This window comes from Dioscorea cayenensis, chromosome 5 (genome assembly GCF_009730915.1).
Source record: "Dioscorea cayenensis subsp. rotundata cultivar TDr96_F1 chromosome 5, TDr96_F1_v2_PseudoChromosome.rev07_lg8_w22 25.fasta, whole genome shotgun sequence".
NCBI lineage: Eukaryota > Viridiplantae > Streptophyta > Magnoliopsida > Dioscoreales > Dioscoreaceae > Dioscorea > Dioscorea cayenensis.
In genome coordinates this window covers 22,976,091-23,037,038 of record NC_052475.1, presented here as the reverse complement: position 1 = coordinate 23,037,038, position 60,948 = coordinate 22,976,091, and the positions used below count along the sequence as shown (strand labels likewise).

The window sequence follows — 60,948 nt, the reverse complement described above, 5'->3', positions numbered from 1 at the left end:
ATGTGCATGTGAGGCATGTGGACGTCTCCAATGAATCAATCTGACGCCATAAAGACCGTAAGTCAGTGACATATTCTCTAACGGAACGCTCACGCTGCTGAATGTGAGTAAGATCCTGTAAAATGGCATACTGACGAGCAGAGCTGGAATGCTCAAACATATGAGCTAAGTGTTTCCACATTGCATGAGCAGTGGGAAGATGTCCAATTTCCATACGGACATCGATCTCACAAGACTGACAAATAATGGTCATGGTACGACGATCAGCAAGAGTCCATGATGTATCAGGAGTGGAGGGTTGGGAAGAGGTACCATCAACATGGCCAAGAAGATCCATACCAAGTAAAACGATACGAACAGTGGTAAACCATTCTCGGTAATTAGAACCGTTTAGTTTGATATCGACTGGAGCTAAAAAATGTGGAGCAGAGGAAGTTGATGCCATTTTTAAATATAGGTATAATAATAGATAAAGATAAGAAAAAGAATCAGAAAGCGAAGGATTAAATATAGGTATAATAATAGATAAAGATAAGAAAAGAATCAGAAAGCGAAGGATGTTTTTGTTTTGTTTTTGTTTTTGTTTTTGTTTGTTTGTTTTTGTTGTTTTTGTTGTTTTTGGTTATTATATATTATATATTATATATATATTCGTGAGAATCAAAACAAACACAAAAAACGTTAAAGTCTCGGGACTTGAATGGAGAGAATTCCGGGCGTGGAGTTCCGTGATTGTCGTCTGGTCGGGAAGCAAATTGAGATGGGAATGAGCACGTTGAACGAAGCTAGCTGGCTGAGAGGGATGCTCGTCGGAGGAGAGAAACTTGTTGGCGAAGAGAGACAGCTCGTCGGCAAGCTACAAGAAATAAGATAAATAATGCTTGGACAAAGGTGGCAAGATGACTGAAAGGAGATCGTCGACGAAAAGCTGCGGGAAGTTAGGATCTCGTCTACGAAGAGCTGCAAGAAATAACAACCCAGGAAAGATGGCGGATAGGAGATTGTCGGCGAAGAGCTGCAAGAAATAACAAATTAACGCTCGAACAAAGTGTGGCTAAACGACGGAGAGGAGCTCGTTAGCTGAACGTCGGACAAAGCTCAGACAAAGGTTGCAAGGCTCGGACAAAGCTCGTCGGAGAGCTACCAAATTACGCTGGAGGACATACAAAATTCCAGGTAGAACAAACGCATATTGACGTCATAGACCGGACTGAACAAGATTCCGGCGAGATCGGCCGGCATCTGATACCATGATAGACAAAATATAAGAGAAGGAATGAATTGTGTGTTCATTAGACTGAAACTAACCCATATAAATACAAGAATGATGTATACAGGAGCATGTATACTTAATAGTATGTACGTATAAGTATACAGTATAAATACAAGTAATACTATTACTCTAACAATGTTTACCTTTTTTTTTTAATTTATAAGTAATTAAAATATAAAAAAATAATGTAGATACTGTATTTTTATTTTTGAACGAAGTTGACAAGTGACAAAATCGAATGACAAATAGAGGTATAAAAATGCACCAGCTTGATTAATCTTCTAAAGAGAATGAGAGTTATTCTTTACATACAACTCCTATTTCTTTTTCTTTTGATGATATGCAATTTTAGAGGAGAATGAAAGATATTCTCCCATATATGTTTTTAGAACAAGAAAGTGAATGGTAATCACAAACACTGATAATTTATAAAAATATATATTTATATTGAAAATTATTCAGTTGAGGACCGTGTTTCGCAAATTTCGAAATCAGGGCTCAGCCACGTCACTCTCACGTGCCCCTTACTAGACCGCCACGTGCCCTTTCTCGTAGCCCATTCACCTGTTGCCATTAAGGTGGTGCCTTTTCCCCTCGGGGCCCACCGGCTCAGGCCGGTTGCTCACTGTTCCCAAGTCACGCAACAGTGACCGTACAGCCCGTTGCCCATGTTTCGTTACCGTTTTCTTTCCCTTTATTTTTATTTTTTATTTTTGTAAAACTCTTCTAAAGTGCGGTCATGATATCATTTTTTATAAATTTTGTTTTTTTCTGGAATTGTTTTTATTATTAATATGGTTTAGTGGAAGTAATGGGAGTGGATGGGTGAGATTTTTTGAAACTAAATTAATAAATTATTTTTTTATGGGACCCGCGATAAGCTCATCATGGCCATTCATTCTTCCAACCACGTGATTGATGCAAATTAGTACTCTAGTGGCTTTTTCATAGAAGCCCTCGTTTATTCATTTTATGAATATAGATCCTTATAAGCAAAAAATTTTGCCGTATGAGACAATGTTAGTTGGGTGCATAGTATTATTTATTAATACTCTTGATACAATTAGATAATAAAATAATAGCAAAAAAAATTCAAATATTAAAAATAATATCAACACAGAGATAATATTGAAGAACACTTAACAAAGAGATCTAAAAATCATTGAAGTTTCAAAACTACATTATCAATTGAATTTTTAATATTAATTAGTAATGAAATTTAAAAGCATTTAATTCATAATTTTCTTTTTCAACATAAACTATACTTAAAAGTAGATATTTAAAAAAAATTACATATTTTTTTAAAAAAATATTGAGTTGGTCTTTTTTATTTGATCGGTCCGATTAAATTTACCCTATCACCGAGTTTGTTTTTTATAAAAATCCGGATTGAACTTAAAACTCGAATTTGATCTATCATTACGAAGCCATGTCAACTTCTTAATTACTACTTTAATGGTTTTTTTTTCAAAATTTTAACAATTTATAGTATAATTTTAACAATCTTATATAGTACAATTAAAATTATAGAAATATATATTATTCATGATTATGTTAATCCTAGATTGATCATTGACTAGTGACCCAAGAGTCTTCTTGAGTCAGGCCCTTGGGTTGACTTTCTAAATATCACTAGTTAAAAAAAAATTCTCATGATGTTTTTGCATAATAAATAATACTGTATCATTTTAATTATTTTTTAAAGGTTATACTAAACCCAATCTTATGTAATAACACAGTGAATATAATAGAAACCAAATATCCAAACTCCACAATCTCTCAACAGTTTTGGTTGTCTCCATGAGAACATGGGATTTTCCGTAATTAAAGTATCATCACTTCCCAAAAGAAATAATGATTAAAAGAAAGGGAGAGGGAAATTAATTAATTAAACTAAAATAATGTTTTGTTGGAAATTGGAAGTTCCTTGTTCCTAGGAGGAATGGCTTTTGAGGTTCTTTTAATGTTCCCTTAGCACATAGGAATTTAGTTATTAATGTCCCCTTTTACATAGCAAAGCATAGCATAGCATCCCCATGAATAAAAGTTAATAAGGCTTTGGAATGCTCTATTTACGATTTAGGTTTATAAAATTATGTTGCTCATTGGCTCTGAGTACCATTGTGTTTGGTACTTTTGGGATCCACAATTTCTAACTTACCAATATTTAGTCTCAATCCATTCTACTTAATTTGAAATTAATTATAGTACTATTTATGTCCCCTAAAAGGTAATTAGGGATTGATATATGACAAAAGAAATGTTGTTTTATTTGTTATATATAGTACTACATACGAATAAAAACCAGAAAAAAAATGCTTTTTATTATTTGATGGTAAAATGTGAGAATAAGTACATATAATTAAATATTGGAGTATTTGAGCATGTGTATATGTAAAGTAGAGCCATAAAATGGAATATCATATAAATAAGCTAGCGTACGTTTTTAAGTACGTTGTGATGATACTTATCACAAAAAAACAAGGAATCACTTCCATGTTAATTATGATGATTGAGGTCATGACCAGTACACACAAACTACTTAGTTATTGTTTACGAAAGTGCAGCATTAAGTACTTGGACTTTCAAGAAGAGCACCTCATAATATATATATATATATATATATATTCACTTGCTTAATTTACTTGCCAAATAGTAGAAAACAATTACAGTTCTTATTGTTTCCACAATGTTTCAGGAACCCAAACATGTAAATCACTAGCTATTGATAACCAATAGAAGATGTCCGGCTTCATTTTACTTCACTCTCAAACATATATATTTAATAAGTAATTAAGGCATCAAGACAAAACTCATTCTACAAAGATTGGATTTAATATGAGAAGTGGAAAACAACTAGCATGTTTGTTTCTTAGCTAAAGAAGGGGCACCTTGGACTTGATACTCTCTCATTGACCCTCAAAATCTCAAAGAGTTGATCACTTTGCATGGAAATTAACTAGCTAGCTAGAAACAACAAACCAAAAAGTGTTTTTATTGAGCTTGTATTAATTAAACTCTCAACTCCACACTGTCCAAAGTCACAAAGAATGGCCAAGTGTTTGTGGGGCCTCACCAGCCCTAGACTTTGTCTAACTTGGTGGTTCATTTCTCACCTGTCTTCTTGTGCATGGTGTGAAGAATCCCTTGTACTTGAGCATCTAGTAGAGCTACTTGTTTTACTTGACTAAGCATTGGTTAGCTAAAAAACTCCACATATATAGTTATTTTTTTATAATGACCTATATCTTCTTCCACTATATATAAATATATATATATATATGGGATCTTAATATTAATAATATGTGCACATCTCTCTATGATCAGTTGAAAATTAGAAATATGAAAGAATTGGGTGGTGAGGATGAGTCACCTTATAGGCAGACTTGCATGAAGTTTTTTTCTAGTGATATATACTCATATCATCCAACAGTGAACAGTGCTTTGGGGTGTACCTTCCAAATAAAGAATTCTTTGGTGTTTTATGTCATGCATGCTAATCCCCATACTAATCTCAATCCCTAGTAGTTTGTGTGATTTGTTTTGTTTAGGGTTTGTATTTTGTGCTAGTAAACTCTCTTGTCCTTTTTATATGGGTTTTGGTTCTCTTTTAATTTCAGATTTAATTATTTATATGTGTTTCTTTTCTTTTTTTTCTTTTCTTTTTTGCGTTTTGAGGGAAAACATGATTTTTTTTAAATTTACCGTATATATCTTGATGGTGTTTTTTATTTACCGTATGTACTATTTTTTTGGTTATAGTATTTGTAATAACTAATTTTAAACCATAAAAAATTACTTGGCTAACAAATTCTGAAAAGAGCTTTCTGGAAAATTAGAAACTATATGTCTAGGTTAGAATAGAATTTTTATTGTAAAATATTTAGCTAACAGTGCATTTGAAACACAAGAAGAGCTTAGAAATATATTGCACCAATTATTCACCAAAATCAAGATCCTCAAGTTGTGATAAATTGGATTTCTATTATTATTATTATTATTATTATTATTATTATTATTTTGCTTCGATCTCCCTTGATGTATTTTTAATCAATAAATATTTTTAAAAAATTAACTATGTGGAACATAAGGATAGAAGATTGGCTTGAGTATGTATTTAGATAAAATTTATACAGAGAAAGAAAAATAATCATAAAATAAGTATAAAATATTCTTAAGAAGTTTGTATGTGCAAATTAGTCAAAAAATTATTATTATTATTATTATTATTATTATTATTTTTATCTTATATAACCTAAAATAATACTAATGATACTCGATCTTGTCTATAATATTAAGCCGCTATTTCTATAATAAGAACAAAACAAAATTTTATTCAATTTTATTACAAAATTTAGTTAAATAACCATTTAAGTTATATAGATCATATGACTTTCACTCTTACGTTAGAACAAATAAACATAATCTAATAATAATAATAATATTAATTTACATCAACCAACTGACCAAGTAAATTAGTTTTCAATTAATAGGCCAAACATCCCTAACAAGAGTACAAATAAAGTTACCTTTTCATAATCTCAATCTAAAACCCTTTGCTTAATGCTTGCAAACAGTTCAATATATATATATATATATATATGTTGTCTTCGGAGTTGCATGTATAAATAATAACCTACAAACTACACAAAGAGCAAACAAACATAGGAAAGAAAGAAAGAAAGAAAGCAAGCAACCTTCAAAAGCAAGTCTGCACGTGCGACAAAATAGAGTCCACGTGTAACGTGTGCACAGTCAACGTAGACGTTTGAAGTGACATAGAATCAAGAGAACCAATAACAGTAGAACACGTGGGATGTAACAGAAAGTGAGTGCATGCCGGAGTGCTGTGCGTGGGTGAGACGGAGTTGTCCCTGTTTTTGTTTCACTCCGCGTCCGGGGCCAACATAACGGCCGAGATGCTAAACGACAAAAACATTCGGCCGTCTCTTTAACTTGTGGTTGTGGGCCCGCTTTAGGCAACACTAATTACTGTATTTCTTTTTTTATATATATTAAATTTACAAAAAAAATAAAATTAATTAAAACAATGCATTTTTTTTTGAAAAAAAAAACTGTATTTTTGCGATATAATTTATCATTATGAGTTATTATATAATAAGCTTTGTTTTCTTATCTAATAGTTTTCCATGCCTCACGGGCTATAAACTTGGAGGGGATAAAATACTAAAGAGTAAAGAGGCTATATAAGACAGACTTCTCATAGTGTCTATATATATATATATATATTTTATTTGTGTATTTAATATTGGTGAATATTTATAGTATGTCTTGTTAAAAAATTTTTCGTCAAACTCTCTATTAAAATAATTAAAAATATACACAGACATAAAATTGATGTTTTAACACATTTATGTTTTTTCTTGCATGATTTTTTTTTTAATCTTCGCTAATCCTTTTACCATTTGTAACATATAGATATAAATATTCTTTTGGTTAGTACTTTTACTCTACCTATTTATATACGCATGTATGTATATATATAGTTAATTATTTAATTCATGTATTTAATATTGGTGAATATTTATAGTATGTCTTGTTATTTTTTTTTACGACAAACTCTCTATTTAAAATAAAGTTAAAGATGCACACAGACGCAAAGTTAATGCCTTAATATATTTATTTATTTATTTTTTCGTGTGGGTGTTTTGGATTCAATCTTGGATACCATCATAAATAAATATCTTACATAAAGAACGCCATGCTAATAGGTCAAGTGGATGTTGGCTATTAGTTTACATTGTAAACTAACACTTTTATTATTTAAGAATGATGGATAATAAAATATAAATTAAGTTATAAAATTGATGCACTTTATTTTTTAAAACACTAAAAAAATAAAAAAATAAAAAAATAAAAAAATAAAAAAACATGCTATGAGTCATTGACAGTGATAATGAATCATATTGGAATAAAAATAATATACTACAATAGGAATAAGAATAGTATACTACATTATAGTTTTCCAATTCAAGAAAGATGTGTCAAAATCTACTTTTTTACTTGCCGTCTTTGAATGAAATTTGTGAACTAAGACAGTAATAAAGAGTATTCTATTCTATGCACAATATTATTTTTATATTTACAATTAAAATTTTTAATTTTAATAATAAAAATTTATCATGCATAATATATATAAATATGGGTTTTAACATCTTTTATTTACTTTTATTTTTCAAGTGGCTTGGACATTTATATTAATAAATCAAATTTATTATCAGAAATAAAACTGAATTTTTTTATTATAGTATAATTTTAATTTTTGATAAAAATAAACGCAAAAGAATAGCACAAGAATACGTGCAATGTCATAATAAAAAGATGCCAATGTTCAACACAAGTCAAAATTACATGCATGAATCGTCAAAAATGTTTTAAAATTTTTCCTTAATTAATAATATAGAAACATTAACTTCAACTTAAAATTAAACAAAAAGAATTTGAAAATTTATTTATTTATTTTTTATTTTTACAAAAACGATAAGCACCACCCTATTATTAGGGGTTATCAAAGAGAGATGATTTTATATGTGTACTAATTATGATAGTTGAAATAACATTATAAAGAATTTACTAAATAAGTAGCTCCTCTCATAGGGACCTAGTGAATAATAAATAAAATAGTAATGGTACAATATCTTTACAATAATATACAGTACTACATAATATCACACTATAAGAGATTCGACTTTCACATCATTCACTCACTACTTAAACAACATACTACTAGGCTATTTAATGGTCGTCGAAAACAACTCATGCCTAACTTGATTAATGAAATTGGACATTATCTAAGTGAGAATTAAATTTGAAATAAAGTTGACTTCCGCGCAAGGATTCACCATAGATTTGTAAGTCATGGAAACAACCTTGACAAAATGGAACAGCTAAAAAGAACTAAAGAAAGGGACACCCCCATCCTCATCCCTACATTGTCTAGGGGTGCCAATCCCAGTGTACTTGAAATATCATTAGATGTGCATAGGCATTTTCAGTCATTTTGCATTCATTTGATTCTCCTAATCTTGTGGCCATTGGACTATTAATTAGAAACTTAATCAAATTCACCTAGGATTTTATTAATTTCTAATCGGTTATCTTTAATTTGTGGAATTCATAATGATTTTTTTTTTTGGCTGCTAATTTATACATTTTGAAATAACCAGTGTTTAAAAATGGCCAATTGTGTCACTACTGAAAATGGGTTAGTTTTAAACTTTTAATACACAAAAACATAATTTTTTTATTTATTAATTCTTCTTATTTATAGGAAATTACCCTTTTGTCCTAGCAATATGAAATTTTCATATCAAAAACGGTTCTTAAAATTGAAACATAGAGGTCCGGTGACAGAACAAAGGGAGAGGGTAATACGGTAACAGCAGTAAGTAAGGAGATGGGTAGTGATTAATGAAGGATTAATAAAGAATTAGAGGTGGGTTATTGTAAATTAGTGAGCTGAGCCAAATGGTCAAATGGCTCTGACGAGGTTGGCTAAACCCAAGGATTTGACTATAATTGTAAACACTCCCATGGTCACGTGACCCACCCGCCCAATCACCGAAACCCGAGGCCCGGGTCGGCACGCGCGCTGCACGCGAGTGGGTCCGACTTTTAAGTGGGACCGACAATACCAGGTGTCGACTTGTTACTGGCTTCCGCCTGGCCGACGCGGCGGCTCGGAGTTTGGGTTTTTTCTCAAACACGTCCCTGAGTTTCCCTATATTTACAGAAAAACTTTTTCTCTCCAAATACAAAAAGATTCAGTGGGGGAAGGTATGTGTAAAAAAAATTAAATTTAAAATCAAGAGAAACCAAAATGAGTTACCAGGAATAAAAATTTAAAAAAATTTTAAATTTTAAAATAAATAAATAAAATAAAAAAATTCATATTAGGAATAAAATAAAAGAGGGTCTTGGGTGCTGAGCTTGCCGATTTCGGCTGTTTGGGATCCTCCTATAAAACACCGATCTCGGTCTTCACAGCCAACCACATCACCACCACAGCTCTCTGCCCTTCTCTCTCTCTCGCCCGCGCTTTGTCTCTCTCTCTCTCTCTCTCTAAAAAAACCTCTCTACTCTCTCTTTCTAAAACCCTTTGTCTATACTATTCCTTCTTCTCCTCACTCTTTCTGTGTCTGTGTTCATACTTCATAGTACTAGTCTCTTATTCTTTTGTGTTTTTTGGTTCTCTGAGTAAAAGAACACTGAAAACAAAGAAGAAGGAACTTAATTAAAACCTTGTTGTTATTCTTCTTCTTTCTTTCTCTTTTTCCTTCCTTAAAGCTTAAAGCTTGTTGCTTTCCGAGAAATTTCTCAGTTACTCTCTTGTTCTTCTATATTATGCTGTTAGATTCTCTTCTTTAAGGCTTCTCGCCGTGGCCTCCGTATTTCTTTGGTCTTTACTGCTCCCTCTTCTCCAGCTTTCGTAGGAGATTGCACACCTTTCCTCTTTAACTTTTTTTACCGGTTTTTTTTCTTCTTTTCTTTGTTTTTGCTCTTTATTCCCCTGCAACAATATCCAGAGGAATCAATCCTTTTTATTTTTTTTTATTTTTGGGGAGAAAGATTTAGTTTTTCCTGCAAATGCGAAGCTTAAGGTGAGGAAAGATTCAATCTTTCAAGTCATGGACTGTGATTTCTTCATGCCGTTGAAGCGCGCCGATCATGTCACTGTGGTCTCAAAGCCCTTGCCTTTCGGGAACTTGAAACCTGGAGCCATACCGGCACTGACGGCGTGCCCGAGGACAGTGCGGATCTCCTGCAACGACAACGACGCTACGGACTCATCCAGCGACGAAGACGATTGTCTGGAGATCCTCCGCCGTGGCCGGAGATACATTCATGAAATCCGATTCGAGGCGAGAGGGGCAGCGCCGGCGGTGACCAAGTCCACAAAAGGTAGTAAGAAGAAGAAGGTCGCGCCCACTCCAGCCACGGCACCGGCGTCTGGTGGCGCGACAAGGTTCCGGGGAGTGAGGCGGCGGCCATGGGGCAAGTACGCGGCGGAGATCCGTGACCCGTGGCGGCGGGTGCGAGTCTGGCTGGGAACCTTCAACACCGCCGAGGAGGCCGCTATGGTCTACGACTCCGCCGCCATCCAGCTCCGCGGCCCAGACGCCACAACCAACTTCTCCCGGCCACCGGCTCCGCCTCCGCCGGCTCGGGAGCCAGCCAACGTAACGTCATCCTCCGGTGGGTACGAATCCGGCGATGAGTCTCACGTCCTCTCCTCTCCCACCTCCGTCCTCCGTAACTTCTCTTCATCGTTGAACACTGATCCCGAGAAACACCAGAGCGCGCAGCCGCCGACGTCCGATTCGATTCCCGACAAAGACGTTTGCGGTAGCGATAGTGGTAATGTTACCGCGACAGTGACGATACCGGAGGACTTGGGCGAGTTCATGCCTTTTGAGGACGTGCCGCTCTACAATGACTTCCTCGGCTTCGGCGAGGTGGAGCCGAGGATCTTCGAGGACTCGGCTCAGATTGGCTTGTTCGCCGATGGCTTGGACGATGTATTGCCTGACTTCGGCTCGTCGACGTGGCAGGTTGACGATTACTTCCAGGATATTGGCGATCTTTTCCCGATCGAACCCCTTCCGGCGATCTAAAGAGTTTTTGGCTTTGGTTTCTCCTGCGCCGGGCGCCGATTAATCGGCCGGTTTTGGAAACGGCGACGGATGAGCGGCTCCCTCTGTTTTTTTTTAAATCCTTTCTATTTTTTTTTTTTTATTTTTTATTTTTAGTTTGTTTTTGTTTATCTTAAGTTAAGCAAGAAGTTTGTTTTATGGTAATCGAAAAAAGTTGGTATTATTGATATGTGTACCCCTTATCTTTCTAATATGTACACCTTCCCTTCCCTTCTCCTCCGTTATCTCGGGATATGGTTTCAACGTGACAGCGTGATTTGTGGGTGCACATGGTTCAAAGCCCTCGGGCTCCACAAAGGACGGCCCAATGGGTTGTAGCCCAGTCAATGAGGTCTGTTATGAAAAAAACAAAAAAACAAAAAAATAATTTATATATAAAAGCAAAGACAACGGGTGTGTTTATCGTGGCATGTCAGAATGGGCAAGAGACCCTTCCTTCCTTCCTTGCAAATTCTTGTTTCTTTGAAAATCCACTGAACAGTGAAAGTATCAAAGTACTGCGTGCATGTGTGTACACGTGAAGTTGGTGAACGTGTGAGAGATAATTAGTTTTCCAAACATAGGAAAGCATGGAGTAACTTTCAGGGAGGAGTGTTAAAAGAGTTACAATAGAGATATATCTCATCAGTCATTCAAGGATGTCCAATCAAAGAAGTGTCTCTTGTAGGCAATCAAGAGAAAAGGAGGAGAACGTTCTTCATCAAAAGTTTTGTTTTGTTGTATTTTTTTGGAAAATGTGAGAAACCCTAAAACTACTACACAGAGAAAGAGAGAAAAGAGAAAGCTTGGTGTGAAGTAAGTGGTGAGTGGTGACACTGGTTAGTGATTTGATCTCAACTACCAATGGGAAGAGATGGAGCAGCGTGGCATGAGATGTCAGACACTGTGGCCATTCTCATGCTATTTATTTAACATGCTAACCAACCCTAATCATGAGACCACTATTGTTCTTAAGGCATGCCTTGGAATGAACACCATTCTTCTCCTTCTTCTTCTTTGAACTTTCAACAACTCTTTAAGTTAGGATTAGTGAAATATTGATTAGAGTGAGCAATATTTTAATCTCATTATTTTTGCCACCCTTGTGTGTTTTTGTTTTGTGTGATTAATCATGATTGATTAGAACTAATTGTAATTAGGAGTGTGTTTGATGAGATTTGTCTGCTAGGAAAATAGCCATGACAAGCATTTTTTTGGCTTTTGGTGCAATGAGACAAGAGTTAGGCATTAGAATGTTATCGTTAGTTGTTAGGTTTATATTGGTTCGTCTAATTAATAGCTTTCTTATAATTTCTTTGGTTTCTAAGGTCACAACTTTTTACTATTTAGAGGAAAATATTCCTTGAGGAGAGAGAGAGAGAGTATATTTAGATTAATCATTAAGTAGAACTAGACGTTAAAGGTTCCCACAAATTAAATAAGATATTGGAAATCAGGTATATTCAAAGAAAAAATGGCCAATTACAAAGATGACACAAGCTAACTAATCATTAATTTCTTTAGTTTAACTACTTAATTAAGTGGTCCTGTATTTCTTAATCATTTCACTTTGTCTAGTGGCCCTCATTCTTCTCATATAATTTATATATGGTCATAGCTCAAATATCTTCATTCGCTAATTCAAACAGAATGAGACTTTTTGATCATTAAATATAAAAACCAAGAACTGCAACTCACAACTTTCATTCATTTCAATAATCAAATCTACTTAATAATATTTACACAGTTTGTATTAACAAATTCAAAATTAAAAGAATCCGACAAAATGTTTCAACTTAAAAAATTTGTAAAGCATCACAAAACCTAAATTTGATTAATTATAACATGATTATGGCCCATGAAAAAAGTGGAACCCATAAGAATGCAATTAGCAGACATAAATACAAAAACATGAACCTCAAAGCATAAGGACAATTGTTAATTAGGTGGCAACATATGAAATACACAGGGTTTATTCCAAGCATTCTTATCATTGGACTTGCTTGTATGCTCAAGAAGAATCTCTTTAAACTTAGATTCTCCAACCTTAGTGTTGTTCAGCTGGTGTTCTTTCTTATCTTGAAGGGGTGCTATCCTTGAATGAGTTTGGATTAGATTTTAAACCATTTTCTTGGGTTTGTGACCACCTCATCATCTTAATATATGCTTGTATCTCTTTTCAGTCTGGTAGCTAGGTGTAGTAGAGTGGAAAGTAGGTTCTCAATTTCTAGGAATTGAAAGGCTTGGAATTTATTGATTTGTGGGGGGTGTTTATGAGAAATGGATAAAAAGTAATTTTAATGCACATAGACAGTAAGTCAGTAACATTACTACAATAGTACTTTGTTTAAGAGCTTTACTTTCATTTATTTCATTATTTATTTTCTTTTGTTTGTTAAAAAGATAGAATGAGTAAAAAGTACAAGAAAGTGACACATGTAAAGGAAAACATAGCACGACAACAAGACAACAAAAGGACAAAGATATTAGAGTTGAACGAATCTTCTATGATATTTGTGAAGTCAGTTTGAGTAGCTTGAGTGGTTTCATAAAATGTGGGAAATTTAATGTTTACGTTACAGTTGGTTAATTTTGAAAACTTAAATTTTAACATACATAATTTTACATTAATTTGTAAACTTAATCGTTTATTTTCAACTTTTTCCCCCCCCTTTTTTTTTTTTCTCTAATATAAACCATATTTTATTACGACATAGATATTGTATTACCACATCTTATATAATGTTCTCTTTTGTTTCCTCTACTCTTTAGTGTTTAGTAAAGGATTGTTATATTTTTATCATTTTAATAGAAGTCATTTATCTATTTTTGCAAAAAAAAAAAATTTATTGTGGTTTAAATATCTAAATTTGATTGATTATATTATTATTATTATTATTATTATTATTATTATTATTATTTGAAAGATATGTAATTTACCCACCAACAAATGATTTTTATATTAAATAAATAATAATTTATTTTATAGAGCTTTGGATACAAGTGAAACATGTATATAGATTAATAATAAATAATAATTTGAAATAACATTTCTTTAATATGAGCAGGCTCAGTGGGCCATCTCCGCTCTTAGCTGGATGGCCCACAAAAGATCTCACAAGTGGTGACAAACCCAGGCCCATTGCTGCATTTCCACCACTCAACCTGCTAAGGATATCATCACTATAACAGTAAAACAAACACGAGAATCATGTTCAACTTTCATTGAAACAAGTGCACCACCAATCTCACACATGATTACACTACCACCTTATGATATAAAAATTCTTAAGCGGAAAAATAAAAATAAAAATACATCATCTGATTAAAAAATAGTAAAAATAAATAGTCTGAATAATAATAATAATAATAATAATAATAATAATAATAATCAGTAAGGAAGATGAGGAAGTTGGTTCATTGATGAGTGAATACATGGGTGAATGAAATGAATTTGGTGAGGAGAGAGAAGGGTTTACCAACCGACAAGACTGATGTGGAGCTGAAGTAAGAGACCTTTGTTTGGGGGAGGTGAAACCTGATAATTTTTCCATGCAATGACTTACATTTGGTCCATGCTTCCTACGTGGCCATGTTTCTCACGCTCAACCAACAGCATTCATCAATGCATGTACCACTCCCATGCATCTCCTTCACTTACATCTTCACTAGAGATGTTTAAATCCTGCCACATATAGACATCATTCATTGGACTTTGTTTTATTTGAGAAACTAGAAATCTGAAACAATGTGTAGAAGAACACATGATGGCACTGAAGATTTGTTAATACTGTTAATAAGAACAATTTCTGCATATTGATAAAACTTTACCTTTTGCATAGAATACATCTAAATGCTGAGGAAAGATTCTTTTTTGGTTTCTCTTCCTGAATGCCACTTGATGCAGCTGCAGTATAACAAGCATGCTAATAACTAAGAGAGCCGCATTCGTGAGTATGGCACTGAGATTATCTGATTTCGTATGTTTTTTAGGTGCTGATAATTTAGATAACAACATCTGGCATGGAAAAACAGACTCTGTGTCTTCACGAGAATTGCTGGACTGATTTCTTGGTATTTTCAATAGGTTTTACGAATTGTCGGTGGTAGAATGTACATCACTGACAAATGATAGAGATTCCTTGATGACTTTGTGCTTATTTCCTTGATGCTCAGAAAGTTTCATTGCCAGGACAATTTGGCAATGCTCCAATCATGTCAGTGCTCCATTGGGTCCTGCTTGCTGTTGAGACTGCACGGTCCGCAAACAACATTAGTTCATGTTTAATAACGGGAGTTAGAGATCATAATGTTGATTCACCCAAACTTTAAATATCATGCAAAGGGCACAAGCATTTCAGTATGACTAGAGACATTATAAATGAACCTAAGTTTTGTCACCAGATGAAGTTGATCTGTACAACATAATATGATAGAAAAGCATGTATAAAAGAATTAGCAAATTTCAGCTCCGTCTTTAAAAACAATAAAGCATGTCCTCAAATTTCAACGAACACAAGTTTGTAAATATTATCGACAAAAGTTGGGATGTACAACATAGCACCTCATAGCTTAAATCTTGCGAGAAAGAATTAAGTAGATGTAAGAGATATAATCCCGAAATCTAGCCATTCTAGAGAAATAAATCACATCACTTCTCCAGAAAAATTCTAACTTAATCCAGCAAAATTTCTAGGGCATCGACAACATAAACAATGAAGTTTAAACACCAGTTCAACTGCAATAAAGAGTTTTCAAAATAGTGGTTTTACTCTGTGTAAGATCTCTCCCACTATCCTTTACTGCAATCCAAAATCCAATAATCACTTCAGCCTTTAATCATGACTACTTATAATCATCAAACTTGGATGATCAGCTCCTTATGTGGTTATTTTCATCTGAAAATAAACATAAACAAAGCCATTCACATACCTAAATAAAACTAACCTATGCTTCCCAAAGTGACACTGAATTATCATTGTATAGACAATTCACCACATTTTCCATCCCTAAGCACTTGCAACTCAAATTCTCAAACTATTTTATGTTTCAGAGTTCTAAACAATATTGCATGAATTTTATCAATATAGATTGTTTAGACTAATTCTAAACATCAGAAAGTTTGAGGAATCAGTATCTCAACATCCACATGCCAAAGTAGAAGGAATCAGTATCTAAACATCCAAATGCCAAGTAGAGTTCAAGGCTAGGTTTCTACACTCTTGTCATGATTTAAGTTACTTTGTATCATGATCATTTATCTCCTCGTAGACCAGAATTAAAACCTTAAAGAAAGGGAAGCAAGAGAAAAGACAGAACATAAAAGGATTAGGACCTTACTAAGTGATATCCTGCTATATTTCATACCCCACCCTCTATTCCTTTAACGACTTTTCTGGCCAAATGTCCACTACGTCATATGTCAATTGACACTTCGAACAATAGCAGGAAATAGCCAGAAAAAGGTTATGTTTTGGTTGGTTATTTACTCTTCTTACATTCCATGGCAGTGGTACTGGTGGATTACTGGCATGATTTCTTCATTCCATTCAGCCAATACAATTCCATTGTTATTTTTTCCTTTAAACCAAAGGCTAAAGAACTACAACAACCACTTTCTCTGCTAACTTTCAGTAGTTTTTCTTCTAGAAAGAGTACACGATGGGCATCCAACAGCTTCCCTATCACAAACAATCTTCAATTTCCTCCAAGTTTAAGAAGCTATTCACATATAATCAATCAAAAATAAAAAAGCAAAAGATGAAACAACTTCTTTGAAGTTTTTGCTGATGGATCAATCAGGCAAGGAATAACAACACTATGAAGTTCAGCAACAAGAAAAGGACTCAAAGAAGTACAACAATTGACAGAATTGAAAAAACATTTCGCTCTATTAACCATGTAGAAAGAAAGAACAATCTAAAGATCCAAAGGTTCCATACTATTTCATCCATTCAACCAATTGCCCCAAAACCATAACTTTATCTCACACAAATTAACTCTAACATCAACAATTGTATCAAAATGCAAAAAAATTAAGCATATGAAGAATGGACGACCTCACATGAAGAACTCAAATTGGTCCTCCAGAATCTCAAGTGCGGCCCTTATGCCATTGAGGCTTCTAGCCTCCACCATGGGAGTAGCATGCGCGACCCGGAAAATCTTGAATAACAGGAACCATGGCCTCCTTCACCGGCCACCTCCACCTCACCCTGCTTCATCGCCGGCTATGTCTTGTCGAAGGCCTTGACGGATTGAAGAAAGTGAGACCTAGAGATGGCGTGGATAGAATCGTTTACCTCGTCGTGGAGGTCCAATATCTTCTCCAGCACCATCTCCATCTCCATCTCCATCTCCATCTCCTCGAAATCCATCTCCAAATTCACGAAGCAAAACAAGGGTTGGTGTTGGGGCTTCAATGGTTGGACATGCAGTCGAGAGAGGGAAAGGGCAAACGGTGATAAAAATATAATTTGCACATATACCCTCTAAAAAGTTTAATTTAGATCTTTTGATCTTAAATAATTAGAAACTTTTCAGGGGCATTGATGAAAAACATTTGGCAAGGGTTTTTTTACATTCAACCCCGAAATAGATGTCCATCGGTTTTCCATTTGTTAATCCTTAATATATACTTAAAATGAAATTAAAAATTTGATTAGTTGATATTTTTGAAAAGTGAGAAAATGGTAATAATTTCTTTATTTTAAAGCGGTGTCAAGTGAAAAAGTGTTATAATTAATAATGAATAGAAAATGACAGAGACCTATATATATATATATATATTTTTTTGACACCTTAAACTAAAAAAAATAAGGGTGTATACACTTGAGATTAATCATTTTTCTTATCTGCTCTCACATGAGAACATGGGAATTAAGTGACAAGCTAGAACTTACACCGAAGATCCGTTACCACTATACGTTTTTAGCAATGTTTGAACTGAAAATTTCTTAAATGTCTCACATTTATTTTCCACAATCAAGATAATTTTTTTAATTACTTTCCATAATTTATGCCATGAAAATCAGCATTATCTCAACTACATTTTGATTTACAATTTGCTTTATTAAAGACGGCAGAAGATAAAAATGCAATTAAGAAAAAAAAAAAGTATAAAATTTAAAAGATTTCTCAATATTCTCAAGCAGAAGGCTTGACATTGATTCTGAACTTCTGGCCAGCCTCACAGTGCATCCCTACACCACAAAAGTAGTAATGCATTCCAGGCTCAGTGAGTTCCAGCACTGTTGGTCCCATATAGTACATTCCGATCACCTCCGTCTGCCTGCAAGCATCGAAGTCACTCTTTGTCACCTCCACCACACTATGCACGCTAGTCGTGTGAGGAAAAGCTAACAAACAAATTAATACATTTATTATAATTAGACTCAAAATATTAAAATAAATTATTCATGCTAGAACAAAATTAATTCTACTGTGTATGCATGGGAAAAAAAAATTTACTTAATTTGTCGCCAACTGTGAAGGTACGAGCATCAGCCCAATCTTGATAAAAGGATTTGGTTTGGGGAATTTGCCATCCAAAGTCCTCGCCGCCGACGGTGTGCTCAGTTGCGGCCATGGACAGGCTGAATATGCAAGCCATTAATCCTGATACAAAGATCAAATAGGTGTGCACTCCTGCCATGTTTTTTTGCCTTTTGTTTTTTCTTCACCTCTTGGCACGGTGTTCTTTGGTCTCTATATTATAGGATTAAAATAGAGAAGGTTATGGTTTTGTTTACTGTAATTAGCATTGAGATTTTACTATAATTATGAAAAATCAATGACCATTAGGAGAGAGAGAGAGAGAGAGAGACCGGTTTGAAAAGGTCAGGTTGCTCGTTTAATTCCTTGGAGAACCATAATAAGTGGGAATTGTTTGGATAACCTCATTCCAGTGAACCATATTTACAGTTCATGCTTTTTAAGAAGAATATATATATATATATATATATACAAAATCAGGAACTACATTAATATCAATATAAAATAATACACAATCAGAAACTATTAAATGCATTACTGTAATGTAATATATAGCATGAGTTTCAGATATATATTTTAATTAATTGTTTCACTAATTAATTCCAAATCTCTATCTTAGTTCGGTAGTTCCTAACCAGCTCATCGCCAAAAGGTATAATACTCCAAAATTCATCTAAATCATTGAGACCATGATGAAACAAAGTTAGGTATATCCAAAATTAGATCTCGCTCAATACTCAGTAAATAACGCTGAAACTTAGTTATAAACGCCATGCTATTAATTAGTACTATGTACCACTATAAATTAATTAAGAGGGCCAGCCTTCCCTCCAACCTCATCACAAACAAGATAAGAAAGCAGCAGAGCAACTCCAAGATGTCGGACTCACCGAACTTGGCGGTGCTCAAAGCGCTTGACACTGCCCGCACGCAATGGTACCACATAACTGCTATTGTGATCGCCGGCATGGGCTTCTTCACTGACGCCTATGACCTCTTCTGCATCTCCACTGTCTCCAAGCTCCTCGGCCGCCTCTACTACTCAGTACCAGGCGACTCAAAGTTAGGAAAGCTCCCAAAAGACGTGAACAATGCTGTCGTGGGGGTGGCTCTGGTTGGCACTCTCATGGGACAACTAGTTTTTGGCTGGTTGGGTGACAAGCTCGGCAGGAAGAAGGTATATGGTATCACTCTCATCTTGATGGTCATATGTGCTTTATCCTCAGGCCTTTCCTTTGGAACCACACCCAAGGCAGTCATGGGTACTCTATGCTTCTTTCGGTTCTGGCTCGGCTTCGGTATCGGCGGTGATTACCCTCTTTCGGCCACTATCATGTCTGAGTATGCAAACAAGAAGACTCGTGGTGCGTTCATCGCTGCAGTATTCGCCATGCAAGGCGTTGGAATCATCTTTGCAGGGTTTGTCTCCATGATCCTCTCCGGCGTTTTCCTTCACTACTATCCTGCCCCTAAGTTCTCTGAAGATCCATGGAGATCAACACAAAGACAGGCTGACTTTCTCTGGAGGATTGTTCTCATGCTTGGTGCTATGCCGGCGATTGTCACCTTCTACTGGAGAATGAAAATGCCGGAGACGGGCAGGTACACAGCCATCATTGCTGGTAATGCTAAACAAGCAGCTCTCGACATGGGGAAGGTGATGGATGTTGAGATTGAAGCTGAGCAAGAGAAGGTGGCGCAGTTCAAGACTTCAAACGATTACACTCTATGGTCAGCTGAGTTCTTTCGCCGCCATGGCATGCACTTAATAGGAACCATGACCACTTGGTTCCTCCTTGACATCGCATTCTATAGCCAGAACCTGACACAAAAAGATATCTTTCCAGCCATTCATCTCACCAGTGCTGCTACTGAGGTGAATGCACTGCAAGAAGTATATGAGACCTCACGAGCCATGTTCATTGTTGCACTCTTTGGGACCTTCCCTGGCTACTGGTTCACCGTGGTACTCATTGAGAAGATGGGGAGGCATCTCATTCAACTCATTGGTTTCTTCATGATGTCAGTGTTCATGTTGATAATGGGGCTCAAGTATGACTATTTGAAGAAGGAGAGTCCTAAGCTTTTTGCTATGTTGTATGGATTGACCTTCTTCTTCGCCAACTTTGGACCTAATAGCACCACCTTTGTTTTACCGGCGGAGTTGTTTCCGACGAGAGTGAGGTCGACGTGCCATGCATTGAGTGCAGCGGCGGGGAAGGCTGGGGCCATAGTTGGAGCTTTCTTTGTGCAGAGTTACACGTTGAATGGGACGTCCAAGTCAATCAAAGGAGCCCTTATAGGGCTTGCATTCACTAACATTCTGGGCTTCTTTTGCTCCTTCTTGGTGACTGAGACCAAGGGGAGATCACTGGAGGAGATTTCAGGGGAGGATGGGAGAATGGAAGCTCATGCTAAAGGTGGTGCAGGTAATGAGAGTGCTGTTTATTAGGGTTCATATATGCATTGCATGCTATTATTATATACTATGTTGTTTTATTAGTTTATATGTGTGTCATGTTATATTACTTGTCATAGAATAAGTGGCACATATAGTAGTAATTAACACAGTGTCAGTACTGTGTGCATGTGCTCTTTGTTTGGTTTTGTGTACGTTTTCTAAGTTTAAAGATAAGAAGAAATGTAAGTGAGTTCATATGAACCTTATCTATGTATTTTCCCTGTTATATGTTATGTGATTTGTAATATTTCATGGCTCAAATTTTCATTTGAATGATAGATATTCTATTTGGCAGAGTTATGTGTCCCTTGTATAGCTGCAGAACAATATATATATATATATATATAATAGATTGATAAGATAGAAAGGGGAATTGCAGGAGAAATGTAAAATTATGTGAGAGATTTGATCCTCTTAATATATATATATATACATATATTAACTAATAACTAGGTTATATAAGACTTTGCTATCTATGTAAATAGCTGTTGCCTTTAAATTATTGAATACTTAATTTATTTTTCATCGTACCTGGCATGGTTTTTTAAATATAAAAAAACTTAATTAACGTTAAACTCCTCCGATAAACGACTTCCTAAGTACAAATCCGAACTTGTTCAGCCATAATTTGAAAAATCAGTCAGTGAGCTTCTGTCAGTACAAATTGCAAAGTTAAAGAAAAGATGTCCTCTAATTTAAATTGTTGGAATTTTCACAATAGCAATGTGCATATAGGACTATCTTCAGTTATTTTTATCCTTCACCTAGGTTGCATTTGGTGCGTGGAAAAGTAGAAAACGTTTTTCCTCTGAAAATAACACATGAGAATCATTATAATTGGTAGATTTTTTTTTTTTTTGGTTAGAAAATAACTTTGTCATGGAAAACAAATTCGATGAGGAAAAATAATTCCCTTACTAAAAAGTTTTTTTTTGAAAAAATAGATAAATCATATTCATTCAAAAAAACAGAAGAGCCACCAGAGTGGCAACACTAAATAATGAGAAGGTTGGATCTTATAAAAAGGAAAATTAGCATAATTTTTTTAACCAAAATACTCTTAATTTTTTAAAATTATTTTTCCACATTTTATTATTATTTTAAAACATTTTATTTATAAATTTTATTTATTTATTATTATTTTAATATCATAATTTAAAACATTTTATTATTATTACTATTTAATATCCAAAATATTTTATACATTTAAAAACACTTTATTATTATTATTATTATTATTATTTATTTATTTAAAAAAATATTTTATTTACATATTTAATATTAAAAACAATGTATACATTTAAAAACATTTTATTTTTATTTTAATATTAAAAATTGATTGATAAGTTGTTGATAAATAAGTCAAAAAATTCTTAAAAATATCTTCAAATGCAAACACATAAATACTATTTTCTCATCAATTTAATCAAAATTTTCAAAACATATCAGACAAAAATAAAAAAAATTATTTTTTCAGTAATTGCTTTCCTAACAATTACTTTCTCATCAACCCTAGCGTTCTCATCAGGAAATCTACTTATTCATGGTCAAAGTAATGATGAATTTAAATTTCAGAATCTCTTGACAAGTTTAGCATCTTGAACTGTCATTTGCTGTATATGCTCTGAAAACTTCAGATCTGCCCAAGAGATTTCAATCCAGACCTGGCCTACCACAATTGGATTTTTATCAATTTGCAAGTAAGTTCAGTTTTCTTGTGAATTACCATGAAATTCATGTTGGATTTTGGGCAATATATATACACAAATATATATATGTATGTATATTACTGCTTGTAAAGGCATGTTGCACTCCAAGTCTTCATGCACAGGTCATGATTTCAACCACCAATTCAATACCATGTTCATATGTTTTCATTAAGCTTTTCAAGGACGGATATGGTCAAATGGTATCTACATCATAAATAACAGCAGAACCAGTCAAAGAAAAATCCAACAGAACATGACCAAATGAATGCATGCCACAGCTCAGTGAATCACATGAACAACTCATGAGACATTTTCCACAAAATGAGAAAAAAGAAATATATAACTTAAATTAGCACAATGTATTAACAGCAACAAGGACTAGTCATAAACAATCCAACCATAATAACCCCTAAAACATGAGTAAATTATATAATTATGAACCCTGAACATCAAACACCAAACATCATCTCACTCTCTACTAGGCTCTACCCTACCATAAACCAATCCAATGACCTTGAAGAGCAAGCTCAGAAGAGCTTGTAGGGAGAGGAAGCATCCAATGGGTGGATGAGATAAGTGAGAACCAATGCCACCAACATCAGCACATATGCTATCCCTTGATCTATTGATGTTCCTGAAAAAAACAACAAGTTTCTTTAGTTCATCAGGACAAGCATTGCAAAAAAATCAGAGTTATTTATATGTTTCAATAACTTTTAAGTACTTTTTGGGTTTTACAGATAAAATTTCACAGCAAAAAATAAACAATAACACAAGCGAGATCTGGTTTTCCCTTCAAAAAAATACAACTTTTAACTCAGTTTCTTCTCAATTTTGGGAAACTCTTACGTTTGTCTTAATGATTTTCAAATAGAATCACAATCATAAGAGCATAACCAATAAACAACATCTAATTTTCCCTCAAGAAATAAAAGATACAAATACATTAACTTTTAATAATTTCCATCTCAGATTGTGAATCTCTGCATCTGAAAAATCTAAACTTGAGCCACAGAAACAAGAAATCTTGAGCATTGGAATCAGTGCTGCAATCTCTTGTATATATATATATATATCAAAGAATGCCCACAAACCAAACAAATCTATATCTACAGCATTTGAAAAATAAAAAGAAAAAATAAAACTAGAATACATTTTCTTCTCATGTTCAAAGATTTAAAATTTTTGGGCAATCAATATACGCCAGAAATGAAATTCACAATGATAATCAAAACAAATCTTATTTAACCTAAAAAAATCTTTTTCACCACCTATTACTGCATCTCTGCATTTCAAAATCAAATCTCAAGCCACTACAGCAAGAAATCATAAACACTGGAATCCGCATTGCAATTTCTTCAAATCTCATCCAAAATTTTTTTTTCAAAAACCTAAAAACCAAACAAATTCATATTCACAAACAAAATCTAAGATCTCAGAAAAAAATCACTGGCAAACGGAACAAACCATCACTGGCCGGGGCTGGAGCCGGAGCCTGCGCTTGCGCCTGCACGGCAGGGTAAGACAATAGCGAAAATGAAAGCAGCAGCGACCATGAAACCAAAAGGAAACCTGGGAATCACCGCCATTGCTCACTAGAACTCTCTCAGATCTCTCTCTTTCTCTCAAAAGCAAGGAGAGATTGGAGAAGAGAAGAAGGCGATGAACGCGAGAACCCGGCTCTATGGTTTGGATTTCTAGGGCTCCCAAGGCCTTTGTTTATGGTTTTTATAAAGAGAGAGAGTAGACAAGAAGGCGACAAAAAAAGTGGGGTTTATTCCCCCGTGGTGATGTGGGACCCACGCCCATGTGCTTGGCCAGCCTGGTTACCATTGGGACCCATTATGTCCTACGTGGCTCGACTTCATTGGTTCCCACTGCCTTATCACTTGAACGGCTCTGAGGATTTAAATTTTAAATTTTGAATTCTGAGAATTAAAATGATAAATGATGGTGGACAACTAGAAGAAGATTCAATTCCCGGTTTATTCATATTTAATTAATTATTTAAAAATTAATTTTAAAAATAAAAATATATTTTGATAATTATATATATTCTAATATTTTAAAAATGATAAAAATAAGATTCGGATGCTACAACCTCATCATCAAAATAAGGAATAAAGATGAAAAAACAAGTGTGAAATGGTCTTAAATACTCAACAAATATTTATGCATTGTGTGCGTTTTGAAGCTCAATCTCTGGTGTTTTTTTGAAAATAAATATTTTATATAGAGAGTTCAGAACGAATGAACCAAAAAACCATTTTATAATCCAAAAATATAATAGAAAAATAAATAATTTGAAATTTCTAACTATCACCGTGGCTGTTATATTTGTAAAAAAAAATTAAATAATAGAGATCAAGAATATATTACAACATACATTGTCAATAATCATAAGGTAGATGATGACAAATTAAAAAAATAAAAAAATAAGCCCCTAAAATTGCTCACGGAAAACACGCTCATTATAGACTTTTAAAAAAATATAAGGTTTTATTTTTATTTTAATTTGTACTTTTAATATATTCTCGATTAATCATGGATATGAGGGCTCTTATTAACATGTTGCAACTCGGATTAGACACCATATAATAATTGATTGTTGGGTTGGCAATGGCATCACTGGTTGGTCATGTTGCATGTGCGTAACATGGTGGCAAATATCAAATATAGGGTTGAGATGGGGAACATCCAATCCAATCCAATCCAATCAAATTATATTTTAATTTTGGCAATGACCTCAATTTTATTTAATCCACTTTGTTCTCCTGATTTAATTTAACACATACACATTTAAATAGATCTTCAATTCTAAATTATTTTTATATGTTCTATTATTATTATTATTATTATTATTATTATTATTATTAATGTTCAGTAATCTCATTCGGCTAATTTTCTTATTATTTTCTTAACGTCTTCATTTTCCGGTTTTCATTAATCTTGAAATATTAAAATATAGATATGTGTTAGTTTGAAAATAAATAAATAATAAACCAGAGAGCGCAGAATCTTGGAAGAGATGTTTTGTATAATTGATTGATGGGTTGGCATCACTGGTTGGTCATATTGCCTGTGATTACCCCCCAAAAAAAAAAGTTTTAATGTGGTTTGTGTTATAAACAAATATTTTTAATGGATGCTTACTGTAGCAATTTCACTGTAGCAGCCGGCATTACTATAGTAACTTCTAGGTATCATCATGTAGCAGTGCAACAACTCATGTAGACTGACCCATATAGATCTTGTATGTCGCCATGACGTCTATTCTTATTCCACTAACTAGGGGTATTTTTGGACCGTCGGATCGAATCGATCCACGGCCGTTCATTCAACTCTTGTAACCCTATAAATACCCCCTCATTTTGTATACTTTGAGATAAAAAAAGAAAGAGAAGAAAAAGAAAAGAGAGAAATAAAAGAAGAAAGAAGAAGAAGTTAATTCTTCAAGGTTTTTGGGTTTTGGTAAATACTCTGGTTCTCTATTATTATTACTATCTTTACATCTATAACATATATATTCTTAACACGTTATCGCATCGAATTTGCTCATATGATTTTTAATTTTCTTTAGCTTATCTAATATATATGTTATATATGTGGAACCCATTTCTAACATTTCGAATGCAAGAAGGTTCGACTGAGTAATATAATACTAGCAAACCATACATTTTATTTAATACATAATTTCGATTTTTCTTAGAAGCATACATAAAAAACATACAGTACTAAATCCACTAAGGCTAATATTACCATTACTTTTAAAATAAACAAGAAAAATAATAATATTATTATTACAATGAGGTTTACTATCAAATCCAAAATCTTCCGGTATAATCTTCCCCAAGTCCGCCATGGTAAGCCTCGGGATCCCGCAAGCGGTAAAAAACTCCACCGGGCGAACCTCCGACCCTTTCTCTTCTCCATGCCCGTCCTCTCTTCCCGTCGGCCCTCCTCCCAGCTTGGTCGGATTTCTCCGCCCGGCCGGCCTTTCTTCAGTCGGCCCCTACTTTCTTCTCTCCCTTATCTTTACTTCTTCTTCCATTTTAACTTATAATCACTTTCAAACAAATTTTTAATTCCCAATCTTTCGCAATAATTGCGATTAGTATGAACAGATACCATATACATGAGCAGATCGCAGTACATGAGCAGATCCAGTATACATGAATAGTATGCGTGCATGAGCAGATCCAGTATACATGAGCAGATATAGATGCTTTATGTTTTTGATTCAGTACTCTCTATTCTAATTACATGTTGTATTATTATTTTTGAAGAGAAAATGGCAAATATTGCAAAAAGAGAATTTGAGGCCCTTAGAATCTGGGAGCAATTATATATCCCCGGAGCCTCGATATCAAGCTCCATCCGAAAGCAAGAAACCCGAGTAAAAACTATTGAGGGCTAATAGCAATGAGCCTAGTGATAACAAGTGAAGGCCTTAATATTTATAAGGCATCATATTGATGATGGCCTGAAAAATGAATACTTGACCATTGAGGATCCACGAGGATTGTGGTTATCCCCGAAAGAGATTTGAACATCTCGAGAATGGTCTACTTGCCCAAAGCACGCAATGATTGGTCAAGCCTCGTGTTTCAAGATTTTAAAAGCGTGCGAGAATATAATTCGAGTCGTTTAAAAATTGTTTTCAGATTTGCCGTCTCGTGGAGAAAGCATGATGTGAAGGAATGATGCTCGGGAAAAACATTTACAACATTTCACGCATCGAAATGTTATATTACAACAACAATATAGAGAAAAGAATTTTTACAAAAATTCTCGAATTAATTTCTTGTCTCCTGCGGCGGAGCAAAACAATGAATTGTTGATGCGGAATCATCAATCTCGACCATCTGGATCGACTCACTGCTGTAAATTAATTTTGGGCAAAGAAGATGGCGTGGTCGCGTGCTAGTTTTTAAAAACCGCGGATGGAGGAAATTATGGTGGTCGAGGACTACGCGGTCGTGGTGGGGGCCGAAATAATATCGGACCACGCGATAACAGAATTGATGTACATCAACAAAAGCAACAAAGCCACAAGATGGGGTTAGAGACAAAGAAAGATACATGCTATCGTTGTGTCCTGGAAGGTCATTGGTCCGAAATTTGCGGGGACCCCAAAACATTTTTGATCCATCTTTACCAAGAATCACTTAAAAACAAGAAAGGTAAAGATATTGAGACAAATTTTCTCTGACAACCCCATAGTTGATCCAATTGAGGATAATTCCATAAATAATTTAAATGTAGTCGAAAAATACATATTTAGATATGTCAGATTTCCTTATAGACTAGTTTGTAATATGTCTTTATGTTTTATTAAATTATGTTTTTCTTTTGTTTTGTTAGAATATGACTGATGATGAATGCATTATTGATTGCGGGACAACGCATACTATTTTTGACAAGAAAAAATATTTTTATATCCTTATCAATGAGAAAGGCATATATAGCCACAATAGCAGGGGTCATCGGACCGGTTGAAGGTTCGGAGAAAGCGGCGTTGATGTTGCTAAATGGAACATCCTTGCAGATAAAAAATGCTCTCTATTCCCCTAAGTCTAGGAGGAACCTTTTAAGCTTTAAAGATATACGTCTCAATGGATATCATTTAGAGGCGGTTGATAAGGAAGGAAAAAGAATATCTTTATATTACACAAGTCATTTCATGCCAAAAAGCGTGTACTTGAAAGCTTTCCCGTATATCCTCGGGATTATATTTTACACGTATTAAAGTGATGGAATCACATACGGTATTAACCCGGGAAGGTTAATGACCCGGAGATATTTAAAAATATGGCATGAAAGACTTGGACATCCGGGATGCTATTATGTTGCTACCGGATTATTACTAGTTCTCATGGACACCCATCTGAAGGATTATAAAAATCCTAACACATAATGAATATGCATGTTCAGCATGTTCAATGGGAAAGCTAATAACCAGACCTTCTATAACAAAAGTGACTGGTGAATCTCCTAAATTTTTAGAAAGAATACAAAGAGACATTTGTGGACCAATACATCCGTCGTGTGGACCATTTAGGTATTTTTATGGTTTTAATCGATGCATCGACTAGATGGTCCCATGTTTCACTTCGTCTACAAGGAATGTAGCATTTTGCAAGGTTATTGGCACAAATTATCGGGGCTTAAAGCACAATTTCCAGATTATCCCATAAAAGACGATTCGTCTTGATAATCTTTGGTGAATTTTCATCAAAAATCATTTTATGATTATTAGTATGGCGGTTGGAATACATGTTGAGCATCCGAGTAGCTCATGTACATACCCAAAATGGGTTAGCGGAGTCATTAATTAAAAAGACTCAAGATTATTGCTCAGTCGATGTTATTAAGGACTGAAACCGCCTACAAAATGCGTAGGGGTCATGCTATTTTTGCATGCTGCAGCACTTTTAATACTGGATCCACCCACTCGCATGTAATTCATATTCACCACACCAACTTGTTATGGGTAAAGAGCCCGATATTTCATATATAAGAATATTTGGTTGTGCGAGTATATGTGCCAATACCACCACCAAATCGTACAAAAATGGGTCCACAACGCAGACTTGGTATATATGTTGGTTATGATTCCCCTTCGATTATACGATATTTAGAACCATTACGTGAGGATGTATTTCTTGCAAGATTTGCAGATTGTCATTTTGATGAATCTGTCTTCCCCTGCATTAGGGGAGAAATGATTACTCAAAAATGAGCCAAAAAGAAATTGATTGGAATGCATCACGATTACATACATATGATCCTCGTACCAATGAATGTGAACTTGAAGTTCAAAAGGATCATTAAATTGCAAAAATATTGCAAATGAAAATACCCGATGCATTCATCGATACTAAAATGGTAACCAAATCATATATACCAGCTGCTAATGCTCCTGCAAGAATTGAGATTCCTAAGAATCCATTGAAAGAAAAATCAAATAGAAAAATAAACCACGACAAAAAAAGCGTGGAAGACCAATTGGTGCCAAAGATTCGACTCCTAGAAAAGGAAGCGAAAAGATAAAGATAAGGATCTCCCATGTGAAAAGGGAGGAAATTATAAAAACCCTCGAACAAGTTAATGAAGAATCAATGGGGGATGATATTTCTGAAAATGTTGAAAATTCAATTTGCTATGTAGATGATGGTCAAAGATTGAATCGGCATGAGACCGAAATAAATGATATATTCATCTACAATGTGGCTACAAATATAGAAATAAATACTAATAATGATCCAGAGCCACGATCTATTGAAGAATGTCGACAAAGAAATGATTGGCCAAAATGGAAAGAAGCTATCCAGTCGAGCTAAATTCCCTATCAAAACGTGAGGTGTTTGGGCCGATAGTGCCAACACCAGAAGGGATAAAACCAGTCGGTTATAAATGGGTGTTTGTGAGAAAAAGAAATGAAAATAATCAAATTATGAGATACAAAGCAAGACTGGTTGCTCAAGGTTTTTCTCAAATGCCTGGTATTGATTATGAAGAGACATACTCTCCTGTAATGGATGGAATTACTTTTCGATTTTTAATTGCCATGGCAGCAAGTAATAAATTAGATATGCAGTTGATGGATGTTGTCACAACATATCTGTATGGATTACTTGAAAATGACATATATATGAAAATCCACGAAGGATATAGAAAAACAAACATTACAAATAATCATCATTTATACTCTATTAAATTACGGAGATCTCTTTTATGGGTTAAAAACAATGCTGGACGGATGTGGTATAACACGTCTCATTGAATATCTTATAAAAGAAGGGTACCAAAATGATAATATATGTCCATGTGTGTTTATTAAAAAAAGTTATACTAACGGTTTTTGTTGTGATAACGAGTATATGTGGATGATTTAAATCTTGTAGGCACTCCTTCCGAAATTACGAATGCTAAAGATCATATCTCGAAAAAGAATTTGAAATGAAAGATTTGGGAAAGACCAAATTACGTCTAGGTATACAAATCGAGCACTTATCCTCAGGAATATTTGTGCATCAATTAACCTATACTGAGAAAAGGTCTCTGAAGAGATTCGATATGGAGAAGGCTTATCCATCGAGTACGCCCAGATGGTCGTCCGAACTCTTGATGTTCGAAAGATCCATTTCGCCCACCCGGAAGAAGGAGAGATCATTCTTGGTCCGAAAACTCCATATTTAAGTGCAATCGGTGCATTAATGTATCTTGCAAATAATACGAGACCAGATATAGCTTTTGCAGTAAATCTTCTAGCAAGATACTGAGTTCTACACGACACGAAGACATCGGAAAGGAATAAAAGATGTGCTACGTTATTTACGAGGAACTACGGATCCGGGTTTATTCTATCGACATGAGTCTTCATCCAACCTCACTGTGTTTTTGCTTGATGCTTTGGGTATCTGTCTGATCCTCATAAAAGGCGATCTCGGGACTGGATACATGTTTTTCTTACAATGAGTACGGCTATCTCATGGCGTTCCACAAAACAAACTCTTACGACTACTTCATCAAATCATCTCTGAAATTCTAGCTCTCCATGAAGCAAGTCGTGAATGCCAATGGTTACGATCTATGATTGGGCGTATCATGATCATCCCTGCAAATTACCATCGAGTAACAACAAATTCTCACAGAATTTATGAAGACAACAATGCTTGTATTTCTCAAATACAAGGAGGTTATATTAAAGGTGACGAGCGAAAACATATATCACCAAAAATTTTTTTCTACACTCATGATCTCCGGAAAAGAAGGCGTTATAGAAGTTCGAAAAGATTCGATCCAAAGTGAGAATCAGGTCGATCTATTCACAAAATCACTTCCTAAGTGCATTCACCAAAGACTTATATACAAAAATCGGGATGAGAAGACTTAAGGATGTAAGTACTTGATATGAGTTAAAAGTTATTTATTTGAGGAGACTGTACTCTTTTTCCCTTCGCGAGGTTTTTGTCCCAATGGGTTTTTCCAGGCAAGGTTTTTTTAATGAGGCGGTAACCCTCGAATATGCCAGGATAGTGTACTCTTTTTTTCCTTAGCTAGGTTTTTTTATCCCACTGGGTTTTTCCTAGCAAGGTTTTTAACGAGGCATATCCTTTGGTCGTAGGCATCCAGGGGAGTGTTATAAACAAATATTTTTTTAATGGATCGCCATCTGTAGTAATTTCACTCAGTAGCAGTAGCAGCATTACTATAGTAACTTCTAGATATCATCATGGCAGGGCATGCAACACTGTAGCAGACGCCCATGTGGTCAGTAGCGGCCGCGGTCGTCATTACTATTCCACCAACCGGGAGTATTTTGGACCGTCGGATCGAATCGATCCTCGCCGCTCATTCAACTCTTAGTAACCCTATAAATACCCCTCATTTTGTATACTTTGAGATAAAAAAGAAAAGAGAAGAAAAAAGAAAAGAGAAATAAAAAGAAGAAAGAAGAAGAGTTAATTCGAGGTTTTTGGGTTTTGGTAAATACTCTGGTTCTCTATTCTTATTACTATCTTTACATCTATAACATATATATTCTTAATAGTTTGGAGTTTAAACTTTAAACAAGAGCTTCAGTTATCAAAATTGAAAACTTTAAATTAAAAAAATTATGTTAATATATTAATATATATTCTGTAACTTAATATTAAAACATCATGTTAATATAATAATTATTCATTCACCTTTCAATCAAAAAGATTTGGGTGTGTATGTATTGCATCAGGAGAACAGCATGGACCAAACTTTATCAATAATTAATTATTTAACAATGATTTATATGTTCTTCCCTTATATTTCATTTGCATATTTTTTTTCATTAGCAACACCTATTTATTAATATTTATTCTTATTAATACTATTATGAACAAAATGAAATAAGCTCATGTTAAAGAAAAACATAACTGTACAGTGCAACAAAATAAAACAACTATAATATATATATATTAAATAAAATGGACAAGTCACTCACCTCAATCAATTATTAAAAAAACTTAATTTTTTTATAAAAATAAATAAACTGCAAATTTATTAAAAATAAATAAATACAAAAATTGGCAATTGAGTTTGAGAAGACTTCAGATAATAGATGGTGGATTTCACCTTTTCAATTGTTTTTTTTTTCTTTTTATCTAGTCTGGAGTTTCTATCATTTCTTTATGTTTCAGTTTTTTTATTTGATTCCTGTTTATTTATTCTGTTTTTTTCCCTTTAATAAATTAATGAATTATTCACTTTATTAAAAAAAATAAACTACTAAACTCCTACTAGATATTAAAATAGTAACTAGTAAAATAAAAATTATATATATATATATATAACAGAAAATGACAACATCATGAAACTAAATATATTGAGAAAACATGAGAAAAAATGGAATTGTTGTGGAAACTAACACACAAGTGTTGTCCATCCTAGCAATGTAAATAAGATAAAAATTACTATCTTTCTATTGTAAAAATAGGCATATATATATATATATAATCCGGATGTGTAATAAAACATCTCACATCCAAAAAAACATATGACATTAATTTGTTCATTTGGTTTTGGCGGTAAAAACTCAATAGCACATGCTTATGTTGGATGGGACGCTGAATAGAAAATCAGAGTGATGAATGGAGAAAGAATTAAAGATTTTGCTGTATATATAAATTTTTTATTATTATTATAATTATATACAGGTAGTGTATTGACACATGTATATGTAGAAAAGGAGTTGTTATTATTTAGCAATAGCATATATTCCAGGAATTAAAGCATCTAGTGACATAACAAACGGTCACATGGGCAGGTCTGGCTTTAATAAAGCAACTTAGAATTATTAAAGAAAAGGATTGTTACTTATTATGTTGACGAAGGCTTTAATGAACGAACCAGGATTTATTGTCCCACAACCACCTGTTTATTTGTACTTTTTCAGCAAGTGTGCCCAATGTCTAGTGCTTGTTAGTTGGATATATATATATATATATATATATATACACACATATGCTATAGAAAAGATAAATTCATAATTATTATAATATATAAACTTGAGATCTTTCTTTCTAGCTTGAGATTTTATGGTACATATATTATGTGAAGTCATTATTAAAATTATTAGTTTATTATTTTTATGAGGTCTTATGATGGAGATTAGGATTTTCCATACCCTAATCTTGGAATTTTTTTCCTTTGTGGAATGAGGTTGTGTCATGTTAGTGCTTTAATTTTTGTATTTTCTTATTGAAGTTGATCAGCTTAATTAAATTATTATTCTTGATAATTAAAGCACAATCATGTAATTATAAAACTCAATTTATTTGTCAATCAAACAAGTATAGACAAACCAAAATTTAAGCTTAGTAATAATTAGGAATGATTGATCAATAAGAAAACTCTTTAATATCATTTCAGAGTATTAAGATGAACTATCACAAAACATTAGGGTTAGGGTTAAACTGCTCAAAAGGCAAGATAAAAGCAACCTTGGCAAATTTTCTCTTATTTATCAATCACTCGGGTCACTATGGTGATGGTTAAAGATTCTACTCGGGCATCATTTCTTAATCAGCTTTCTTGTATTTAGGATAATGCCATTGCATTTCTACTTCCCTAATTATATATTGATCATCAAATCTTCAATTCTTGAATTTGATGGAAATGAAATACTAAATAAAATACTAAATCTGTTATGACATATGTGTTCATCACACCCATCTTTGAACACAAATCTCTTAATTAACAATTGGCATATCAAAGTTTCATCATGCAGTTATTTGTAAAGTGAAATGAATGTTAATGGAAGACAGTGAGAGTGAATTTTAGGTTGATGAATTAATTCAATGTTGTCATAATGAAATATTCTAAATGGTTGTGTTAAGTCTGATGACGTAGGATTGGCATTATATGACAAGCCAAGTGGTGACATGGCAAGAGGATGATGACGTGGCATGTGGTGACTCATCAAAAGAAAAGATGACTAGGATGATGATGTGGCAAAAGATGTTATCATGACATTTAATGGAGATCAAGGTGGAGATTTGATTAAGATCTATATTGAAGATATTTCTCTCAATACAATCATGTGATGATAAACTATTTTTGAAAAGTGCATCAAGACTATAGGGTCTTTTCTAGAAAGGCAAGTTTTATTTTTGATGTGTTTATCTATCCTTGGTAAGATCCGGGATGATTATTCGTATCTTTGATAGAGCTCTTTTTTAGAAAGATCTATTTGAAAAGAGAGTGATATTCTATTATTGGCAAGAGTTCAAGATCATAAAGATTATGTGAAGCTATTTGAAGACACAAAGATTTAGTTTGGTGTGAAGCTATTTGAAGACACAAACTAAATAAGGTAAAGACATACCAAGGAGATCATCAAGACCATATTTAACATTACTATATTGAAGGAAGATTCAAGAGCTATCTATGGGCGGAACTATTCATAAAGACTAGTCATATGAGGAGATTGATTGAAGATTGCATAAGATATGATTAGAGATTTGAAGATCCAAGTATGGATGATTAAAGATCATGCTTGTGAAGAGAAACAATGATAAGAAATAACTATGAGTGGCTTTGTGGGCATGTGCGTGTTAGTCACATGTTGACTTATGTTATATAGATATATTAGCATATATATTATTATGTTAGTATATAAGGATATATTAGCATATATTATTATGTTAGTATATAAGGATATATTAGCATATAATATATGCTAATAAGATTATCTCTCATCGAGGTTGGATATGAGGTATATATAACTCGGGGATTTTCTTATTGTTTTCTTCGAGACGAGCTTGAGAGTTGTTCAAGCCATCGAGAGATATTCTTCGTAGTGGATTTCAATTCCCGACCCCACGTGGAGCGTAGGCAGAGTGCCGAACTCCACGTAATTACTGTAGTCGTGGTTTGTGTGTGTTTATCTTTTTTTCTCTATTATAGTCCTATCTTTGCATGTGTTTTTGGAGACTAACCTTGCAGGTTATTGGGACATCTACGGGTGTGTTAGTGCTTCCGAAAGGGGTCTTAAGTGAAGCATTAAGTCCCCCCAACAATGCTTAAAGGTATTGAAGGCTAAACTTGGATAAAGACAAGATCAAGTTTAGTAACAATATTTCCATGAGTCAAACGAAGATCATTTGGAAGACCAAACTTGGGCCAAGTTTGGAAAGGAAGATCGGGAGATCTTCGGTGGCTATCTTCGGTGAGATGGTCACGTGTGCCTTGGTGGCCACGTCCCTCGGGAGAGAGAGACCTTCTGAAGTGACTAGAGGAATGAAGCAGCTGCAGGCAGGAGGAGCTCGGGTCGAGTCAACTGCTACGAGGCGGACTGAAGGAACCGGGAGGTTGAAGGTCGCAGATTCGGGTGCATCTAGCTAGAACTCAGTCATGTTCAGTAAGATGGGCCATGTTGCAACTGGGTGTTGCAACATCTAACTTTGGAAGGTGTCCAAGTTAGGAAGCCGCGGAGAATTCTAAAAGAGGTAACTTTGTAGAGCGTCGAGTGCGTCTATATAAGACATCCCTGCTTTCGAAGATTTAGGATGGAGCCAAAGCAGATGAGAGACTCTTCGGTGAGAGTTGAGTGTGTGGCCGTCGAGCGATCTTGAGAGGATATTCTTTGTATTGAGTGAGTAAGTGAGTGTTGTACTCCTTGTTCTTATACCTCTTTTTAGTGGATTGTTTCTCCCGGGACCGCCCCCCGGATGTAGCGAGGTTGTGCTGAGCCGGGTTACTCAATTTGCTTGTCTCCTTTATCTTGCTTTGATTGTGTGTGAGTGTTTATGCTTTGAGTGAGTTTTTGAGTGAACTTAACACTTCACACCCCCACCGGAACCATCAGGTTGGATGCATTAACTAAGTTGGAACATGAAAGTGAAACTCCTTGTTTATTGTTAGTTACCTGAATGTGATATTTTCAAGTTTTAGGGCTTCCCTACTAATAATCTGAGGTTGGATAATTTCTGCCATGCTATTAACTATTATGATCATAGTAGATATAGATTTATAGAGAGATTTTACAGTCAATATATATATATATTGTAATTAAGGCCTTCATATTTTACCAAAGGCGAAATTTCGAGTTTATAAGCTATGAGCTTGGTCCAAGTGATTGGGAACATAGGTTACTTAAAGCAAGTAATTTCGTAAGGACAGATTATTTAAAACAAATGGTTTTAAATTTGTAAATGCGGCAATAGTTTAGTGGCAAGATGTTTGACTTTGATGCATGCATGTCTTCTCCACATTCTCAAAAAAATTTGAATTTTTATATATATTGAAAACATCCATTGATAGAGATCTATTTATTTGAAACTCTCAGTCTTCTAGAAAAATCTGATTCAAAGATTTTAAAAAAATTATAAAATAAATTTTAGATAAATTTGGTAAAAGGTCTCAATAAAAGAAGCAGAAGGAATGATTTAAAATTTTAATAAAATATTTACTTAATATTTAAAAATATAACGTTAAACCATATCTAATGTTTTAAAAATAATTAGGAATCATATATAGCTTTTGTAAAAATTATTTAAAAACAATTCAGCTTTCATAATTTATTAGAAATAATTTTAATTTAATGTATGAAAAGGGATTTGAATTAAACTTAATGTTATTATAAGATTATAAACTTACAAGAGGGCATTTAAAATTTTAAAAATAAAAGGGAAAGATACAAAACCGTGTGCCTTTAATTTTTAGGTATAGATATTTTATATAATGGGTATCAGAAGTTGATAGAAAGGGAAAGAGGAATAGAAGGTGAGGTATGAATCATCATAATCTTTTGTATTTTAGTTAAACAGATAATATACATTTATCACTTAAATAATCCTCTCTTTTCATAAAAAAAAAGTCCCAAAGATAATCTAATAAAACAAAAGCAATTTACTTAAATAATCCTCTTCAAAATTCATGGATCAACCCTCATATATATATATATATATACAAATGGGACAAGTGCAACTCTCATATTTTTGTAATTCTATATTTCTTTATTTATTTATTTTACTCTATTTCATTCAAAACTTAAACACATCTTTTTATTTGTTAATATATAACAGAATAAAATAAAAAAAATCACTTTTTACACTATTCATTATGGGGTGAAAGCATTTGAGCTCTCAACCACCAACATGGGACTTGAGTGCTATATTAACGTTGACGACTCTTATATATAAATATGTATACATATTTAAAAAATAATAATAAATCACCTTGCATCAAACTCTTATATATCTTGATGTCTTTTTTTTTTCCCCTTTTTTTTATCAGAATTTTTTAAATAAATAAAACGGACCAGTAAAAAACGATAAAGGATCTAAATCAAATTCACACAGGAGATGGATCCCGACAGGCACGAGAAGTTCTCTGGCTAGTCGATTCCCTTATGTGTTTCTGTGTCTTGGAGGAGTCCCTCCTCCATTTAGTGTCTCCCGTAGCTTCTTTGCTTTTCTTTTATCATGCTGTGCTTTTCGTTTCTACAGTGGAATTTCATCTGCTCTCTTTGTACTGCTTTTTTTATTAATGCATTTATGATTTATCCACTTTATATATATATATAAAAAAAAAAATCAAATTCACACTTTTTTTTAATTTATTTTAAAAAAAAAGCACAAACACAACAAACCAGTGCGCTTCTCTACTTAATTTGTAAAAAAAAATTTCATCTTTGTTTGATTCGGGGTTTCCCAGCCAGTTTTTTGGTTGTGTTTTTTTTTCCTATTTTATTTCACCCTTGTCATCTCTGGTGAGGTGGGCGTTTTGTGTTGTCTCAGAGCTTCTGTTTTGTCTTTTTGTTTTTATAAATTATTAATGTGTTGTTTATTCAATTTTTTTTTTAAAAAACTAGCAAGAAGCAAATGAAAGATCCAAAACAAATTCAAGATGCTTGATCACTAGACAGTGAATAAATTTTGATTAGTGCTAATTAAAATATATAAACAATCAAACATGACATACATTACACAAGAACACATAAACATAAAACATTAATCACACAACTCTGATACAACTGATACCATGACACATAATCATCAAACATTCATACAACTCTGAGTCTCTGACAAACATCTTCACTAAATATATAGATATATAGATATATATATATATAGATATATGGATTGGTGCTTTCATGGAAGATCAAAATGCATGGCAGTGACAGTAGGAAAATTAAAGCCAGAAGAAAAAGATCACCAAATGAAGGCCCCCATGGCAAAGTTACGTTTCTCTTGCAAGCTGCCGGAGAAGTGCAAACCATACTGAGATAACAAGCAATCAAGCTTCCATTCCGGCATGGTTTCATAATCAGCCTTTGTGTACCTTGGATAGTGCAATGGCATCTGAAAACCTCCACACCTCTCCTTCCCAATATGTCCTTGATCCTGCCTGCTAATATTTGTTATTGGCACTGTCTCCATTTCTCTCTTCCTGAATCTTAATTATTATCAGAATTCAGTACTTGTTTTGTGAAAACATTTGGAGGTGTTTGAGGGGGTTTTTATAGAGGAGAAAGGACTTTTTCTAGATTATTCCCAGAATGCCCTTGTTATGTTGGTGTGTTACAGAGTGTTAAGGGTTGATCTGGCCAGGCACAGGCACACTAACCTTATCATTTATCAACGGCATCTACTTTCTAGGAAAAAAAATAGTGATTTTAGTGACTTCCAGAACAATGAACCACAAACTCATTAATGTTGATTAAAAGGAAGTAAAGATCAAATTGGTGTCATTCTAAGTGTTAGCAACCAGTTCTTATCAACCAGAAATGGACAAGTAGTCTTGTTCCATGATATTTTTTTTTCCACAAAGAAAAAAAAAAAGGCATACCTTGGAGATCAAGGCAGGAAAAAGAGGAGCATTAAAGAGTGGACGAGTTTAATTTGGTGTTTAATCATAATCATTCAATTAACAAGCATAATTATGTCATTAATTACATGAAAATATATTCAAGAAAATTTCATTAAAAAAAAAAATTGTTGATTGATTGCTGAGGAGGAAGGAGAACCATGAAAATAAGGTGTGAATTAATAACAGAAAATGTAGCCAGATCTGAATTGATTCTGGGTTCCACAATTGATTGGTTAAGAGCAATTCTGTCCACCAACTCGGCTGATCAGTTTGATCAAATTCAATGCGTTAATTAAGGACTGTCCCCGCTCCTCTTTTTTATTTTGATTATTGGCCACAAGCTAGTCACTATTTGGTTTTGTAGGGTCTTATAATTGAATGCAAGTAGGGTGGATGAATTATTAAGTTTCTGAATAGTTAAGAATTCAGAATGCTTCTGAAACTTTTAGAAGGAGAGAAAATGCTAATGTTTCAGTGACTATTTACATCACATTAAAACACCTGTTAAATATACAAAGGCTACAAGTTATCCTATGTTTGATATGCTTGGAAATGCAAAATAATGTATGATGAACACATGGTAAAAGAATGACAGATTTCATCTTAAAATTTGAGATGTTATAAAAATGAACCTCTTGAGAAACACCGAGTTTGTAGTGCATAAATTAAAACTAAACAAAATAAAATAGTGCAATTAATACTGACAAGTATAACAAATCCAATTTTTAATATGCTTTTTGCTTAGACTTTTGCGGCTAGAGATCAGCTTCCAGTGATTCAATTCAAAGCATTAACCGCTCTCTTGACTTTCTGAGTGCTAGATCGACAGACTTTGCCGGTAGCACCATGTCCCAACTTCAACCCCATGAGTGGTATGTTTTTGTTTGAATGTATTGACCTCCGTTGCCTTTTGGCGAACTTCGTCTTCACAACCGTTGTGTTGTTGTTGTTGTTTTCTTTTGTTATTTTATTTCTTAGTTCTTTGTTTGTAGTCCCTAGAGTGCATCATCTTTGGTGATGCCCTCCTAGTTTTTTTTGTTGTTTTGTATTTTCGGTTCTTGTTTTTGCTTTGTTTTATATGTTTTATTTTCGTGTGGCTTTTTAATAAATTCGTTGTTTATCCACTTTATTTCAAAAAAATATAATAATAAAAATAAATAAATAAATTTATAATTCAGCATCCCCAATTAAGTTCACATTCAAGTTCAATATGGAGAAAAGTTTGCAACAAAGTAGGTTGTTCATCCAATCCATATATATATATATATATATATTTAAATACTCACACCAAGGGCCATCTGCGGATCATTCTATGCTGAAGTTTGAAAGTCAAGTCATTATGTACCTGTAACATTAACTTTAGAAATTTCTGATCAATGATCACCACAAGAAAAAGAATTTAAGAAAAAAAAAACCCAAAAAACTCATAACGCAAGTCTTTTTATTGTGAGATTTTAAAAGTGCAGAGAAATCAGATGATATCATTTACATTGTATTGTATGTTAATTTTTATGTCATATATATTTTTTTTTTGAATAAAATGGATAAATCACAAATTTATTAAAAAGGAGCAAACTGAAAGCAACAAAGTACAAATAAAAATACAATAAACACTGAATAAAAAGCAGTCCCCGCTATCCTCACTGGGGATGAGAATAGCAGAGAACGAGGAAAGCGAAAAAGGATAGAAAGAGGAGTAATCTGAAACCCATGAAGTCAACCATACTGCAGTACTGTGCCATCTCGGAGAATTTTATTCTTATTTTTTCTTAATTTTATTCTTATGGTATTTTTAAATAAAATAATTATAAATATAGTTTGTGATGCTCATGGTGGTATCTTTTATTTTTAATCAATGGGCTTTTTGTATTTTTACCGTAAAAAGTCAGAAATCTAAGTTATGATGCTCATGGACTAATCATAAGTTACTATGCAAATCCCTACATAATCTATTCAGCTACGTTTTTTTTAATAGAAACAACTTAATTAAAAAAATGATCAATTCCTGGAACAAAAAACCATTGACTGAGAGCCTTTATATTTCAATAACAAATCCACTAGTTATTATTGTTAATTTTAAAAATCAAATTAATACATGATTACTCTTTATATTTAAACAGGAAAAAATCAATTAAAATAAATAAACCTGAAAATTATCTGATTATTAATTTTAAATTTCTAAAATAAAATTTAATAGTGTGACATTGTATATTAAACTTAAATTTAAAAATTAATCCCTTTGTATATTTAAACATTAATTGAACACAATTCATTTAAAATCAATAAAAGCATCTAAATCGTATAATTACCCTTTTTAAACCTTGAAAATTAAATTTAACAACCATTACTTTCCATATTTAAATTTAAAACAATTTATTAATAACAGTCACATTGCAATTTCTTATCTTTGTTAGGTTTGAATATAAAACTGAAAATGAATATTTATTGATCTAATAATTCACAGTAGCAAATTTATCATTTATGATTGTACCTGATAGAACTAATCATGTATAACTTGAATTTCTGGATGGTTATGACCAAATTTACTAGCATGTATGGGAAAGTAAGAAGCTTTTGAGGGGAAAAAGTTTATTTTGGGGAAATTGTATGCTTCATTGTGTCATACAGACATACAGTTTGAGGAAGAGTACATGGACATTCTTTGTTTTCTATTGGTGTACCATGTGTAATGGAAGTGTTGTTCGGACTTTCTTGTTTTATTTGAAGTGGTTTATCTATTTTTTTTAATAAATAAATAAATAAAAAGAGTATATACACTCAAAGTTTACAATATGATCAATTCTTATTTTGAGAATTAATCATATACTTTGTCCTAGCTTTTTTCTGTCACAGAAGGATCTTGAGTGAAACTGAAAGTTTTCATTTCGACCATTCGGCAAAATCTGGAGTTTTTAGGATCTCGTGTGAAGGAGTTTAGGGGGGCTCCGTCGACCAAGAAGGCACATGGCCAAAACACAGGTTAGAGTTTTTTTGGGTGAAACATTGAGAAAGCCCTTTATTCTTCGCTCGTGTTGTTTGTCTTTTTTTGTCTTTTTTAGATTGTGGTACTCGTACCACACTTAGTAGTATGACGTTTTTTTTTTTGTTTCTTCTTCTCCTAATTAGTGGAGGGTTATTGTTATATTTCCTATTTTAATTAAAGTGGTTGATTTATATTTAAAAAAAAAAATCCATGGTAATGAAAATTGAAAACAAACCAAGTGAGCAGCAAAAATTTGTGAAAGAACTCTCCCGGGTGCTAGTGCTACTTTATTATTCTCTTGACATTGATTTATGCTCTTTTCCCCCTTTCTTAGTAGTCAATACCTAAGCCTTATACATTGCAAGCCTAGTAAAGACCTATTGATCTTAGTTGTGTGTGTCAGTCTACATTAATAGAGAGGAATGTAGAAAGATGAAATTTTAAAGCCCCTCTAATTTGCTTGGATGTTGTCTTTGTGTCATTTGCTCCATATGAGCCAATTGAAGAAACAAGCATGAAATCTCAATCAAAAAAGACGATGAGTCTCTTGGGGGAGCTATGGAAAGGAGGAACTTCGCCGGAAAAGAAAGGAGGATTGACGGCAAGTGGGGAAGGTATCTTAGATAAACCGGGCATGTCTTACTCTGAAGCAGCGAGCTCTTCGTCAGAGGATAAACGGAGCCCGAATAGGATGTTGGGCGATTTGCAGAAGAAGGTGAGACCTCTTGTGGGAGCTAAACGACCCAGGTCGCCAGGGGAGCAAACTTGTGGGCGGTGTTTTAGGGCGACGCACAAGACTTCGGAATGCAAACATCAGGTTGTGTGCCTCCGCTGTAATGGGGTTGGACACGTTGCTGCGAGGTGTAGGATGGAAGTTCGCCGAAGTCCAAAGAGGAAGAGACTGCATGTTCGGTCGAAACACCAGACGGTGGTTGAAGATCAGAATCTGTTGAAGTCCCCGTCTGAGACTGCACCCCCACCTTTAGGGCCAAGTCTACTGATGCCTCCATGGTCAACTCTTTCTCTCCCGCTAACTCCGGAGATTACAGCGGTTAGGGAGGAGTTGGCGTTAGTGGTGGTCGTGACCATTATCTCCGGATATGTGACCGATTTGGCACTGGACGAGGTGCTTCCCTCGATCATCAATCGTTCGCTTGCAGGCCCTCTCACCCCTGTAAATGATAATACGTATCTTGTGCCGCTGTCATGCCGGGCTGATGTGAAAGAGGTCAGTAAAATGGAAGTGATGCAGTTCTCGACCAAGGACGGGGTGTGTTCGGCGAAGTTTGCACCGTGGACGGTGGAGCTTGGGGCCGTGGAGAGAGCGTCTGGTGAAGGCGTATGGGTTCGTATATGGAATCTTCCCATGCATGGCTGGTGTTGGAGTGTGATTCTGGAGGTTCTGAAAACGGTAGGTGAGATGGTGTCATTGTCGCAGGAATTTAAGACGAACAAACGCTTCGTCTCGGCTTTAGTTCGTCGGAGGAGGGGGGTCTCATTGCCCATGGAGCTCGAGCTCAGCCTGGGGATGCGCAGATACATGGTGCTTCTGACGGAAGACAATAAGACTCCTCCTATCTATCGGCCGAAACTTGGTCGCTTCGTTCTCCCTGATCGGTATTTAGGTGGCGATCTTGTACCTCCGTCGAGGCGTGCGGTCCATGAGATCAATTATGAGGAAAAAGGTAAGCGTCCAGCTGTGCAGCCCTCGCCGAAGGAGTCAGAGGGGTCGGTTGAGCGCAGCTCCCACCCTGGTACCGGGGCGGTCTCTGCTGGGTCGGGGAGAAAGACCCAGACTGCGCCCTCGAACACCGGCATGGACTCTTCCAGAACCGGTGATGGTGACCATAGGCTGGCGGAGGAAGGGAAGTCGACGTTGGTTGAGCGTCGCTCCCGCGTAGGCCGATCCAGGGTTGTCATGAAGGACCGTGAGAAGGTGGTGGAGCCACGATCCCACGTTGCCGGTGTCATGGAACGACCGCGGTTGTTGGTACGGGGACCGATGGGCCATGGTGAATTGCGGGGTGGAACCGCTGGGAGGTCGGAGGTCGGTCAGCGATGTGATAAGACGAAGCCGATGTGTTCGTTGAGTGGCTCGATGCAGCATGGTGTCGAACGTTGGATGGGTCGTAAAAGGCTAGAGTCTGGGTCTTCCGATTCTAGGTCAGACAAAAGGTTTTCGTCGTCCGAGGTTATCGACAAGGACGGTAGCGCGATCCCAGGCGAGTCCGAGGTTTTCGTCGACACGCGTCGAGAGGAGAATAGACGATATGAGGGTATAACTAAAATAGCCACGTCTGACTTTGTGGACTCGTTAGAGAAGGAAGCTGGGCCAAAACTCGTGGCCGACCCAATTACTCTGCTGGAGGAAGACAGAGTCGGTATGGACCTTTTTCATGTGTGTGAGATGGGCCCTTTCTTGGGCCAGGTTTCTATTATGGAGGAGCGGGAGACCCGTATGGATTTGTCTCTGGGTTCTTTGAGTGCTGCTTGTGGGACGGACAATGTGAGGGAGATCACTACGTCTAGTCCTGACGTTGGGGTGACTAAGAAGGTTGTCGCGCCTGTGGATCATCAGGGGTCTGGGAGTGGCATTGATAGGTTACTAGAGGGAGTTGATATTATGGATGAAAAGGCTAGACCAGCTACTAACCCTCCTGAGGGCTTTCATTGGCAATTTTTAGCCAATATTTGGGTTCTGGCCCCAGTTGTTGTGCTCAAGGACTCTGATAAAGGGGTGGATTCTAATGACCCTAATGTCTCTGAGTCTGAAGACATTGAGGAGGTTTATGCCTCGGATGATTCCAGAAGATCTCTAAAGGAATTATTGCCAGGTCTGAAGGGAGGAAGCTCCCCCACTTCTGAGGTTCCTAAGGGGGTTAGAAAGAGTGAGCGTCAAAAGAAGCCGTCGTCCAGATGGAATGAAGAGGCAGGGTTCTGGGCTGAGCCTCCTAGATCGACTAAGAAGAAGGTCCTCCGTGATGAGCCCTCAGAAGGTACGCCTTCCATGCCCCTTCTTATTTCTGATTGGTCTAAAGTTCAATTTGCTAAATATTGTAATGCATGCGGTATTTCGTTTGATGATTCTGTCTCGAACTTGGATGCATGTTATGATTTTATCCGTAATATCGAAATGTCAAGCTCATTTGCTTGTGATGTCTCCAATTTGGAGAGGGCGGAGACCTCCTCGAAGGTCCGCAGTAACTAAATAGTTATTTATGAATATCATCTCCTGGAATGTTAGGGGCCTGGGCAGGCCAGCGAAACGGCTCCTAGTAAAGGACTTTTTAAATCTTCACTTTGCGGATGTTTGTTGCTTACAAGAGTCTAAATTAGAGAATATTTCGGAGTCGACTTGGAGAGAAATTGGGGGTCCACGTTTAGACAAATTTGATTTACTCCCCTCCGTTGGGTCGTCGGGTGGTATTATCGTCGGATGGAATAGTACCCGACTCAAGGGTTCAGTGGCGCTGAGGGGGGTGTTTAGCTTAACTATCGATTTTGTCTCCAAGTTGGACAACCTTGCTTGGAGGTGTACCTCAGTTTATGGCCCAAATGCGCGTAATCTTAAGAGGGCTTTTTGGGATGAACTCCGTGGATGTCAGGGCGGCTTGGGGGTCCCCTGGGTGATTTGCGGAGATTTCAATGCGATTTTCTCTTTGGAGGACAAACTGGGTGGGAATCCTAACTTAACGGATATTCGTGATGCTGCCAATTTTTTATATGATTTGTGCCTTCTTGAACCACCATCGATCGGTCGAAGATTTACGTGGACGAATGGGCAGGCGGACCCTGTGTGGGTTAAGTTGGATCGTTTTCTCACTAATAAGGATTGGGCGGATCGCTTCCCTAGAATGATTCAAAATTGCCTTTCGAGATTGGGATCTGATCATGTGCCTATTAGGCTGGAAGTGGGTATGCACTGCGCTTTGCCTAGGCAGTTTCGATTTGAGCGTGCCTGGACCACTGTGGATGGCTTTTCGAATTTGGTAGCTCAATGGGGGGAGGGTTCGAAACCGCAGGGTTGTGGGGCATTTGTGATGGCAAAGAAATTGTCTTGCCTTAGGGATCATCTTCGCCGATGGTCCAAGGAGAGCTTTGGTTCCATTAAGCTTCGAAAGCTGTCGTTACTCCATGATCTTGAATTGCTGGATATCATCAAAGAAGACAGGTGCCTTAACGAGGTCGAATCTCTGAAAGAGCGGGAACTGACTGAGAGTTTAGCTGTTATCCGTAGGCAAGAGGAGATCTACTGGAAGCAGCGGTCCAGATTGCAATGGCTTAAGGAAGGGGATGAAAATACGAAGTATTTCCATTCGGTGGCAAACGGAAGAAAAAACATCAACTTTATCCCTTCCATCAGTGTTAGAGGGGTCCCCCTGACTGAAACTAGAGATATTGGGAAAATCTTCGAGGACCGTTTCCGGGCTCTCTTTGGGCAACATCGTGCCTTCCGTTTGAAAGGGGACCTGGCTTACCTCCTGAAGAACAAAGCCTCGGTGTATTTGTCCTCTCTCGAGCTACCTTTCACGATGGAGGAAGTTAGAAGTGCAGTGTTTGGTCTGGGTAGTGATAAGGCACCGGGCCCCGATGGGTTTCCTTTGTATTTCTTTAAGAACTACTGGGACATTGTCAAAGGCGAGGTGATGCATCTATGCGAGGATTTTTATGCGGGAAAGGCTAATTTAGAGAGAATAAACTGGGCCTGTATTGCTCTTATCCCTAAGGTCGTGACCCCGATGGAAGTTGGTGATTATCGTCCCATTAGCCTGATTAATTCTTCCTTGAAGATCATCTCCAAAATTCTGGCTTCGCGGCTAAGCTTAGTGATGGACTCGCTGGTGGATCATGCCCAATCTGCTTTCCTTAAGGGGAGATGTATATTGGACAACATCGCTACGGCGGAAGAAGCAATCTTTAGTATCCATAAAAGAAGACTGACTGGCCATATCCTCAAGGTGGATTTCGCTAAGGCTTTTGACTCGGTGGACTGGGACTTTTTGCTTGAGCTACTGAAGATTAGGGGCTTTGGTCCTAGATGGTTGGGATGGATATCTTCGATACTATCCTTGTCTAAAGCCTCTATCATCGTCAACGGGTCCCCGAGTGGTTATATCCGTTATAAAAGGGGTCTACAACAAGGTGACCCACTGTCACCGCTGCTCTTTGTGTTGGTGTCGGATGTGCTGTGTACCATGTTTGAGAATGCGCTTAACGCTCAAGTCTTTATTGGGGTGTCGTTGGGGGAATTCGGCAGAATATGTAACTTGCATTATGCAGATGATCTGCTGGTTATGACGGTGGGTGGGGCCGAAGATCTCCGCGTAATTAAGCTGATCCTATTGATCTTCGAAGGGCTTTCTGGTTTGGCAACTAACTTCACCAAAACTTGCCTTTACTCCACCAACCTGAATCACCTTCCTGACGTTAGGGCTACTTTGACCGCTAATTGTGCTGCGGGTCTGCTTCCAGTTACTTATCTGGGTATTCCTGTCTCTGGTAGGCGCCCCAAGAAACAGGATTGGGAGAGTTTGATCTCCAAAGTCCGTGGACGTCTGACCTCTTGGAAATCCTCTTATCTCTCTATTGGAGGTCGACTCACTTTGATCAATTCTGTGCTATCAGCTATCCCGATGTACTGGATGTCTTTATTCCGGCTTCCTGAGTGGGTTATTAAAGACATTGATAGGATTCGTAGGGATTTTTTATGGTCGGGTCCTGATATTGATCACCCGGGATGTAGATTGGTGGCTTGGAAGAACATTTGTCGTTCGAAGGAGCAAGGTGGCTGGGGTATCTTGGACTTGCGTTACTTCAATTTGGCTCTGCTGGGAAAGTGGAGATAGAAGTTTCTCACGGACTCGAACTGGGGAGGGGCGAAGATATTAAGGTTCAACTACAAAGATCCTAGTTGGGACTTATTTCAGCGCCCGAAAGGAAGAATTTCTTTCTTTTGGTCGGGAGTCTCTCGCTGTCTCCCGGCTTTTAGAGGTTGTGTTGTGGTTAAGGTAAGTTCTGGGTCAGAAGCGCTCTTCTGGAAAGACAGATGGTTCAAGGGTCTTGCACCAATGCATATATGTCCAGAAGAATTTCATGATTCATCTAGACCGAATGGGACCGCCGAGAGTTGGCGATGATTTATCGAAGGCAGCCGTTTGCTAACGATCCTGAGGCGATGCAGTTCCTTTCTAGCATAAATTTGGCTAATGAGAGCAACAAGGACATGAAAACTTGGAGTCTAACCGCTAATGGGGCATTCTCCGTCAAATCTTTTTTACGGTCTGTTGAATGAGGGGGGCCTTCGCTGCTCCCTTGCTAACGCTTTTTGGAAAGGTCCTTGTCCAAAGAAAGTCAACATCTTCAACTGGTTGGCGTGGAAGAACAAGATTCTCTCTTTGGAGAACCTGGCTCTGCGTCGATGTAATAGACTTCCGACTGATACTTGTGTGCTTTGCCACTCGGCTGCAGAATCAGTCGACCATCTTTTTCTTCATTGTCGGTTCTCTCAGGAGGTGTGGGATCAACTTAGAAGGATGTTCCAGCTACCTGCACTTCCTAATTCTACGTCTCTTCTATGGGGAGTCTGGAGGTCTGCTCTAGGTTCCTCTGCCTGGGTGGTTGGGGATGGTGTGGTCAAAGCATTTGTTTGGTCCATTTGGCTTACGAGAAATGATTGTATCTTTTCTGCTAAATGTGTGAATGCTATATCTGTATTGCGGATGACTGGCCATTTGATTATTTCCTGGTTCTCTGCAGCTCCTGATGGTCAGAGAGTGAAGTTAGAGGATTCTATTTTCTCTATCAGGCGCAGCTTGGAGTTTATCGGACCTCGGACCGAGGGACTGAGGGATGCTCCCACGGTTGAGGTGGACCCTGAGGCTAGTAAGGAGTAGGCTGGGTATGAACTTGGGGTCAGGAGGAGACCCGTTGTTCCTCCGTATTTGTACCTTGTTTACCTTGTTTTGCTTTTTCCACATCTAGTGGATGGGTGTCTGTACTTTTGGCTCTTTTCTTCTAATGCAAGTGGTTTATCCACCTTTTAAAAGAAACAAGCATGAACTCATAATTGATCACACACAAGTTTGGGTACAAAGAAAAGAGTTTATTAACACTTGATTTTTGATTCTTGTTCATTAAAAATCTCATCTTCCCTTGGATTGTATGGTCTTTGCCCATATAAATGATGCATGAACTTGTTGATTAAATTTGTTTGCTCTAGCACTACAAAAGTTTAAAGTCTGAGGTTGTTTAGGTCATGTTGCATGTCATATTTTTATGCCTTGGTTCATGCTTAATGAAAGAAAAATTCATGTCAAGTTATGCCTTACGTCCTTAGATTGCAAATTTAGTGGGTAATTCATATTTTGTATTTGTTATGTAAGTTTATTTGATGCCTAATGCTATACTTCTTAGTTGAATAATAACTACCATATTGGTTGAGTTTAGTTGCATATATTAGCATGCTTGAGTTTAATTGCATAATAACTACCATCGTGCTTGTCTCTCTACGTTATTTACTTGATATCTTTTATAAACATATATCTCTATGTTGTTTGCATATTAGCATGTTTACTTTATAATAACTACCTCATGACTTATGACACTTGGGCCTCGGGCTCACAGTGACAATAAATAAGGATAAAACAAAAGATGGTAAGTTATATATTGATCACGTGACATGTCATGTGTAAGAAATGGATTACGTGGCTTACCATGTCATCAAAAAGATGATGCATGAGCGATGACATGGTAATCTATGTTAGCCACAAGATAATACCATATATCCCTGATCACTCGATTGGAAGGAAATAAAAATATTAAGGAGCAAAAGAGCACACCTTGGAGAAAGAGAATCTAACAGAAAGAAGTGAAAGAGCACACTCCGGAGAAAAAGAATGTGAGAGAAGGAATTAAGCAAGTGTGTGTTTAGGGTCATGATTGGACATATATTTATAGCCAAAAAATCTACAAAAACTCTCTTAAATACACAATGTGGGACTATAAATGAGAAAAGATTTGGTTTGAGTGTGCTAACATGTGGGACCAACTGGAACACGCAAGACTCACATCCAACAACCATGTTATCAAAAGATGATGCATGAATGATGACATGAAATCTACATTAGCCACAAGATAATACCATATACCCGGATCACTTGATTGGAAATAAATAAAAATATCAGGGAGCAAAAGAGCACACTATGGAGAAAGAGAATGTGAGAGAAGGAAGTAAAAGAGCACACTTGGGAGAAAGAGAATGTGAGAAGGAATTAAGCAAGTGTGTATTTAGGGTCATGGTTGGACATATATTTATAGCCAAGAAATTTCCAAGAACTCTCTTAAATACACAATATGGGACTAAAAATGAGAAGAAGTTTGGTTTGAGTGTGTCAGCATGTGAGACCAGATGGGACACACAGGACCCACGTCCAACAACCATGTCATCAAAAGATGATGCATGAATGATGACATGGAATCTACGTTAGCCACAAGATAATACCATATACTCCGATCGCTCGATTAGAAGATAATAAAAATATCAGGGGGCATACTAAAATTTTTTGTAGTTGCTTTACCAAATAGGAATTTATGAATAATTTAATGGTTAATAAGATAGTTTACCTTTTGTTTATAATAATAATTAAAAGAGCAAAGTCCACACTCAGGTGGCCAGTGGTGAGAGAGAATCCGTGAGGGCCTTGTTTTTATAAACTCATAAAATTCTTGGATGAAAGGGTTGAGCCTAATAAAATGATTCTTGCAAAAATGCTCTGGACTGCTATGCTTGAAGTTCACTAGGCTAGTAGAAATTCAAAAATTACCCAATTCAGTTAACTTTATCTTACATTGTTGTAATTAGAGTTTCAAAATTAATGCATGACTTGCCTATTGTTATTTGTTGAAATTTATTCCAAATAATCTCATTTCCTAGAAAGCACAAAGTGTTATTTTACTATTATTTATTTATTTTTTGTTCATTCTGGTTATACAATATGCCAAATTTTAAAACTACCAACAATTTTTGTATCATAAATTTTACTTCATACAATCATTCATTAAAATGTATTTAATTTCGTATACATAACTTCAGTTCTTTTATCAACATATAGATCTATATCTGAAGGATGCAAAACTGTCATTCTCCATCCAGATATTTCTATATGGTGATAACTTATGCAGAAGATGAAATGCATAGAAAGAGTTATTTGATTTTTGGATTGTATTTTTTTTTTAAAAAAAAAATTTATGGAGGTTTCCACTTGTTCTATGTGCTAATCAATATCTCCTTTAATTCTTTTCCTTGACAATTAGTGATGTAGTAAGCAAAGCAATTTGTTAGTTCCGCCGGTGTGGTTTGTGAGTTTTAGGGAACACTCAAGCACTCATAGATCTCACACAAACCATCAAAGAAAATTCACACAAACAAAACAAGAAGGAGACACACAAAATTGGTAACCCAGCTCAGGCCCACTGCTCATCGTCCCGGGGGCCAAGCCTGGGAGATAAACAATCCACTAAAAAGAGGTAAAAAATACATGAGTACAAATACTTGTCACTCACACTCTCAATGAAGATCACTACCCTCTCTAGATTGTCTAGTACTCGCCACCTCTCCTCCAAGAGACACCCAAGAGTCACACTTACAATTTATGAGCAAGGTAGCTTATATAGACGCCTCAACGTCCCAAATATAGCACATACATCTTTTAGAATCTCCGCGGCTACTAATTTCAAAACCTGCCAAAATTAGTTGTTGCAACTCCTGTTGTAATATGAATTGCAACATGGCCCTGACTGTTGACTTGACTGAGTTCTGGTTACGTTGCGGACGACCTCACGACCCATCAACCTCCCGGTCATGCTTAGTCCGAGTCGATGCAACCAAATCTCCTGATCCCAACTGCCGGCAACTAGCCTACCTCCTCAGTTCCTCATCACGCAGTCCCCCGCAAGGGGCGCACGTCCTTGTGCGTCTTACATGAAACTTGCCAAACTTAGTCTTCAATCTTCCAAGTTTGGTCTTCAAAGATTCTCTAAACTTGATCTTCAATTCACTCAAGTTTGGTCTTCAAATCTTGCCTTCAATAGACTTCAATCAATCTTCATCAAAGATTCTTCAAATCAAATCTTCAATTAGTCTTCATTCCATATTTAGTCTTCAATCACATCTCCTAAATATGGTCTTGAATAACTCTACCAAAATCTTCAAGATGTCTTGCCTTACAGCCAAGTCTCCTTGCCATGTCACCATACTCTCTATGTCATCAATTTTGCCATGTCACATAGATTGCCACGTCATCTTGACTATGTGTCAAATCATGCCAATAATAATGCATTGCACTAACACAATTAACTGACTTTGTTCTGTTTTACTGTTCTATAGATGTTTGTCGATACTCGATAGTGGTGTCTCATACATTTTTCCTCTCCTCTTCCAACCCTCTTCCGTTTTTTGTGCTTGAAACAAATGACATGCTTCCCTCGTTGAAGCCAAAACATGTTAAGTTAGATTATTGTTTGCTAATACTAGTCATCTGTACCATTTCTATAACTTTGCAGATAAAATTAACATGAAAATCAAAAATAATGTGCAGTGTTATTATTATTATTATTCTAATGAAAGTGGGACAAGTCACATTACTTACATAGTCACTGAGATGTGAACATTCCAACTCATGTAGAACTCTTCATAGACTTGCATGAGATAAGAGTAACTTTAATGGGGAGGCATCCGAGCACTTTGAGCGCTTAATGAGGATATAACAATTATTGAGCGTTAGGTATCCACCCAGCAAACGTTCAATGGTGGGTCCTACAGTTAAAAATTTGATATTTTAAAAAAAGCTGTTAGTATATATATATATATATATTTATTTATATATATATATTTATATTATGTAAATTTCAAAACTATTCAAAATTTATTTTTTATTTCCAAAATCACCCAAATTATTTAAATTTTATTATTAATGTAATTTAATTAATATGTAATTTTTAATTAATATAATAAAAGTTTAATGAGTAAGAGTTTAATGTGTTAGATTATGGGTCCTATTTTATACTATAACTATTATGAGAGATAGTTTAATAGGTAAAATTTTAATGAATTGATGATGTGATGTGTACATCAAATCCCATAATAATTTAACTATTAAAAATACCTTAATATAAATATATTATAAAAAATAAAAATATAAACATGGAAAAATTACTCGCTCACCCTCGTAATTTTTCAAAACTTCCCTAAAAACCCCTCCAACTTTTTGCACACCCCTGACAAACCTCCGTTATATTTTTACATTCCTTTTTAACCCCTCACGGTAAGTTGAAGTGGGTCCACGATATGAAATTCCTTTTTCGCCTCGCAAAAGTGCGAAAAACTGGCTACCCAATCATAACTTTCTTTACGCATAGTAATCGCCTCCTCGCTTTTTTCTCAAACAAAGTTTTAGGCTGCCTATATCTTGCTTTCTTCTTGTTCTCGTTTCTTCTTGTTCTTGTTCTTCTTCTTCTTCTTTTTCTTCTTCTCATTCGGTGCATTCAATTTTAGCTCTTCCGATTAAAATTACTGAGTAGTTTTTGCTGCTATTGCATAGATACAACGGGGAGCGAGCGCTTAATGCTCACTGCACACGACTTCTGGGAATCAAGTTAGCAATAAATATGTGAGCGATGAGGTCCTCGATATTTCCCGTGTCGTGCGAGTTTATCACACTCGATGGACATAAACCAGATGTCCTCATATAAAACGAGGTCGACTTCCAACACGATGCGTCACGATGCACTCCATCTTCAAATGTTCGTTGTTGATCTCTGTTGTTGAGACGTATGACGTGGCATCAGTATCCCATCGAAAACGAGTTCTTCTCGTTGTAAGTTTCTTCTCGCTTATGTTTATATAGCTGTAGAAGTTAATTATTGTTTATTATCCCTCGCCATCGCTTTACATTTATCAAGTTTCCATTTAAAACACTATCGTCTCCGATTAACTTATTAACTTATTATTTAACTTTTTGTTTTAACGCTTAAGATTTATGTTTATCGCTTTAAATATTTTGTGTCTCTGCTTTAAATATCGATCGTGTTCGCTTAAACCAAAGTGTCGGGCGAGTGAATCGCAGCCGCTTTCGCTCCACATCACGGCGAGCCTCGAGGGGTGTGGCATGCCTTCCTTCCTCATCCGATCGTCAAGTGGTCGCCGGATATCGACAATGTTTTGAAGGCGCTGAATATTTTCAGAGACGCACTTTAGAATTTTGTAATCAAAAAGGAATTTTGACTTCAAATTATCAAGAACGAGAAACACCCTAGACGATCGTGAAGGAAGCTTCGACTTCAAAAACTGGCGATAAGGAAGCTATATTCCCTATACCGACAAACGACAAAGCCGATGGATGAAAATCGCGAATCAAGGCTATGCATCGCCTCGCGACGAGAAGGCAACCTCGGGTGTCCTAGACGAAAGAGATCGAGTCGTAGCGTCCCGAGGTCCGTGCAGTTGCGTTGTAGCCATCGCACGCTTTCGTGTCACAATCGCAGATCGCGGAATGAATCTGCCGATCTCAGTATCAGGTATATACTTCTTATTATTGTTTAAATATCGAACTTTATATTTAAATATATCTCTTACGCTTTTAAATATTTTATTCTCCTGCTTAATCGTTATTTTTTTATCGCTTAAAAATAAATTTGTATCCGCTTAAAATGTACAACGGGACGGGTGCTAGCTGCCTCCCTAGCTGCACTAATACACGCCGTTCCCCAAGCCGCTTTCCACTCCCCTGTCAGCACATAAAAATCGGAACATTACATTACACTCTATAAGAGATTATTAAGTAATAAGGATATTTTAAACGAGAAAATATTAAGTATATTTTTTTGTTGTAATTACATTGATATTATTAAATAATAAGGATATTTTAAATGGAAAATATTAAATTTAAAACAGAGAAACCTAAACTTAACAAGAGAAAACGAAAGTTAAAGGGCAAAAAAGTTATCATTATACGCTTAAAATGAATGTTGATATTAGCCGATAATGAAAATGAAAAATGAAATGTAACCCCTACCCGATAAATGTACCTCAGGACTACAATATCATCCAACAAGAAATGTAACCTCAAAAAACCAAATGTAATGAATTTAATTGAATTTAGATACACGTACATTTACATCGACAAAATTTGTCATGTTCTTCGAAAAATGAATCGAATTTAAACCGCGTTTACATTCGAAACTATTACACCCATACAAATCGACTACGACCCCGCTTATGCAGCACTACTTCCGGTTCGTTTTACACAAAGAAAAGCGGAGTTTAAACAATTACATTGATATTTACACAATGAACTATATACTTAAACACCGAAAGTGTATGTTAAACAATCGAACTGGATTATTAAAAGAAAGAATCGCAGTATACAAATATAGAAAGAATGACTCAAGAACCCGCTTACTGAAGACTCTCCTCCGTCTGCGATGCCACGCCTCCCTCCCTAAGTATGCGGGAAACATACCTTCATCGCGCAGATAGGGACGCCATCATGCTGACTCCGTAGCTTCTCACCGGGCGAGTAACCCGCCGATAAACCGCATGACATAGACGCTGCAGTCGTACACTTCCTTTCTCGTCGGGGCTTCGATTGTCGCGAACAAGCGGGTACTATGCGTCACGACTCACCTAACTCCATGTCGATACAGTAGGTCGAATAGGTTCCGCGTCGAGATATACAAGTTCATATTAGAATGCCGATTATTTACCGAACAATATTACACAAACACAAATTATTAAAGCACTTACCATTTCTAGCGCTTTTTTATCAGTATTCTTCGCTTTGGCATGAAGAATAACGCCTCAGTATTCTTGTTTTTTTCATTGTCAGGGACCACGACATGGAAGTGGCCACTCATAATTATCGGGAGGATGACGATGTCCACTTCATGCAAGTCGCCGCGGCATCTCCAATCATAGCCATCGTGGATTCAGTGCGCCGTCGCCCGCTGACATGAACAAGGCCGTGCCAGTACGTGTGCGACGGAGGCGCCGCCTTATAACGAGCATAGGCACTACGCTCATCGCCTTTGCAAGATACATACGATCGCGCTCCATCACATCGCTCGCGACCGCCTCCTTCCCCCGAGCAGTCGAATAGATCGCCCGCGTGGTGCCGACAGAGTCATTCTTCCACACGACAGTCGCTGCGGTTGAACCAGAACAAAGACATGTAAACAATGTCAGAAGTATAAAATTAAACGTTAAAGTATAAACTTTAAATTCTATATTGAATGTTTAAACGATAACGGTAATATTTAAAGGGTATCACTTATAAGTTAAATGTTATCTGTAAATTTTAAACGTTAACGCTCCTACTTAAATGGTAACTAAAACAGCTTTTTAAACAATATCATAAAAACTTCAAACTTACTTTGTCCATAGGGGCGTTGAGGAAGATCCTTATCAACTCCTCGCTCGTACTTATTGAGGCGCGATTGAGCCAATGTATCTTCTGAATGAAGACTCTTCCCGAAGTTCTTCTACTTTTTATCGGGCTTCCTTTAATGGGGCACCACTAGCAGAGATCAACCCGGGAGACACTTCCTTACACGCTTCTTGTTCTTGTGGGATCGTGTCGCCTTCGACGCGGCGACGGTCACCGTTGGTTCCACCGTGAATTCCACTTCGCTGAGGATAGACTCAACGACCTTCTCAACCGTGAGTTCCACGGCAGCAGCATCAATGGGAGACACAACGTTGTCTGGTTCTTCTTCTTCATGGATTGTGTCCATCTTTGATGTCGCACTGTCAGGCGCCGGTTCCACCGTATGCATGATGTCGTCAACAACAGAGTCGACGATCTTTTCCACCGCGAGCAAACTCGGCGCCATCTTCAATCTCCTCCACCGTGATGGGCATGTCATCAACGTCACAACATCACCAGCATGGTGCCACTGCCGATGAGTGCCGCTATTATTTCATCGTCACCGGCACGGGCGGAGACTGGAGGCATTATTGTTTTCCTCTTTTTGCAAGCTTCTCGAACGAGGCCGTCTCTGAAGGGCCACCCCGATGATGTCCTCGCTGGGTCGAACTCCGACGGCGTATCCGTCCCCGGTGCTTCATTTGTTTGAAGGGAAGGCGCAATGATCGTGACCGCGACCGGCCTTCCAACGCCTCCACCCGAAAGCGACAAGCCGAGGGAACTCGGTCATCAAAATCGCAAGCCTCGCATGAGAGTTTCAGCTGACATCTCGCCTAGTGCCGGCAGGGGGAGCCGCCACGTCGAGGGTGGGCCGACACGGCTCGGGGAAGCCACGGTCATGGGCGAGTGGGGAGGGGCTTCTCGGCCTCGACGAACGCGTGCTGGCCCGAAGCGGGAGAACGGGCGTCCAGCGCGCAAGGAAGAGGTCTGCCTCTCATCTTGCCTTTCGAGCAAGCGTGTCTCGGAGCAATAGCATCCGGACCGACGGTTGGCCGAACAAATACTTTTTCATCAAGATTCGATCGGAACCAAAATTTCAGGAAACTAGCATGTGTAAAAGCAAACAATCTTAGCGAAATTATTTAGTTTAAACAATTAAAACTATATTTACACATGTAACTCAGATATTTAAACGTTATAACCTATCTGTGTTAAACAAAGAACAAACAAATTAAACATTAAACTAAAAAGTTTAAACGGTAGTTGAACAAAGTTAAACGGTAAGTTATAATGTTAAACGATAGATGAATAAAGTTAAACGAGTAAATGATATGGTTAAACGTTAACGCCTACGCTTAAACAAAAATATTTTTGAATTATTACCTCTTTTCCTTCGAGAGACGACAAACTCGTCTCTATCGTCGTCGCTTCCCGTGAAAGTATTTTCACCGTAGCACGAAAGCATCCTGGGATCTTGCAGAACGGACTTTCTTTCCGGTTCCGATCACTCGGAAACCGAGATGTTAGCGCCACCGTGCAACCCTTAACATACCCGGTGTCGGGTCTTCTTCCCCGCGCAAGATCTAGATTGCACTCAGACTGCAGCGGCTTGTGGTATGTCCTCCATAAGCCACTTAGGCGTCGCTGCGCCCACGCGTAGCGCCCATTCCGTAGATCATCGACATAATCAACGATCCAGCTTAGGAACCGAGCGAGGAGATATTTGGGAAGAGGATTGTACCCGTGAGGTACACCATCGCAGTTTGGCAAAATTCTCCTCTCTCCCTCTCGTCCAACGAGTCGTCAAGAGTGCTCCTCATGGAGTCTCGTGTCTCTCGTGACGTCTTCGATAAATACCTCTTCGAAAAGTCGACCGTGTTTTCTTCTTCAAACACGATCGCCTCCCCCATCGCAACGCGCCAAGAACGATGCCACATCTTCAGGCCCTCGAAAGTCGAGATGCTTTCCCGATCCTCGAATTTATTGGTGCGGTTATCGTATCTCCGCAACGTAGAGTCAAGAAAGGGCCCGCTCTTGGTATACAGCTTCCAACTCAGTAAATGCTGTGAACGGTGTCCTTCGGATGATGTCCCAATGTCGAGGGATCATGTGAACTTTCAATTCAGCCCACTGTCTCCACTACCGGGTGTCAAGTAGCATCGCCCATTAACTAGATTGACCGCCATAATCACAAGCTCGCGACAATAACAAACGACATTGTTAAGCGGAAATGTAATTTGTTAAACCTAGAAACACTCGGGCTCTAAACACCGATATCATTTTTAAGCAGCTGACGTATACTATTAAACAGTAGATACAAATAATTAAACGGAGACGAACTAACTTAAACCCAGAAAGCTCATTGTTTAAACGGAGACCCTCATTTTTACAAATCGCAACCATATCAACTCGAAAGCGGTAAACGTAGATTATAAACATTACACAAAACACAACAATCGAGAAAACCATTTTCGATCGTATACATAGACGAAAATGTAAAACAAAACAAAAACCCTAGCCGAGACATCTCCCTGCAGACTAACAAAACCCCATTCCGATTAATCCCCCTGAAAGCTTCAATGTCTTCCAACAAAAACAAAATCACAAACCAAAACCGAAAAATGTCTCTTCGTAACAGAATAGTTAACAAAAAACCATAATGAATACCTTAGACTGCAAAGTGACGAAATGCCGAATACTTGCACGGGACTTCTCTTCGAGACGCCCTGGAAGGGAAGAGGCCGTGGGAAGAGAAGAGCTCGGAGACGCGAGTCGAGCTGAGTCACGAGTTGAGAGAAGCAAGCAATTTGTAATGCCTAAGAAAAACCCACCCACTTCCTCTCACACCGCCGAAATGGGTGCAACCCACGACTTCCCGTGCAAGGGCATTTTCGATCCATAAAATTTTTAAATACACCCGCTTTAATGCCAGTACGTACTTTGGGGGTTTCAAAATCATGGAGTTGAAAAAGGAAGGGGTTTTTGGGTATTCCGAAACTATGGGAGTTTGTTTGGCAATTTGGCAAAGTTGTAGGGTTTTTTTGGCAATTTCCACTATAAACATTTATGGGAACAATGCCTAAATTATAATAAGATCAAGCGGTAGCGAATCCTCAAGTCAATTCAAGACCTTATATATATATATATCAAAGATCCTCTAAAGAGACTTTACAAAGTTCTTGAGCTTCCAATTTAAAGTTAGCCAAAAAAACAAAGGAAAGATAGCATAGGCCAAATTTCAAGCCAAATTGTCTTCTCCGCGATGTAGTTCATAATGGCTTTTTTTGATGCAGTTCAACATTTTATTAACTTATAAACTAAACCAAGTTCCTCACTCCAAATTGACTGTTACAACCTACAAGTGATTATTACAAAAAATTTAAAATATACATTGGCACATTTATAAAAAAAAAATACTTTGGTTGACACTGTTTTTTCTTGACACAGGTGGAGACACAAATATATTTAAAAAATAATTTTAAATTAAAAAATCAAATTAGAATAAGATTGATAATAAAATTTTTAAAATAAATATTTGATTTTTAATCCAAAGAAGGAGGGTGGAGACACATGAAGAAAATTCTATTGATTCCACTGTACCACTCTACATTAAAGTGCCAGTTTGAGATGAGGAAAAGAATCAACTTTTTCCCTCAGAAAAGTTTGAGTCTGAAAGTTTTCATACGTTTGGTTGAAACAAAACCATGTAAAAGAATGGTCAAATTGTAATTACTTTTTCGACCAATGAAAAGGGATTCACAAGGGAGGGGTGAAACGGATTACATCATAGTGGGAAAGTAGGAGACATGTAAAATTCCAATTTTACCCTTTTCTAACATAAAAATTCTTCTCTTTTGTCCTGTCTTCTTTTTAAAACCCCTAACTTTAGGGTCTTCCTTTTTAAAACCGTGAGCCAGCAAGACAATCTCATTGAAGTCATATAATTTTTGTAATTTTAAGAATATTTTCTTATTACTTTTGATATTGCTTTTATTGATAATTAATTCTTATCGAAAACTCATCGAAAAAACATACACAATACTTTTTCTTAGGTGGGATTTATCCACAAAAAGATCACTAAAAATTCATATAGGAAGCGTCCTC

At 36.2% G+C, this 60,948-nt stretch overlaps 4 protein-coding genes and 1 long non-coding RNA gene across 5 annotated transcripts; 2 read left to right on the top strand and 3 right to left on the bottom strand.

The window, feature by feature from the left end:
• The first annotated feature begins 9,299 nt into the window (after positions 1-9,299).
• On the top strand, positions 9,300-10,997 carry LOC120260764 (ethylene-responsive transcription factor CRF1-like). The gene has a single exon (XM_039268326.1). It carries the CDS (start codon positions 9,922-9,924, stop codon positions 10,906-10,908), a length of 987 nt encoding a protein of 328 aa, XP_039124260.1. The 5' UTR covers positions 9,300-9,921; the 3' UTR covers positions 10,909-10,997.
• Positions 10,998-14,138: 3,141 nt separating this feature from the next.
• Positions 14,139-17,355, bottom strand: LOC120260832. Its single transcript, XR_005536503.1, has 3 exons — positions 16,986-17,355; positions 14,758-15,178; positions 14,139-14,611 (listed from the first exon to the last, which is right to left on the bottom strand). It is a non-coding gene; the product is annotated as an uncharacterized LOC120260832 (long non-coding RNA).
• A 717-nt stretch (positions 17,356-18,072) lies between these two features.
• On the bottom strand, positions 18,073-18,538 carry LOC120260126 (uclacyanin 1-like). Its single transcript, XM_039267564.1, has 2 exons — positions 18,397-18,538; positions 18,073-18,284 (listed from the first exon to the last, which is right to left on the bottom strand). Exons 1-2 carry the CDS (start codon positions 18,536-18,538, stop codon positions 18,073-18,075), a joined length of 354 nt encoding a protein of 117 aa, XP_039123498.1.
• A 709-nt stretch (positions 18,539-19,247) lies between these two features.
• On the top strand, positions 19,248-21,128 carry LOC120261795 (low affinity inorganic phosphate transporter 4-like). Its single transcript, XM_039269780.1, has one exon. It carries the CDS (start codon positions 19,298-19,300, stop codon positions 20,870-20,872), a length of 1,575 nt encoding a protein of 524 aa, XP_039125714.1. The 5' UTR covers positions 19,248-19,297; the 3' UTR covers positions 20,873-21,128.
• A 1,784-nt stretch (positions 21,129-22,912) lies between these two features.
• On the bottom strand, positions 22,913-24,307 carry LOC120260643 (arabinogalactan protein 41-like). Its single transcript, XM_039268172.1, is given in 3 exon segments — positions 22,913-23,224; positions 24,058-24,094; positions 24,096-24,307. Coding segments are annotated over 3 exon segments (228 nt in total). The 5' UTR covers positions 24,180-24,307; the 3' UTR covers positions 22,913-23,117.
• Positions 24,308-60,948: the final 36,641 nt, after the last annotated feature.

Bases quoted from the DNA above. Each gene is read 5' to 3' on its own strand.
- LOC120260126 (XM_039267564.1), bottom strand. From the start codon at position 18,538: ATGGCTTGCATATTCAGCCTGTCCATGGCCGCAACTGAGCACACCGTC. The intron at 18,285-18,396 runs GTAAATTTTTTT...TTTGTTTGTTAG, and splicing joins CACAGTTGGCGACAAATTAA to CTTTTCCTCACACGACTAGC.
- LOC120261795 (XM_039269780.1), top strand. From the start codon at position 19,298: ATGTCGGACTCACCGAACTTGGCGGTGCTCAAAGCGCTTGACACTGCC.
- LOC120260764 (XM_039268326.1), top strand. From the start codon at position 9,922: ATGGACTGTGATTTCTTCATGCCGTTGAAGCGCGCCGATCATGTCACT.